This window comes from Nelumbo nucifera, chromosome 1, assembly GCF_055504915.1.
Source record: "Nelumbo nucifera cultivar China Antique chromosome 1, China Antique-T2T, whole genome shotgun sequence".
Lineage (NCBI taxonomy): Eukaryota > Viridiplantae > Streptophyta > Magnoliopsida > Proteales > Nelumbonaceae > Nelumbo > Nelumbo nucifera.
In genome coordinates, this window is record NC_142649.1 from 121,967,226 (window position 1) to 122,039,314 (window position 72,089).

Below are 72,089 nucleotides of genomic sequence, written 5' to 3' on the forward strand. Positions count from 1 at the left end.
GGACAAACCTGAAGTATACAACGAGTCATCCATCCGAGTTCCAACGTCGGCTAGGTCCAAACCACAACAATACCACACATCTTCCGAAAGTAACATGCCCCTTCCCACCTGAAGAGCTATAAACGGGTCATTCAAGCGATCGATCACAGAGACGTTGACATTCAAGACGAAGTGAGGTACTCTACATTGTATTTCCAGCCAAAACTACATTGTGTCCATATTCTAGCCAAAATTACATGAAATGAAGAAATACATGTTCTTCCAACCTTTGATTTTCGAGGGAATACCTTCCAAGAGCTTGCAACCTTGGCGGAAGGGAAGATGAAAGCAGTAGGGCACTTGGGGGACCTTCTCCATAATACACAGCCCGACAAAAATATCTAAGTCTAAGGGAATGTTGAGGTGGTGGCATAAGGAAATTAAAGAGACACCATAAAGAGAGACCGCATCTTGGTTATGACTCCAAGGAAGATGGTTAGGGTTGGGTTGGATGTAGTTGAACTCATTGGGGATTTGGTAGAAGGTATACAACTCGACTATTTGCTCCCTAGAGAGCTCGGTAGGGCCAAAGGGAAACTCCTCTCGGGCCTCCACCTCGACCTCTGGTTCTAACGACGAAGTCTCAGCATGAGAACCCTCCTCGTCTTGTGACGAAGACCTCCCCCCTACCCACAAAAAATTCTTGAATGGACCGAAAGGCATGCTTACAAAAGAAAACCACTTACTAGAGAAAAAGATAAGGAAGTCGGTGCCGACGACGAACAAAGTTTATGGCAGGCGAGCACACAACAACACGTCGGACGATCAGTCACCCTCCTCTCTTGAAGAAAAATCCAGAAACAGTGCGAGTGGGGCCTTAGTGGGGATCCCATATTTATAGTCCACTGGGAAGATGGATCAACACCTGGGGCGCACTACCAGCAAATCCACGGTCGAGAAGGCTCTACCGCGCACGAACAAATTTAAATTTTAAATCTTGCGCGCCCATTGAGTGTGCCCCTTTCAAAATTTGAAATTTGAATTCTGTTGTGACCCCGCCTTTTCTCAGATCGGATCAGGTGAGCGAGCTAGGCGACCTTCAAACGAATTGGATCAAATATCTTATTAAGACTACTCCCTTCACCGAGCTATTGAGGGCTCGGGAGTGGGGGGGAAATTGATGAGGGCTAATTTGGTCCTCCGAATTACATCACGACAGGTGGCCTTCAAGCGACACTTCGGTGCTGATAAGCAAATCATCTTGGCAAATTAGCCTAGAACACCTCGCCCAAGTCAACCTCAACTATCTCGGCCAGTCGGGCTAATATCCTAGCATATGACGACCTACCTCAGAGACCAACTGAGCTGTAAGAAGAACCTATGGCGACCTACAAGGCGAGCCTGTTAACTTGTCTCATAGATCAGTTACCAGCCCGAGATCTCCGGAGTACTAATGAATTGACCATTAGGTCGGCCTACTGCATTACACGCATTAGAGTTAATCAAACGGACCATAGCCCTTGCACAAATTATGTAACTGACGTAATTACTCTCCCAAGTAAGTGGAAACGGTTCCACGAGAGCCTAAGACTCGTTGTAAGAGGACTCAAGTCACTTACATCTATATAAAGCCCACATTCTTACTTGTGAAGGTATGCGTGATTAAGCTCTCAAATATTCTTATCTCTGAAGAACTCTCATACAACTCTTTGACTTAAGCATCAGAGTGCCCACCCCAAGTAAAAACAACTCGGGCACTCTAATTCTATCTCTATTGTAGAACAAAACAACTCGGCCATATATAGCTTGGCCTTGCACAGCTCGGCCCTTGACAAAGCAAGCATCCGAATCAATGTCTGAGTCACCAGACACATGAGAGTGTCTAGATTGTGCTACATCAGCAGCCTTTGGATTTATGATTTTATTGCACATGGACAATGGATCAAATCAACTTTTGGTTGGTGATGAGGGGTAATTTGGTCCTCCCAATCAAATAGCGACATGTGGCCTCCAATCGACACCTCGACACTAAGTCAACAAATCATCTCGGTAAGTTAGCTTGGAGCACCTTGTTCAGACTGAACACCTCGGAAAGGCTGAGCTAGCAGATCCTGTAAGATTATGGCAACCTATCCTAAGAGTCGGCCAAGCTGAGAAGACCTACGGCGACCTGCAAGGGAGAGCTCGCTAACCGTCCCCAATAGTTCGCTACCCAAGGCATTGATATCACAACCGTTAGAACAGCCCACCGTGTTGCACGCCTCAACTTTACTCACGTAGATTGTAACCGCCGCAAGGATCTCGCAACTGACGCATTAACACTCCAGATAAAGTGGAAACGACTCCACAGAGAGCTCATACCCATTATCTAGAAGTTTCTGACTCCTAGGACCTAAAAAAGGCACCCAATCCCACTTGAAAAGGTACACACACTAAACATTATAGAGCTCTCTCAACCTCTTAAGAACTCTCAAATACCTATTAGCTTAAGCATCAGAGTGCCCTCCCTGGGTAAAAGACACCCGGGTACTCTCATTTTCTATTCCTTGTAGCATACATCAGCTCAGTCATCCAAACGTCAGCTCGGCCCTTACAGCTCGACCCAGCCAGATAGACATTCAGTCGAAGTCTAAGTCATTGCACATGAAAGAGCATCCAGATTGCACAACATCAATTGGTATAATACCAGTTTTTCTCCAACATGGTCTTACCGTCTTAGTGTACATGGCATACATGCAAACAAGTCCTTAATTTCGTGTCTGTAGTTTTCTTTACTTGATGGAAAGTGAAGCCCATAAGATTTAAATCCACAATTGGTTATACACCGGAAGTACACCTTTATTCGTGATTGGTTAATCCTTTCGACGAGGACAAAGTATCTTCACGCACGTCAATAACACCTTTTCCCTTTACATAAAACCCTCTAAAAACTAAATTATATTTCTTTTAATGTTCATTCTGTAGTTACCTTCTAATAATTCTTCAAACAATACATCAGATATTTTTTTTGTTTTGTTTTTTATTAATTTCATAAAAATTTGTGAAATATCAAAAAGCTTATAAAAAACCACTGCTATCAAATGTACTATATCACTCTGCTTTTATATAATGTATAATAATTAGGACTTAGGAGGAACATCTCAATTGTAGGGCCTCTATTTTGGCCCAAGCCCAATTTGGATTTGGTTATTAGCTCAAACATCGATATCAATCCCGCATAGTTGTCTAATGAACCATTTAATATCAGAAAACAGCAGTAGTCCATCAAGCTGGCATATACTACTACTTCATCACATGGCTCCCAAAACCAGCTGTTTTAGAAGTCTTCCTTGTCTATAATGATTTACTTACCAACTTAAATAATCAATTTTGATTAATTGGTGACTGCCATAGTTTCAACCCAGATTAATTAATGGATACACACCTAAGATCCTGCTCCCCGTTGAAACTGGTTAATACTGTCTGGTACAATCTCAGAGATAAGGTTATTATCAATCTTGAATAATCTGACCTAAATGGTTTTTATTTGTTGTTTAAGTTTATTCATATAAGGCGCGTCGTTACTTATAATCTTAGAAGAATGGACCATAGACAAGTGCACCTAAGAGGCGAGAGTGGATTAGTTATTTGAAGGAGGATGATGATGATGATGATGAGAACAAAAACCTGCAAATGAATAGATAAAGAGAATAATTAGGAAAGAGAGTTTTTCTCGAGAGACTTGACCATGTTTCATTCATTGTTCTGGGCTTCATTCTTTTAACAAGCAAGAATGAATTAAATGAGAGCATTTAGGCAATGTTTAGTTTAATTCTCATTCTTTCTCGTTCTTATTCAAGATGAAATTCTAAAATGGAAAAGAATTGGTAAAAAATGGCAGAATAAGAAAATATTGTTATGAATCGAACACTTTTTCCTAAAATGAATTCTTTTCATGCTGACAAATGTCCTATGTTGCTCATTTTCATTCTTACAAAAAAAAAAAAAAAATTGTGCCGGTATTCACAAACCACCAACCTAGGTCTCCAATAGTCAATGTTTACCACTTGGCATAGATGTTTTGTAAAAGTACTTTCACAAGAGTGCTTTAATAAAAATACTTTCGTAAAAGTGTTTTTATAAAAGTACTTTCCTAAAAGTGCTTTCATAAAAGTACTTTCATAGAAGTGCTTTTATAAAAGTGCTTTCATAAAAGTACTTCCATAAAAGTGCTTTGTATAAAATACTTTCATAAAATTGCTTTTATAAAAGTACTTCCATAAAAGTGATTTTAGAAAAGTACTTTCCTAAAAGTGCTTTTGTAAAAGTACTTCCGTAAAAGTGCTTTCATAAAAGTGTTTCCATAAAAATGCTTTTGTAAAAGTACTTTCATAAAAGTCCTTTTATAAAAGTGCTTTCATAAAAGTTTTATAGACGTGCTTTCGTAAAAGTACTTTTATAAAAGTGCTATCATAAAAGTACTTTCGTAAAAGTGATTTTATATAAGTACTTTCATAAAAGTACTTCCATAAAAGTGCTTTTATAAAAGTACTTTCATAAAAGTGCCTTTACAAAAGTGCTTTTGTAAAAGTACTTTCATAATAGTGCTTTCATAAAAATGCTTTTATAAAAGTGACTTCATAAAAGTGCTTTTATAAAAGTGCTTTTGTAAAGTGCTTTTATAAAAGTACTTTCACAAAAGTGCTTTAGTAAAGTACTTTTATAAAAATGCTTTCGTAAAAGTGCTTTTATATAAGTACTTTTGTAAAGTATTTTCACAAAAAGTGCTTCCATGTAAAAGTACTTTCATAAAAGTGGGTTCATAAAAGTGCTTTCACGTAAAAGTACTTTTATAAAAGTGTTTTAATGAAAGTAAACACTTATGGCAACAGTTTTCTAGGTAGAGTTTCCTCAAAGAATGAAATGAGCAAGATGAGGCATGATTATTTTTCATGCTGCAAGCTACTCAATTTTTGTGCTATGAAGTTGATTTTTCATTCTAAAAAGAATGTGGTCCTTAGCAAGAATTATGTAACCAAACACTCTAATGTTATTCATTCTTGCCCATTCTTGCCTAGAATGAACAAGAATTAAGAGAATGAGGCCCACAACAATGAACCAAACGTGGCCTTAGTTACGAAAATTCCCATGGGCTTCATTCATTTTAGAATGAAAAATCAGTTCATGGCACAACATTTGAGGTAACTTGCAGCATTAAAAATAATAATATTCCATTTTGCCCATTTTCATTCTTCAAAGAATCTCTATATATATGTTTGGCATCGATGCTGTAGATACAATAGAAAATGGTGTTGCTGATGTGTGGGTTAGAAGCACAGTTTTTTGAGAAAACGATGTCTTTTTCTGTTTGGAAAAGTTGTTGCCAGGTAGGATATTTCTTAGAGCAACAACAATACTTTCTGTTTGGTACCAGTGCTCCATGTCTGTTTTCAACACTGATACCCATTATAGGAAGTCCATGTCACTGCCACATCACGTCCTTGTTGGAAGCAATAAGTTGCAATCTAAGAAAATGCCAAATCCAGCGTTGCTCCAAACCACGCCTTCTTGATTTTCAAGGCATGGCTTGGAGCACCATTTTTTATGGAAAAACAGTTTCAAACAAACAGGCATTCGCTGGAGCACCGTTTTTTCCAACATTGCGCTGATGTGTCACCGTTTTCTGGAGCAACAACATCGATGCCAAATAGATGCTATAACGTCATAAACTGTCAGTAGCCTAGATCTCAAAAATCGCTAGCATAGATTTTTACCAATAGACAGATGGTAGTCAAATGTCTATCTTCTACTTTTATTGTGAAAAACTTGTGCTAATAAATATTGACTATTGATCATCCGCTAGTAAAAATCTATACTAGTAGTTTATGACCATCCGAGTAGAGCTTCTTTAAAAATTTAAAATAAACAATATGAGACACAATTATATAATGTTTTACTATATTTTATGACCTTAATATATTATCTTTATTGAATATACTATTATCTATTTGGAAATTCCTATATCTTTTCTTCATTTGCACAATTCAGCAAACTAATTTCCTTTTAATTAGTTTTAAATAGGTGCTAATTGCTTACTTTAAATTTTTCTTTATATTTTCTCTATGCAACCAAATGCAAAAGCTTTCCTAATTTCTTGTCATTATTATTATTTTTATATTTTCTATTATTGATGTGGAGCCCACATGATTGATTTGTGTTTTGTCATTATTATTATTTTTATATTTTCTATTATATTTTCTCTACCCATTTTTTACCTATTTTTGTCCATTCTACAATTTTATAATTGCAAAAATGAGAATTGAACCAAACATGGCATTATCTTCTCAATTGTACTTATATGCCACTTTTAAAGTTCTATTTATAAAGACTCACAATTGAACATTGTGTTGGGTACTTTAAAAGGTAGGGAGCATTCTTATTCTCTCCCTAACCTCCTCGGAAAGAGACACATGTCTCTGTGGTTGAGACGTTTTTTTTCAACCAATAACTATTGTAGTTGACAAAGTTCAAAAAGAGAAGTCAAAACAAATTTTATTTAATAATAATAATAATAATAATAATTTGTACATTGTAAAAAGTATGACTGAGAGTGTGGAACTTTTCTTAACTAAAACACCCATATTTGTGTATTTAATTATGAGAATTGAAAATGTAATTTCAATTAATGCTTTTCACCTCATTTAATCCTCTCATTAAGTCTTGTATTTAAGGTATTAAATCTCATTCTCTCTTATTAAATCCTATATTTAAGACTTTTAAGTTATTTTTTTTCATTAATAAATGCTATTTAGGGGTGAGCAAACGGTTTATTCGGTTAAAAACTGAACCGGATAAACTGAAATTTTAAATGAAAAACTGAACCAAAACCATAATATTAAAAAACTGAAATAACGAAAATCGAAATTTTCGGTTCGGTTTTCGGTTAAAACCGAATTTCAACATTATATATATTTTAATATATAATATATATTATATATTAAAAAATATAGATTATACAATGTATATAATAAATTATATATTTTAATACATAATATAATACAATATAATATATTTTATACATATTATATATGTATTATATATATATTATAGATAATAAAGTTCGGCTAATTCGGTTTTTTTGGTTAACTGAATTTTTAAAACTAAAAACCACTGAAACCGAAATTTTACAAAACCAAACCAAAAAAACCGAAATTGAAATTTTTTGTTTGGTTTTTCAGTTTTAACTGAACAATGCTCACCCCTAATGCTATTAATTAGGTCTATGTCCAATAATTTTTAACAATATAAACCCATATATTTTAAAATTAACTAAAAAATGAAACCATTCTTTGTCCAAGTGATGACTAAGCAATTCTTATTGAAGTCAAATTGGTCAACCCATGAAGTCATAGTCAGATAATAAACTTTTAAATAAAATAAATATAGAAAATTACAAAATGTAGAAAAAGTTAGACATATTTATGAGATTTATTAATTAAATTAAAAAATAAGTGTAATAAACAAGAATTATTTTTATTGGTAATGAAAATAAAATACATAATCTAAAACTAGACAAAAGTGAAATTATTTTCCCGTTTGGCAGAAATCAATAGTTCAACTTTTTGGTCAAATGTGCCAACCTTTAATGTCATAATTAACATGAAAGTTTTTATCAGTTATGACATTAATTGACCGAAAAAAATCATAATTAAATAATAAAAATTAATAAAATATAAAAACATAAAAAATGAAAAAAATACATAAATTTTATAAAAAATCATTTGGACACATATATAATATCATTTATTTATCATATTAAACAAAAAGAAGTATACATAACCAAATTATTTTTATACATATAGAAATAAAAAAATATATAGAAAAAATTGAACACATTTTTAATTCTATATTTACATTACTATTAAAAATATGAATATGATTGTAGAACTTTCTTTTGACTTAAATACCCATTTTTTGAATTTAATCCTTATTTAATTGTGAGGTTTAAAATGTAATTTGAATGACTACTTTTCACCTCATTCAATTTCCTCTCTTTAAACCTACATAGTTTTTCTATAAATGAACAAAAAAAGATATATTAAGAAGATAAAACATTACAAAAAGAAGAGTCCAACTAGCCAAACAGGTTGGCCCATCAAAGATACCAAAAACTTTGTAGCTTAATATGAGGTGTTTATGTAATTGGATTCGAGTAGATACATAACTTCTAGGAGGTAGAGGTAATGTGATAATTGTAATTTTTTTCATAACTTGATCATTAGAGATAAATAACCATGTTGTTTATGAGTTTATTAACTATTCATGCACACCAGACCTAGTTCCTCCATACACTAAAAACCTGAACACCTCTACCTTTGATAATTGGCCATTACTTAACCTTACATCTTGTCAGCCCAAAATTCAGTATGTAACCTTTTGAAATCAAGTGCAAACCACATTGTTTGTGTATACATCAATTATCTTCCTTCCATGATCATTAATAATAATTACAATGTAGTCTTAGATGTTCATTGATCGTTTAATTAAAATGATAAAAATTCACCAATTGTAGCATTTGTAGCTTCTTAATATACTTAATAGATTGTTTCATCCATGAACAGAGAGTCATTGTGATAGATAAGCTTAAAGAGCTAAACATGACAAAATACAAATGCCCTGCATCGTTGCAATTTTTGCCCTAGCTACATTCTAAGGATCCATAGTTACACATTCATTGAGCCATATTGCATAACCTCCACAACTCGTATAACCCTAGCTCAAGCTCATAACATCCTAATATAAGCCTTCGGAGGCAACCCCTTAAATAGGGGTGCAAGTCGGCTTGGCCCACTTTAAAAGTGTACATTGTTTCGAGCTTAGGCTTCAAATAATTGTATCTGTGCATTAGAAGATTGGTACATCAACACAATGCCCCAATAGGAAATCTAGATTAAGTTAAGGAGTGGATTAGTTGGAGACAAAAGCATACAACTTGGCTGAACTACCCTATCACGGTTGAGCATGCTAGTGTTCAGTACAGTTGGGTCCCAAATGGGGCCGATAGTGAGCATTGACATGTTCAATTGTGATAGTATAGGTAGTTCAGCCGGGTGTGTATCTTTTGTCTCCAACTCATCCGGATTGGACAGGATATGCCTCAAGAAAGGGAATGGTACCAAGAGTGGTGGGGGTATTGTAGGTGAAGGCGCAGACAGGGGCTCCATTGGCTTTTGGGAAATGTTTAAAAAACCAACCTAGAGGCTGAACCGTTTGTTCCTCCGAGTACATACATACACACATGCATATATATGTATATATATATATATATATATATATATATATATATATATATATATATATATATATATGTGTGTGTGTGTGTGTGTGTGTGTGTGTGTGTGTCTATGTGTATAAATATATATTTTAGCAATAAATAATGTATAAATATGTTTTAGATATGTTATATGTATTATTTTATATTTAATATATATTTTTAATTTTTTATTTATAAAACTATTAAAAATTGCAATTTGAAACCAAAAATGGTTTTTTTAGAGAAAATAGCGGGCCTAAGGTGCCTTGGGATGCATAAATCTAGAAAAGTTACCCAAAATAAAAAAATCACCCCAGCTTGGACATCAAAGTGCAAAGTTATTGCCTCCGAAAGTTTGCATGTATTCATTATGCAACCCGTGACTAATCACCGAGTTGAACGGATCAACGGTCGATCCGCACAGGTTGAATGGTTCTTGACCAAGTCAACGGTTTTTTTATCTATGATGGGTCTTGGCTGAATTGCACATGAAATCTTGGCCAAGTGACAGTTCGAGCATTGCTTTTGGGCATGGTAGTGGCTATGGTTCTTACCACGGAAGGAGTTCATATGTTGCTCTTGTCAACAACTACCAAGTACTGAACATAATGGTCTAGCGATAAATTGCAATTACGATACGGGTATGACTATATAAATAGGGGTGGAGCCAAGTATATTGGTGGGGGTCCCCCCCCCCTCTCCATCAAAATGTTAAGGATCATTTCTAATGATCTAATGATCCTCAAACTCCCAAAATTAAAAAAAGAAAAAATTGTTTATTTTTCTTTAAAAATGTTGTGCTAAACCCAAACTTTCCTGCCCCATTTCTCTCTAAACCCTACTTTCTCAACTTCCTATTTCATTTTCTTATTTAACTTGGCCCCTTCAGAAAAACAATTCTTGGCTCCGCCACTAGGTATGAAGGTGATTTTGATTAATCTTATCTTATTTGATCTCGTTTAATGTCTATCATTGTGTAACAAGAAGATGAATTGAGCCTTTATTTTGTTGGTAAGTTGTGCTTCCCGGAAAATTATGTTCTAACTAATTATTTTAGGACAAAATCTGTGGTGTATCAAATTGTGAATTAGTGATTACATGTCATAATTGATATCTTAAGTCGTTAATAATGTATTGATGGCAAAGTATACTTGTGAGTAGCGGTGTTAACCATATTCGAAATTTTGATTTTGAATTCGAGATTCGATGTGATTGAATTGAATTCAAATAATTCAAATATCATAATCGATCGAATTTGGAAACGATCTTATTTGATTCGATAAATATCCAAATTCAATTGATTATTTAATTCTTAATATAATGCATGAAGTATTTAAACATTTTATATAATGTATATATAATGTTTAAATTATATAAATACTTTATATATTTATATGCTTTATATAAATAAATGATTTATTTTATATATATTAATTACCTAAAATAATCAATCGTTTGAATTTGAATTGAATCAAATATTTCAATATTTAATCAAATTCAAATTCAAAATTGATTTTCATCATCCGTTAGATATCAAATTTTCTAATCAAATTTGAATTTGGATATTGTTGGATTTGATTCAAATTCAATCTATTTACACCCCTACTTGTGAAATATGAACCATTAGACTCTTTACTCCTATTTTAAAAATTAATAACCACATGTTTTTTCCTTAATAGGATTATACACCAAGACCAAGGGTAGCTCAACACCCTAGAGATCACATTGACGCCCCATAGAGGGTGCCCCGCAAACGCCACACATGCACATCTCAACATGCATTGGGAACATCTCCTATACTTATCATGGGGAGATGTTCCCAATACACTCATGGGAGGTGCTAAGGGGCGCTTGTGGGGCACCTCTGTGGGGTGCCAATCTGGTCTCAACCCCTAAGGCCCAAACCCATAACCCCCAAACCTAGTACAAGGAGGATTGGATCCCAAGTCCGAAGTCTCTTCTACCAACAAGACCTTACCATCTAGCCATTTGGCACCTTGAATAATAATAACCACATGTTTTTCATCAAGAAAAGATACACTAAGGCCCCAATTTGCTTTTCCATAAGTTACTTACCCAGGTAAATGCATATATTCAGATAAGTGCATTTACCCATGTTCTTTTATTTTCTAGGTAAATAAAACAATGACTTTTAGCCCTAAAATTCCATTATTAAAAGGGGAATTTTTGTCCCATCCAAGTGTTAGAAACTTTACACCAGATAGAAAAGTTATTTACCCAGGGAGATGGGTATCATTTATCTTGGTAAGTGATATCTAGGAAAATAAATTTTCCTTGGTCCCCACATAAATCTCAAAAAAGAACATGGTTTTCTTGGTCAATGGGAACCAAAATCCCATTGACCAACTTCTCCCCCCCCCTTAAAATCCAAAAAATGAACAGACATTAAGGCCCCACTCACTTTTCGGTAAATTAGTTACCCGGGGTAAGTGCATTTACCCATGTTCTTTTATTTCCCAAGTAAATAAGACAATAATCACTTTATCCATAAAAATTCATTATTAAAAGGGGCATTTTTGTTCCATCCAAATATTGACAACTTTCCCTCAAGTGGGAAAGTTATTTAGCCACCTAGGATATGGGTATTACTTACTCGGGTAAGCGATACCTAGGAAAATAAATTTTCCATGGTCCCCACACAAATCTCAAAAAAGAACATGAGTTTCTTAGTCAATGGGATTGTGATCCCATTAACCAACTTTCCCCCTCTCAAAATCCAAAAAAAAGGACGCCCTTAAGTTTATGTGTCACAAGTCCAACCTAGTATTTTAATCTTGATAGGGCTTATCTTCACAAGACCATGCTCACATCATACTCACACCCACTTACAACTGTGCATTGAGAATATCTCCGTACTTGAATGTTTTTATTCATGGGGAAATATTCCCAATGTACAATGACAAGTGGCTGTGAGGACCATGTGTTCTCCACTCCAAATCTGCTACCCACATCTATACCCATAGAACATTGTCACTATGTATTGGGAACATATCACTATGAATGAAAAGAGAGATATTCCTAATGCACAACTGCTATGTTTCGTGGGTAGGGATGTGGGAACAACTAGTGGGTAGCATATCTGAGCCCATGCTCTTCACACTAACCTCCCAACTGCACATCAAGAACATCTCCTGTACTTCATGTTGTTATTCATAGAAGCCCCGACTTGCTCCTTACACCGACCTCACAACATGTATCAACTGACATCGAAAACATCTCTCGTTCTTGTATATTATTTATTCATGAGAAATGTTCCCAATACACAGTAAGATGTGGCTGTGAGGATAGTATGAGGAGCATATCCAATTTTTTTATTCAGGAGATATTCCCAAAACATGTTGGGATAGGGCTGTTGTGAGTAGCTGTTAACGGGCTCCCTAACACCCGATCTAACATCAAACCTGAAAATCTCGAATTTGGATGCATTATTTTATATAACCAAATCGAAGGCAGATGGAACAAATGAACTTTGACTATTAATCGGATTGAACTCGGATGTAACTCCATTCGATTCAATGAGGATCTGACTCCGATTGATATATGCATATTATACGTTCCCAATACATGTTGGGATAGGGCTGTTGTGAGTAGAGATGTTAACGGGCTCCGAAACTCTAATACCCGATCTAACATCCAACCTGAAAATCTTCAATTTGGATGCATTATTTATATAATCGGATCGAAGTCAGATGGAACAAATGAACTTTGACTATTAATTGAGTCAAACTCAAATGTAACTCCATTCGATTCAATAAGGATCTGACTCCGGTTGATATATGCATATTATATATTTTTGTAATGTCTTTTCACTTTTCTTCTTCTTACATTTGTAATATACCATAACTTTTAAGGGTAAATATGTAAATATACAATACACTTATCTCATTCCCATCGACAATGGAGCACTTGATAGTCGAGACCAAACCCTATTCCACTGAAAAGAAGAAAGGGACCAATGTAGTTGTGTCTTCTCCCTCTCCGAACCCCTGCTATCTTTCTACTGATTACTGCAGTGGATATTTTGGTGTTTGCCATTTGGAATCATGTAGTTGTCTATTTTATCATTCTTAGTTTTGGCCCTTAGATGATGAAACCCGTGTTGTTTCTCTTGCCGGTTGTCACTCGTCGTCTATCAAACCAGAGGACGGATGGAGTGACTTCACCACTATAGGAGCGGCAAAAGGCTATTTTCATGGCTACAAAGATCATAAAGAAGATTGGTTTTACAAAATCTCTTTTTTTTTTTTTTTCTTTTTGCAAGTTCGAGGATGAATGGAGATAAGAAGACGATGTGGCAAGACGCTGGTTTCACAACGATAGAGTAGATTGGCTTTACGATGACTTGTAGGTTGAGGATGAGTTAGATTTGGTTCGTTATGATTAGATGATATACAATTTTTCTGTTTTTTTTTTGTTTTGGGAAATTTTCTTAAAGTACCCCTATAGTTTTAGGAAATTGGCTAACTCTACCCTTATTGTTTAGATATTGTCTTAAAATACCCTCCAAGTTTTATGACAATTGATATCATCATTAAACACTAATAGAAAAAAATGTCTAATTTGCCCTCTACAGTTCCTCAAATTTTCAAAATATAACCCACCTACCTAATGAAAACTTTCAAGTTTGGGTGACAAATCATTCACCTAGGTTGTGCAACAAAAAAGGAAAACTATAGGAGCAAAGCAAGAAATCTACACTGACCTCATCCTCATCTTCGAACTGATCGTACAGTCCGGTGTCGTAGAGTTCAAATTCTATTACGTTTTCGTCGTAGTAATGGAAAGGGAAGGAGGATTCAATGGTTTGTGTTACTATTCCATTCACCATTTTTGAAATATTTCTAAAGTTCAAACTTTTTAAACTAGAAGAAATAGAAAGAGTCAGAGTCTTGGAAAGGTGGTTAAAGAAAACTAACTAAGGTGGTATTTGGTAGCGCTGGATCGACCTTGGGACACCAGAACTCAACCTTTGGAGTTTGAAAACTCCAAACCATTCAGCGGGTTTGTTACCTCCAAACACACTTAGAGGTAGTGGACGATATTTTGTTCCCCAAAATACCCATCTTTTCTTTCTCTTCTTCTTCTTCTTCCCTCATCTCCTTCTACTCTATTCTTCTTCTACTTCTATAACAATGATCATCAACTGTCCTTGTAACAACCTGATAGGGATCGCCAACTGGCCTTCTTCTTCTTCTACACTACAATGAACCATCGCCAACTATCTATATTCTTTATAACAGGGATGGAGAAAGAAAAAAAGAAAAAAAATAATAATGACAGAAAAAGTGGAGGAGGGGGAACGAGAATGAGGTAAAACAAATGGAGACTTGGAGAGATTGGAAGAGGAGGAGTAGCAACAGTGTTCTTACCATCGCTGCTCACGAAGCATAGTAGATGTGCCCCCTTTAGAAACAAAAGGAAAACATTTTTTGAGAGAAAAAATTCTCTTAACTTATGTGTGCCCCTTTCAAAAATTAATAAAAAATAATTGATCCCCAACCCTTGTTTTCCTTCTTCACACGGTTAAACTCCATTTTAATATTTCTATTTATATTTTTTCTCTTTTTCTCTTTCTTTATAATTCTAATATTTTCTATAAAGAAATTAAGATGAATTTTTTATTAATTTAATTTGCTATTTTTAAATTTCTTTTATCATATTCATTTATTGATTTACCATTTAATAATGTTTTTGTACTTATTTTATGGTGTGTAATTATTTTATTAAAATAATTGTAACATTTTAATTATCATTAATAGTATATTTAATATCTTTTACTTATTGATTAAGAAAATTTTGATATCTTATGCTTTTTAAATAATAAAGGAAAATTTTATATCTTACATTATTTTTCATAACAATATTTTATACTTATTTTTTATTATTTTTAATAGTATGATTTTATTAATTTTTATTTTTTAAAGTTTTTATTGTTTTTATAATATTAATCTTTTTTATTACTCTTTTAATATGTATTTTAATCATTTTTGTTTATTTTTTATCTAAATAACAACTTTGAGGAGTAAATTTGTAAAATACACAATTTTCAAACATTATAACGTTCATATTATTGAATAACTCCATTATATTCAGATGTCTTCAAAAGTGGAAAAGAATATCTTCGATGAATGCTTTCAAAGCTTTTTTGGATGTATTTTTGCTTTTCAGACTTCAGACATCAGATTTATCGAACATCACCTAAGTATAGCAGAGCTGACACCACCATCACCTTTCTTCCTTCACCGAAAAGGAAAAGTTACACCTGAAGAACGACTGGGGACTCCAATGTTTCAGTATTGTTGGTCGTATGACTCGATAATTAGTTGATACAGTAGCAAATTCCATTTACAAACATAGGGGACTTAGAAAAACTTCACCAATTGAAGACGGTGACGGAAAGAACTGATTTGTGTCGGATTCTGATATTGTGAGTTCTTTAATTGATTCCGTTGTGGAATCCACTTGATTTGTATTGGACTCTGATATGCCCAATCTGCCTTACTTTCAAGCAATAGTGAAGGAATCCCTTCGGATGCATCTCCCCGAAACCCTACAAAGTAATGGCGAATTTCCACCTTCTTTTCCATGGCTACCAACTTTACCTCAGTTGAGGTTTGTTAAAAACTAATTATCCAAACAAGATGAAATGGCGATATCAATACCACCACCACCTTCTCTACCGTCGGTGATGATGCTGCCTTTTCCAATCTCAAACTTAGACGTAGAAGAACATCATCCTCTCTCCCTACCCAAAGGTTTGTAAAAATTGGGATCGAAAAGCTTTTCTAAGAACATGTCGAGAAAGGGACTATATAAGTTACGTGATGTCACATGTTAAGAGAGTATGACGGAAAATTAATCGTAAGAGAGATTTTAGACAAATGTAAGAAAATTTAAGAATACTTTTAAGACATTAAATAGAATTAGTCAATTTCATACGGATGAAATCCGAAATCCGAGACATCCAATCGAATTCGAATTCGAATTGGCCTCCCATTCATCCAATTGGAATTTGGATCGAATGAGTTCGGCTTCAGTACAGACAGAGTTGATGCGTACATCGTTCGCGCAGCATGAATATGTGCCACGCGTCCTTAAAACGTGTGCATTATAAAAATGTGTGAGGTATTTCCCTCTCGCCCATACCGAATTGAACCCACGCTGCATGTTGGTTCTCGAACTCGCATACATGGACCGGGTCGCCACGTTTCTCTCTCCTCCGCAGTCCTCATCCTCTCTCTCCCTCTCACTCCCGTCCAGGGTCAGGGTTCTACCTTTCAACCAGCTAGTGACCAGAGCAACCGGCAACGTTGAGAATATGTTTTGCTTTTGCTTCATAGAGTCTCAATGGCAGGGTTCTTTTATTTGTTTGATGTTTAAATGATAGAGTTATATTCTATTTCATTTGTAGCTTAAGAAACAAGTTTATGAGAAATTGAGAATGTACATTCTGAAGATTTGGCGTTATTTACTTGCCAATTGCGATGTGGATTTCTATAATGTATATTGTAGTTGGTGAAAAATACGAATGAGCTGAAGCCATTTTTATCTGCAATTGTGGCTTAAGATTAGGACTCTCATTACCCGTCACTTTTTTAGAGTTTCTGTATCTTGAAAGCTAGAAAATAACCATGAATATCAACTTTCACAACACTTTTTTCTTTTGAAGTTTTGGTTTTAAACGAATAACTTGCTAAAAATTATATAAAAAAAGTATAATTCAAAAGTTGAAAGACAGAAGATGTCTTTCTAGCAATGTTGATGAGAAGAATCTTAAATTCAATTAAATCAGGGTTGTTGTATTTGGGGCTGTTGAAAGGATCGCGAGTTACCTTTGTTAGTGTAAAAACTAAAAAAAAACTCTCTTATTAAAAATTGAAATTGGTAATGCCAAATCTTCGAAGTGGAAGATCCCCACCTTAAATTTTAGTAATTGAGAGAAAATTATACTTGGTTCGTGGGACATATAAATTTTACCTATAAATTATAATAACCAGCACATAACAAGTTGAATACAAATTAAAACTCGATCAATTAGACCATCCAAAAGAATAAAGGGACAAAAAGAGAGTTGGGTTCAGGACTTAAGAACTTCAGAATGTAAATAAGCGGACATTTCATTACAATTGAAATAGCTGAATTGAAGGACATCTTGCTTTATCTTATTTATAAATTATCCACAAACTTTTATTTATTTATTTATTGCTTGAGGCTTAGGCCTCACCCCTATCACTGCCTTAGCTCCTCCTTCATCCTTTTAAACCTTGCACTCGTGTAGGGTGGTGTCTCGCTGTTCAAAAAGCTTTTACAAAGGTTTCCCCTTTTCCTGTGAGGGAGATTATATTTGCAGACACGAAACAAAAAAACGGTAAATTAAGAAGAAAGATGCGACCACCTTCATTCCATATTAGTTTCATCAACAGGTTCACGGACACTGTTTTTCATCAACTAGAATAGGAACAAGTTGCAATTCAACTGACCTTCTTAACTCTTCTATTTACCTCAACTACGACCAACAACCCAACAGCAGTAGCAACTCAACCCTCCATGACAGCGAACCTCCTCCGGAGTTTCTTTCCCATTCTCTTGATTTCCTAGTGACCCATGAAGACCCACCTCCACCAAACATGGAAAAACAAGACCAGGTCATTGGTGTGGTCGAAGACAAGAAGAGAGAAGGGAATTACCGAACTTACCTACTGTTCTTCGTCACTGGTAATGGTTAAGAATGCCATCACCGCCAGTAATGGCTCATACCTTGTCCACTCTACCGGTTCTGGAACAATTAAAAAAAAAAAGAATACCTTAGTTTTCAAGGGATGTAACGGCCAAACCAAGGATTAAAAAGAAGAAAAAGAACCATGGCCAATATCCAGACGAAGGTTGCTGCTGGTTGCTCTAGTCACTAGCCAGTTGAAAGGTAGAACCCTGACCCTGGACGGGAGTGAGAGGGAGAGGGAGGATGGGGACTACAGAGGAGAGAGAGACGTAGCGGCCCGGTCCATATATGCGAGTTCGAGAATCAGCGTGTAGCGTGGGTTCCATTCGGTATGGGCGAGAGGGTGGTGAGAGGGAAGTACCTCACACGTTTTAAGGACGCGTGGCGCGTATTCATGCTGCGCGAACGATGCGCGCATCAACTCTGCCCGGACTGAAGCCTAACTCGGATGGAAGAATTTTATTGTCGAGTCGAACTCGGATTTATATACATTCGTTCCGAGTTCGATCCGATTACAGGCCTAACTGTGAGGACGGTGTGAGGTGCGCTGTGCTGTGTGTTTTGTGTCTGTAATCTGTTGAGTGTTGATCCTCGTCTCGAAGTCACAAAACGATGAAAAATGTATCCACGGCTTCTCTTCCGGAGCCCAAATCGTTGCAGCAGGGAGAACCGATTTATCGTAATTAATCAAGAATGGCACTGCGTGTCGCAGAAACCAGTTTGCTCGGATTCTTTTACCATCCAATTCTTTCCATTTCTCTGAAATCCAACAAACTTTGTAGCAACGCATGTTGTCTCTTCTTTTGTGGTAGTACCAAACAATGTTTCAGTAGTAGTAGTACAGCATCCACACCGAAGGAATTTTCGGGGAAGAACGCTTACGACGTGTTGGGGGTTTCAGAAACCAGTACCTTAGCTGAAATGAAGGCTTCTTTCTTTAAATTGGCTAAAGAAACCCACCCGGACCTTGTTGGCTCCAACAACGATCCCACAGCCTCCCAACGATTCGTCCAAATCCTTGCAGCTTATGAGGTACTGTTTCTAATTTTCTATAAAGGTGCATGCTTGTTTTCTTCATTGCCTGTTTTCTTTTCACCAATTTTATTTTCTAATAATTGTACGCTTGACTTCGGCTCTAAAATTGTAAAAGGTTTCATCTTGATTCCATCTTGAGATAGTTATTAACCTATCTTATGCAGTGGGTATGGAATGATACAACATTCTTTTGGATAAGAATAGTTAGAGAATCTATGGATTACTCTGTTAGAAAGTATTTTACTGAGGGGAAGTGAGACAAGTGTTTGGAGGTGAAAAAAGGGCGAATTTGCTATGTGCATTGAGCATGAAACGACTTGGGTGAGAACCCAATGACTAATTGAATTTGAGGCAATCGATTATCATATGCATGAGTTTATGAAATTAGCTTCTCGGCCTTGCTTCAAAGTGAAGCGTGCTTCTTGGATCAGTTGGATGTTGGCATTTTAGAACCGTCAGGAAGTGACTCATATGTGGGTGTCCTATACTCCTATGTAAATGGAATAATCTCTAAAAAATAGAGCAATTTCATCAAGTTTTGCCTGAATAGATGAGAACTCCCCAAAAAAAATCTGATTTTTCTGTTAATAGATCAAGTAAGCAGATTTCACAATCTTGATAAGAAATGGTGTGGACTGGGGGGAACAATGTAGTTGTTTGAGTTTTTCCCATGCTTCAACTTCAAGGCTTTTCTATTCTTCTATACACCCAAGATTGATGTATGTCTCAGGCAATGGTTTTTGCTCATCTTTATGAGGAGAAACTTCATTCGAGACTCTGTTTCTTTCCTTTTATACTCCCTACATGTTCCCAGTGTAACGATGCACCAAATGGTCCTTGCTCTGTCCCCTCAAAATGAAGGTCACTCTCACATAGCTTCTTAGTATGAAAATTCATGTTTGAGAAAAAAGAGTTGATTGATTTTGACATGATTATTAGCAGTATTTTGAGTTATCATTGACTCACATTTTTATCTATGTAAATTTCATCATTTAAAAAGTATCCCAACTTTTATTTGGTTTTCTTAATTATGCAATATGCACCATCTTGGAGCATTTTTAGTGAGGAATAAAACATCTTTTTGTCTTCCAACTGTGTAAAACATACACCAAAAATAACAGAGAAAATCATGTGTATGAGAATATGGATGGTTAGACAAACTTTTACCTAGAAAGACTTTTCATCTTATTAATGAGAATATATGCATATGCACATACGGCATGGGAATATGAACTGGTAATTCACTATTTCATGGTATACCATGGATAAAATTGAAGTTCTGACATAAACGTTTTTTTGTTAATGTTCCATTGCAGATTCTTTCAGATTCTGAAAAGAGGGCTTGCTATGATAGGTATCTATTCTCTCAGAGAGAGGTTTTACAAAAACGTCCGGAAAGAGGTTCTGCTATGTTCATGTATGATACTCATATAACAACAACCAAGCATATGGAAGTTGTTGAATGGCTAAAATGGTATAGGTTTGCTATAAATGACATTCTGTTACAGAAGAAGATGGTAACTGGATCGGGGTATTTTGACATACTTGAGGGGGAATTTTATTCAGCCATTCATGCAGCTTACTATGGCCCCATAATTGAGTCAATGGACTTTCTTCCAGAATGTTTCGAAGCTGAGGAAAGGTCTACATCTGGAACCCCTGAGGTACTCCATTTGGTTTCAGGGCGTGATCTTTTGGGTATTGTATGCATACCCAACAAGTTTCCTGAATTATCAGATGTTCATTCTGTAAAGTTAGCTTCTTCTATGTCTAAGTCATATGGGATTTGTCATTCTGTCAACCATACACAGCTTTCGATGAATGCTCCATCTTCAGATAAGGAAGAGAACCCACAAATGCAATTCAGATATCAAAATGGCTGTGATTCAGATGTTTACAAAGACTTAGAACTGCATATTTCAGGGAAAGTGGTTGCTGTAGCTACTAGAATTCCTCCTAAAAAGTCTTACAATGATATTCATGATGAAGATTCTCAAGACCAGATACATGTTTTTCTTAATTCACATGAAGATCCAATATATGCTAGCAAAACTCCTTCAATGAACTCCTTTTCAGGCAGTTCAGTTAGATCTGGGATTCTATTGGGAACAATAATCGGATTGGGGACCAGTCCAGAGGAAGACTCATGTTCTGTCTACAATAACAGCGGTACAAAAACTCACATGATTATGAAACATAGAACATTGCTGGTTTGTATAATTGTTATCCTTCAATGTCTGTCCCTTTTATCATGCTTGTTTACTTGGCATTGTATTGTTATCTGCTTCTCTTGCATGGGTTTTAGAGAGCCTTTCTTGGTTCAGCATTGGGTCAATTGTCAAAACCAGGGGCAGAGTCACAATGGCCTTGTCCAAAAAAATTGGAACCTCTGTATATTCCCAAGGGGATGACTCTGCTAGTCAGGTCATTTTAATGACCTGGGAATCTTTGATGTGGAAGTATGGTTGGAGCTCAAAAAGGATCATATGTTCAGCTTGCCTTCTCTACCTATTATTAGGAAATCTTGAACTTAGAATTCCTTGCCATGTTGCCAAAATAAGCCTTTCTTTGTAAGCATCTTTAAGCATATTTTTAGATTGAAATATACTGAAATTTGTCAACTTCTATGAACTCCAATACAAGGTGGGATAGAGGCTATTGTTGACTGTGTAGGGAATAATACATAGCTGACCCTCAATGAGCAAGTTGGATCAGCCATGGAATTTCTCCATGTGACAGAAATAGGTTGTTTGCCTGGCAAAGCAAGGATGGTGAACCATGGGCCTAGAACGTGGAATGAGGGCCTCTTTATAAGTCTGGAGTGGGCACACAGGTTTTCTAGGCCTAAAGAAACACATATATATGACCTGGACAAAAAACATTGGCCCAGACCCCACAAATTTGTGGGTCAATGGACTTGGCTAGCAATGATCGAAACTAGTGAATGGTTTCTCACTTGGATAGCATAAAAAAATATTTAACAGCTGTCAATTAATCCATTTCTGTGTGACCTGATTTAGTACCATACAAAAAGAAAACAAAAAACTACAGTAGTGTCTTTTTCTGCAAATGTATATTGTATGTGTTTCCATGTGAATGTCTGGATATGTGTTTATAACAAGTGATTTTTTTTCTGATACTTTTGTAGTTTAAATTCTGTTTCAGGTGAAGCATATGCATTGGTATCAAGTTAGAGATGATGTTTCTGTTTGCGAATGTAGATGCAGTAGAGCCCAGTTACCGCCTAGCAGGTAGGCGGATCAATTCCCCAAAAACATTAAGAAATGCGTTAAAATCATTTGAATGAAAACGACTCAGTTTAATTGTTTAACCTTGGTGTTTATCATTTTCATTTTATCCAAGGTGGGCTCAATTGTGTTGGCCATGGTTTTGAAAACTGGACCAGACCGGATGGTTGGACCGGTTGATCCAAGAATTGGTCATGGCTCCAGGTCCGATTTTGGACCCCAAAACCATCCAACCGGGGTTCGGACCAGATGGTCAGACCATTTGACCCAGGAACTGGTGGCCAAAGAGGTTCAGTTTCTGGGTTGGTTTTTAAAACCATAGTGTTGGCAGATATTTCAGAAAACTTAGTTATGTTGTAAAGTTGCCCAGTTGTACCAGTGATTTAAAAGCCACGCCTAGCAATGTTTTGAAAATCGTAATCGTATCGTAAATCGTAGAGAAAGTTGAATTGAATCGAATCGTGAATCGTATCATAAATCGTAAGATTATTTCTATTTTTTATAAACTTGTCAAAAAATTAAATATAGATATAACTAAAGGCTAAATATATATTGGAAGGTGACTTTACCCTATTTTTAATCTATATGTATCTAAAATAATAGAATTTACCACTTATACAATAGAAGCCTGAGATGATGTAATCATGTTTGACTTGAAAGTCAAACAAATCCAGATAAAATGGTGCTTTAACCTACACATGATGGAAAATAAACTCAATTTCTAGTCTTAAATAATGTAAATAAATCATTTTCTAGTAAGGGATTTAAAAAAATTTCCCTTGACAAAACTAAATATAAACCAAAGCATAACAAAGTAGAGAACTAATTCTTAATTGAATTTATTTGAATCGTATAAATCATAAGATTTATGAACCAAATCGTAGGATTCAAGCAAAAATCTTATGGATTCGGACATAAGATTTGAATCGAAACCCTTGGAATTCGTGATTCAAATCGTGAATTGTATCATAAATAGTAACATTTTGACAACATTGGCACCTAGGCGTACGGGCGAGACGCATTTTAAGGTATGTGCCTTGCCTAGGTAGGGGTGGCCAGAGCCGAGCTTTTCATGAGCTATTTGAGCTTGGCTCAATCTATTAAACAAAGCTTTGAGCGAAGCTCGAGCCTAATAAAGCTCGGCTCGCGAGGCTCACAAGCTTAAGCGAGCTTTATTAGGCATATAGAAAATAATATATATTATGCATATAAAATAATAAATATAAAAATATTACACATATAGAAAATAATATATAAATAAAAAATAAAAATGTTATATATAATATTTTTATTTTTTATATATAACAATAATAACTAGTTTTTATAATTCTTAATTTTTTAAGTGTCAAATAAAAAAATATAATTTTTATGTATTAATTTTTTTATTTTTATAAAACATTTGGCTCACAGTCGAGCTTGAGCTTATGAGCTTTTGACTCGAGCCGAACTCGAGCTCAAGTCTCTAGCTTGAATCAAGCTCGAGCTTGAGCCTCATACTTAATGGCAAGTTGAGCTCAAATAGCTAGATATTTGGCTTGGCTCGGCTCGAATCCACCCCTAGTCCTAGGTGCAACACTTTCGAAAGGCATACGCCTGGTGCGCCTTTTTAAATTTTGCGCTTGCTCACCGAAGCTTCAAGTACCCCCTATTTGCTAATGTTGTTCATTCATTCATCCTAATAAAATATCTTCTTAAAGGACAATTAAAATTATAAAACCATTATTTTTTGTATGAGAATTATGAATTTAAGACCCTAAAATGGACTTGTTTGGGCTTGCCTCAATGCTTTGAGGGGCAATGGTACAAAGGCAGCTCATAATTAGGAATGCAATATTTTTTACATCACAATAGCTACTTGAAGTAATGCAATAGAGGAAAAAAGAGATTGTGGGTTTTACATGCTTGAAAATGTTTTATATGTTTGACTTTATTTTGTAAATTTTCATTTGAATACACTTTACATGTTATGTTTATGTATTTTAGTTTTAGATAATATTCTTTTTAAATCATTTATTTTAAAATTTAAGTTTATATTTTTTATTAATATTATGTTTGCATTTTTTATTTTTTGGCACTTTTTGTATTTTGGCGCCTTGCTTCAAAAGGCACGCAACTCGCCTTGCACCTCGGGCGCAAATTGCTCCTTGCACTTTTATTACACTTTCAAGATCAACTTGATATTGTAGATAGCCATAAATATTATGCATTGGAATTTAACATGCTTTCTTTAGTAGTTGTAGAAACTAGGGTTTCAAGAGAGAGGAAGAAGAGAAGAGAAGAGAAGAGAAGAAGAAGAAGGGGAAGAAGAGAGCAAGTGTTGAGAGGTGTGTGTTTTCACTGTTCACACCCTCAAAAGAATACATTATAATATGAGAAAATAATAGTTACAAGAAGGCCCCTATATGAGTGCCCAAATACTGAGAGTATATAAAAGGAGAAAAAAACAAAAACACCCCTGTCTAGCCATTCTCAACACTCCCCCTCAAGCTAAGCATATATGTCAATCATGCCCAGCTTGGCAAGGTTCTTAGCAAACTTTGGATGGTGAACACCTTTAGTGAGGCAATCAGCTAGTTGGTCTTCTGACCTTACCAAAGGAAGGCAAATCTCCCTACTAGCAATTCTTTCTCTAATAAAGTGTCTATCCACCTCAATATGCTTTGTACGATCATGTTGGACAGGATTGTGAGCAATATTTATGGCTGCTTGATTGTCACAATATAGTCTCATTGGAACGTCTGCTTGGATGCCCATCTTAGTCAATAAGGTCTTCAACTAGAGTAGTTTAGACACTCCATGAGCCATTGCCCTGTACTCTGCCTCAACACTAGAACGAGCAACCATAGATTGTTTCTTACTTCTCCAAGAAACCACATTGCCTCAAACTAAGGCATAATAACCGGATGTAGATCTTCTATAATCGATGGACCCTGCCTAATTAGCATCTGTGTAAGCCTCAATTTTTAGATGGCTGTGGTTGGAATACAACATCCCTTTGCCAAGGCATCCTTTCAGGTAGGCTAAAATTCTGTTAACTGCCTGCATATGAGATGTCCTGGGTTCATGCATATATTGGCTAACTACTCTAACAACATAGGAAATGTCAGGTCTAGTCAAACAAAGATATAGAATTCATCCCACCAATCTCTGATATACCCCCCTGTCTGGAAGAACTTCTCCTTCAATAGAATTCAACTTGTGGTTGGGATTAATTGGAGTTTCTACAGGCTTACACCCTAATTTTCCAACCTCATAAAGCAAATCAAGTACATATTTCCTTTATGACAGAAAAATCCCCTTCTTGGATCTTGCAACTTCAATGCCAAGAAAGTAACGGAGATCACCAAGGTCCTTAATCTCAAATTCAGAAGCAATGATGACTTTAACTGAGAGATACCTATGATATCATCACCTGTCACAACAATGCCATCAACATATACTATCAACATTGTTACTCTACCATCAACTCTTCTAATAAATAAGGTGTGGTCAGCCTGAAATTGAGAAAAACCAATCTTTAAGATGGCATTCCTGAACCTGTCAAACCATGCTCTTGGAGATTGTTTTAGCCTATACAAAGACTTCTTCAAGCGGCACACTTTTCCATCACTGTTAGGAAACTTACCCCAGGTGGTAAGTCCATATACACTTCCTCTTGTAAGTCCCCATTAAGGAAGGCATTCTTTACATCCATTTGATATAAAGGCCACGAGTAATGGGCGGCAAGAAACATGATCACACGAATAGATTTTATTTTAGCAACTGGAGCAAAGGTTTCCAGATAATCAATGCCACAAGTCTAAGTGTATCCTTTGGCTACAAGCCGAACTTTGTATCTTTCAATTGATCCATTTGCCTTGCGCTTAACAATATAAACCCACTTACACCCAATAGGAATCTTATCTTTGGGGTAAGGAACAACCTCCCAAGTCTGGTTCTTTATTAGGGCCTCCATTTCTTGGTTCATAGCTTCCTTCCAGTTGGGGCACCGCATTGCCTCTGTAACACTGCGAGGGATGGAAACAGAAGAGATAGCAGAAATATAGGCACAATAGGAAGGTTAAAGAGCATCATAAGACACATAGTTAGTGATAGGATACTTTCTACATGTCCTCTTCCCTTTTCGAATGGCAATAGGAAGATCAAGGTTAGAATCAATAATAGGATTGTCAGGAGGTTCAAGATTATCTGAGTCCGGGGAATCAGATTGTGATGGCCATTCTGCTTCAGGAGCCACCCTCTTACTGCACCTGATGAAAAACAGTTGCCAGGACCGAGGTCGATACATAGGAGGAGGAGGAGGAATAGAGGTAGGAAGAGATGAAGGAATAAAGGTAGGAACAGGAAGGTAAAAGGGAGTCTGATCTTTACTTGCATTCTCCCCCTGAAGAAAAGGACGAGGTGACTGGAAAAAGGAAGAGGATTCCAAAAATGTGACATCCTTAGAGACATATCTCTTGCCAGAGAGAGCATCAAAGCATCTATAGCCTTTCTGGACCAGAGAGTAACCAAGGAATATACACTTAACCGATTTAGGATCAAACTTGCGCCGGGAAGGACTCATATCATGAACAAAACAAACACAACCAAAGACCTTAAGGGGTAGATTAAAAGGAGGTTCATCAGGGAAGAGTAGTTGATGAGGAGAATGAAGGTTAAGGACCCTTGATGGGAGTTTGTTAATGAGATATACAGCTGTCTCAACAACATCACCCCAAAAATGAATTGGAACATGAGTTTGGAACAATAAGCCTTGAGCGACTTTAACCACATGCCTATTTTTTCTTTCAGCCACCCCATTTTGTTGTGGAGTATGACTACATGAACTTTGGTGAATAGTGCCCCTGTCTTCAAGAAATCTATGCAAGTGATGTTCAAAGTATTCCTTGGCATTGTCAGATCTTATTATCTTAACTCTTTTCTCAAATTGTGTTTCGACCATATTCATGAAATTTTAAACAATCATAGAAACTTCATATCTACTTTTCATCAAATAAAGCCATGTATACCGACTGTAGTCATCAATGAAGAGAATGAAATATTTGTACCCCCCAATACAAAGGATAGCATATGGGCCCCAAACATCAGTATGGATCAAGTGGAAAGCAACATTATTTCTTTTATTGCTTGCAAAATATGTGTTTCTACATTGTTTGGATAAATGGCAAACTTCACATTCAAAATTCAATTTGGACACAAAATCAAATGTGAAGGCATATGAGGTAAAATGTGAAGGCATACCAGTTATATGGGCACTGGCCCCAGAGTCTACAATCCATGGGCTAAAGGAGGTGGAACAAGCAAGTGCAGTACTTGTCTTGGCATATGAACAAGATAGATTACTAAGTCCAGAACCAGATGAGGAGGATGTACCACGCTTCTCTAGGTACAACAATATATTCTTGAGTTTGTCCATCACATTGGAGGAGTTAAGCACATTTGAGGGCTGAGCATCATTACCAACTGTAGCCAAGTGAGCATTGCCCTTTCTTTAGTGTCTTGGCTTCTTGCAGTACTCACAAATAACATCCTTGGCCTTCTCTACAATGGGATGTTTGCTAGTATTTTGCTTGGGTCGTGATGACATAAAGGCAGAATGATCACTTACAGAGGATTGCATCATGGCGACTCTTTGACTTTCTTCCCCTTGTGCAAGAGAGTAAGCAGTAGCAAGAGAGACAACACCTGCACTAAGAATGTGTTGCCTGGTGAAATCAAACTTTGGGTTTAAACCTGCCAAAAAATCAAAGACTCTATTCTCCTCTATGTACTTCCGATACTGCTCACCATCTTTAGGGTCCTTCCAAACTAGAGATTTCAAGTGATCCATTTCTTCCTAAATAGACTGTAGAGAAGAGAAATACATAGCAACAGATCTCTCCCCTTGATGCATATTGCAAACTTCCCTCCGAAGCTGATACACTCTAGCAGTATCGTTAACTTGGGAATAAGTACCAACCACCCTATCCCAGATATCTTTGGCAGATGGAAGAAACATGTAATTTCGGGCAAAATGAGGTTGCATTGAGCTAATCAGCCATGAATCCCAATTTACCCCTCCCAGTAATGGTAAGTTTAGTAGACTAAGACCACTCTAAAAAATTAGTTCCATCCAGTTTAACAATAGTTATCATACCATTGGAAATATCTGCAGCCAAGAGCATGCCGGGAACCATCTGAAAATCCTTAGATGATTCCATATTCTAAGACACCTTTTCACCAACCAAAACGGACCCCCAACACTTTAATCGAGGTTCTAGACCCAAAAACCAGGTTACCACACAGTTAAGAACCAAAGGAAGCCCGAAAAATCTAGGTTGGCAGAAAAATAAGAGGAGAAAAAAATCTCCCAAAAATCACACAGTGCTCAAAAAATTACGGGACCACTTCCTGTCAATCCCAAATTGAAAAACGACCTGAATGGTCTAGGTTTTACAGCAGAAAAATATCATTAAACCTGCTGTACATGGCTTGACATCAGATCTAGAATTTCTGTGATTTTTTCCTTTAAAAATCCACCAAAAATCATAGAAGCTTCATATGATGACAAGAGTAATACCAAAATTTTTCTAAAATCAGGGCGAATCAAATTGTGCTGGTTTCATAGACTGTCGTCAGCACCTGTACGGACTGCTGACGTCATCCGGCGGCGGTCTGACGTCAGCAGTTCGCCTTTGGGTAGGATATCAGCAGAGAACAACTCCCAGATGCTTCTACCCGCTCTGATACCAAGTTGTAGAAACTAGGGTTTCAAGAGAGAGGAAGAAGAGAAGAGAAGAGAAGAGAAGGGGAAGAAGAGAGCAAGTGTCTGAGAGGTGTGTGTTTTCACTGTTCACACCCTCAAAAGAAATACATTATAATCTGAGAAAATAATAATTACAAGAATTCCCCTATATGGGTGCCCAAATACTGAGAGAGTATAAGAAAGGAGAAAAAACCAAAAACACCCGTCTAGCCATTCTCAACATGAGTCTTTTAGAATTCTTGGTTACTATAATTCTTATGTTTTAAACTGGCAAATGTTCTTAGTTACTTTACCTGTTTCAAAAAAAAAAAAAAAAACTGGAAAATGTTCTTTCTGCAGATTTTGGCTGTTTGAACCTCGCTGCAGCATGCATGACATTGGTGGTTGGTATGTTGAAACATTTGGACGAGATAAGAAAGGGAGGACAGTACCTTCCCAAAGACTGTGGCATGGCTTTGATACAACTGAACTACCTGAAAAGTAAGTATTATTGTTAGAACATGTTTAAACATTGCTTTAATTTTTCTGGATTTACTGGTAGGAACTTACAACTTCCAGTCTTTAGAGAGTCATATTTTCTGACACATTTGTTAGTGATTGAATTCTGTTCTTATTATTTCAACCCATTCCCTTTTTCAGCATTCGCCTCGTCCCTTTTAGAGTTTTCAACTAGCAGCTAGCACCATTTCATATCATCACTCCTCAATGGTATAACATATGTCTTCTATGTCAATGACCCAACCATGTCAGTCAGCCTAACCTCATCTTGTTGCCTGCTGAGGCTACCATTTGGTTTGCATAAAATAATTCACTTTTAATTCATGGCCTCTGGTCGTCTCACTCTACATTTCAAGATCCTCTCCTTGGCTACTGTCATTTTAGGTATGCTTGGTTCAGTGATTGCTCAACATTCTCTTCTTCCATTGTTAAGGTGATGCAGGTAACAATCACCAACAGGCAACAATGCAGTCTCCATAGAGAATGTTAAGAATCACTTTAGGAAATAATCAGGCTCTATCTAGGGTGGAAAGTTATAGGGCTTAAGGCTGGTTCATCAAGTCAAAAATTCAAAATAAACTTTTGGTCTAGAGTCAGTATGAGTAATGTTTCACCTATAAAGGTTGCATCTCACCTCCAAAGGGTCTGACATCAACACCAAATAAGAAGACAATGAAAAAGTTATTCCAAAATTTACAATCCCCTTCCGCAACAATACTCTGGACTTGTGTATGGATTTGTTTCCTTAAACTAAAATCTCCAAAAAGTCTTTTTTTTTTCCGTTAAAAAACAGTTTTGATCCATTATAAGTTTGACAATAACTTTTAGAAAGAAAGCAAAACTTTTTATACCTATCCGCAATGTTATAATTCAACACCCCAGTAACCCAAAAAGTAGAAAATGGCATAGTTAAAACATTAGCTATCAATAAATCAGCCATACCTTTCCCAATTCAGGTCCATATTATGGAATCCTGACATGTTGTATAGGTAATAGATAACCTCATGTAATGACAACAAAGACAAGTCAAACAAGTTCTAACTTTTAACTTTTGACACGTCAACTTCAGGATGCCAGAGTTACAGAGTTTAGACAGTTCAGTCTTTTGCTTTGGGTTGAGATCCATGTTGGTTTTAGCTATGATTTTTTTTATGCATTTCACGTAACGAAAGTCTTCAGGTGCTTGCAAATGTTGTCTAAACATTGATCTAAGTGGGCAACTGGGCATATCATTCTGGTCAATCTACAAACATCTTGTTGGTATCCAGTGATTAATCTAATTATAAGTAGAAGATATAGGATTTTCTTCGATACTAATTGGAATGCTAATGATTATTAATGTGTTCCCAAGTCATGATTCCTTCTTATGTGTAGGAGACTCCATCCTGCAATGTATTTGCTTGCTCTTGCATATAGAACTCTTGATCTTGAAGAAGCAAAACGAAGGAAACGAACAGTTAAGAACATTCTTGAGCCAAAACTTTTCAGCATTCTTCATTGGTGCAAGAAACTTGTTTACTGAGGATATATGGATTATCAGGGACGTGAAGTGTGTCTGAGCTGATCACTAAGCACAAGCCATTAACCTTTGTATGCATATCCTGAGCATTAAAGATGGGTCGTGATATATGTGAAGTTTGTTTAATCAGTTGTGTTGCCTTGCGTCTTCAGGATGTCATGACTTCGAGTCAAAGTGTTGTGCTCCAATTGATTCTTGGACATCTCTCCGAGATGCTTCTCAGGTACAAAAACTAGATGAGGAGCCATAGCATTTCAACTTAATGTTTAGTGAGATTAAAGAAGAAAGACAATTTCATCGTCTATTTTTGCAGTGAATGAGTGGCTAATACCAGATCAAAGAGGAAAATGAGCTGCATTCTATCAATATCACGTCCATGTGAAAGCTTTGAGCTTATTTTTCTACTTGTACATCTAGAAATAAAACGTTTTGAGTAAAATGGATAAGAGAGACTCACCTCGTTTTGAACTTGAGAAGTGCATTATTAAATTGTACTCTTGTTGTATGAATTTCCTTGGGTCTTTTTTTCCATCTATTTATTCTTATATAGCTGTTCAACTGGATAAGAGAGACAACTTGACATATATGTACATTTTTGAAATTCTGTCTGATTTACCCTTCGATCACAGAGATTAACAGAAGTTTGCATCAATCGTAGATTAGTGTGTCATGTATATTTGTATGCAGCATATTGTATGTTTACCGAGATTGCAAGAAAAAGTTATATTTAGTGGGTGAATGAAATTCTGGTTTGTATTCCAATAACTTTTACCATGTAACTGGCCAAGAGGAAATTAGGGCTCTTGTTCAATACAACATTTTTATGGTAAATTTCGGTTGTTTATGTAAACCAAAGAAATGTTGAACCATAAGAGCAATTATTCTGTTTTTCTACCCTATATTGGTCTTTTGCAATTGTTCTTTTTAAGGTGCCCTGATTCTCTATCGTTATGCCGTATGCCTTCTTTTGCTTTTGGCCTTTGTGCCTGAAGAGGTAGTTGTCATGTCAGTTATCGGGTCAATTCCTGGTGTGCTTTTGAATTTTGATAATGATTATTTCTTAAATCTCGTAGAAAAAAGAATTTGTTCAATGTCCCCAACTTGGCATGCTTTTCTTTTTTTTTTTTTATTTTTTTGATAATAATCCTCAGATCCATGCTATGATCCTCTTATTGGGTGCTATAGACGTAATTCCAGTATTATTACTGAAAAGAAAATCTATAAGGGGAGAGAGAGAGAAGGGCAAATATTTTAAAGTACCCTTGTGGTTTAGCTAATTGACTGATTCACTCTTATTGTTTAGAGGTTTAGATAGTCTTAAATTACTCTTAATTTTTCTGACAATTATTTAAAATGTCCCTTAATCGTCAACTTTCCGTCACACTCTGTTCACATGTGACTGATATATCTATACTACTTTAAAAAGTATGAATAGCTTCAACAATGTTTTTGGAATTTTCTGAGGACAAAACTTACTCCCTTTATATTTAAATTTATCGATAAAAAATGAGGGCAAATAGAGTAGTTGGTTATTGATATTAAATGAGTTGAAAAGAGGTAATTTTAAGATTTTCAATGTATTCAATTTTCTCATTGAATCTAGCACTTAAGGTATAAATTTGCATTCATCTTCATTGAATCATATATTTAAGGCTTTTTTGTTTTTTCTCATCATTAAATTCTATAATTAAATAAAATTAATAATTTCAATAACATAAAAAAACTTAGATTTTTAATATCTACCTAGAAAAAAAATAGTGTTTTCATCTAGGTGGTGGTAAGAAATAAAACCATTTGGGTCAAATGGGCCAATTCATTTTGTTACAATTAAATAATAAAATTCAAAAATATAAAAATAAAAAAAAATGAGAACATTTTTAACATCATATAATAAGTATGATAAACAATGTTTATCATACTTATAAAAATGATAAGTATGACCTGGAGGTCGACCCGCTTTTACCTTCAGGTCACAGGTCATCGGTTTGATTATCAAGGTCAAACAAGTTAAACTGCTCTATGTCAACACTATATGTGTGTGTGTAAAAATACATATTTTATCAATAAATAGAATAATTATGTTTTACATATATTATAGTTATATTTTACATATATTACATATTATATATGTATTATTTAACATTTATTTATATTTTTTAATTCAGATTTTATTTTTTTTATTACAAAAATATTAAAATTACAATTTGGGGCCAAAAAAGGGATTTTTCACGAAAATAGCAAGGCAAGGCACCTAATCAAACATCAGAGTGCAAAGTTATGGCTTTCAAAAGTTTGCACATAATTAAGTGCACAACCTGCAACCTGGTTACCGGGTCAAATAGGACAGTCGTTGAATTGCTTGGTTTAGACGACTTTTAATTGAAAAGGGAAGTTTTAACAAAACCAAACCCATGATCAAGGCCGAGTGATGGTTCAATCGGTCAGGTCAACATGTTGAAAACATTGATGATAAATAAGAAATGTTTTTTATTAATGATGGAAATGGAATGTAAAATTTAAAACCAATTGAAAGTAAAACTATTTTCCTATTATCTCTCATTAAATCGCATATCTAAGGTATATTTTCTTATTAAATCCTATATTTAAGATATATTTTCTCATTATTAAATTCTACTAATTAAATCCACAACATTAATTTTAATAATATAAAAATAAATATTTTGAAAAATAATTTGAAAACAAAAATCATTTTCTTCCCTATTGGTGGTGGATAAGCAATTCAACCATTTGGGGTCAAATGCATTAATAAATAATGTCATAATTAAATAATAAAAAATAAAATAAATAAATTATATAATACAAAAAAATAAGAAATTTGGGCACACCACTAATATTGCATATTCATTATACCGGACAATAATAAGTATTAAATGTAACAAGTATTTTTATAAATGATGAAAATGGAATGCCAAAATTAAAATCAACCTAGAAATGAAATGATGTCATAGTCAAATAATAAAAAATTTAAAAACAGAAAATACAAAGAATCACAAGAATAAATTTTGTACATAAGATATAATGTTATATATTTATAATAAATAAAATATTGGGTACATCTATAATATTATACATTTATTATATTGAACAAAAATAAATATTATATATAAGATATAATTTTATCAATAATGGAAATGTAATACAAAATTTAATGTCAACCTAGAAATCAAACATTTTTTTTGGGTAATCAAAAGAATATATAAAATATATATTAATTATGTTAAGCAAAAATTAAGTTTGATAATTAAAAATTATTTATGTAAAGTAGATGAAATATATAATTTAAAACTGGTACAAAAGCAAAGCTATTTTCTTATCTAAAAGATGGGTCAATGGTCCAACTTTTCAAAGAAATTCATCATGTCATGATTGAATAATAAATATTTAAGAAATATTGAAACAAAAAATAAAAAAGTACAAAGTTTTGTTAGACATTTCGGAGCATTTCTAATGTTATATAATCATCATATTAAATAAAAATAATTGTTAAAATAAAAATTATTTTTATTTAAGTCAGAAATAGAGCACAAAATTTAGTAGTAGTAGTAGTAGTAATAATTTACTAGTGGAGACCCATGCGATGCACGGGATTTATTAAGCAAAAAATAAATAAGAGAAAAGGTTATTTACTAAAATACCCTTATAATTTCATGGATTTACTAAAAATCTACCCCATAGTTAGCATTTCACTAAAACATCACTTATAATTTGCAACGGATTTAATCAATCTTCCATTAGATGATAGTGGAAAATGATAATGTTGACCCTAATGTTCATTGAAATAAATTTAATCAAAAGAAAATAGAAATAAAATACCATTTTGCCCTTAATAAGACACGAGCAACCACTCTATTGGCTATATTTGGCCAATTTTGTTTTTTGTATAAAAAAGTGTTAAGAGTATTTTTTGGAATAAAAAATCATGGACCTAATGGAAAAACAAACACTCCTTAATGAAAGGTTTATTAACTAAACAAATTGTAAAATATATGAGATATTTTAGTATAATGAAAACTATAAGGTAGGTTTAAGTAAATATGTAAAACTATAAGGTGTGTTCTAGTAAATGACCCTAATAGAAACACATAAGAGTATACAATTGTTTTATACTTTCAACTTTTTAAATAATTAATGATTATTCATATTTTATATACTACTTTTAATATTTTCTTATAATACAAAAATAACAATAATTAATTTTAGTTAGGTTTATTCATCAAACTTATAAAATCGGCCAACCCGATCAACTTGACCCGAGTTGGTTGGTTTTCTAGTATTTTATGTCGGTTTTGGTTAAAAAAATTTCCAATTCGACCAAGTTGGATCAGTTTCACTTTGGCCATTTGTAAACCGACCAAAATTGAATGACCTAACCATGGATATTATATATATTTCATATTTTAAAAGTAATTTTTAATATGAAAAAGTGATAAATTTCCCATATTTCTTAGTCTAAAATGTTTCATTTCATAAATCTAATTTTTAAATTTATTTTTTAATAATTGTTGTGAGTAAGGTGGTTAAGGCTACGTACGGGAGTCTCCTTAAAGGAGAAAGGAAAGCTGAGTGTAGGAGGTAGGCTAAAGGCTAGGGCAAATGAGGTGATAGAATGATTATCTCTTTATGAATTGGACCCATATTTATAAAGAGGGATCTTGAAGTCCCGAAAGGAAGGAGCCAAAAGTGTTTGGTTCCTATTAGGAAAGGGAATCTTGGATTTGGTGCCAGTTGTTAGGTAACACTGCTAGGGTTTCACCACGTGTCTTCTGTGCTACTTCATTTTGTGGCCCTTTTAAAAAGACGTGGCATGGGTGACGTCACTATTTAACTTGTGCACCCTCATTAGGCTCATGGGGTGTCCCGTCATGCGCGTTATTTAATGACGCTCATGTTTTTATTATTTGTTTCTGATCTATGGGAGTCTACGCTTATCGCGATTCTGTGATGACTTCAAACTCATCACAAGTCCGTAGCTCATCGCAGTTCTGCAATGGATTTAAACTTATCGTAAGTCCACACAGGTCCAAAGTTCATTACAACCTGTTTCAGCTATGAGTTCATCACAAATGTGTGATGAATTATAAACTCATCACAGATGAGCAATGACTTATGGACTCATTATAGGCATTCACATAGTATTAGTTTGACACCTCCTCTATTTTGATGGTCTTAGTGACCACCATGTAGCTACAATTGCATTATAATTTTTAAAATTAAATTAAATTTTTAAGTTTAAATCTTTTGAACCAATTGACCTTTTGTGAAAACCGACCCAAACCGATACAAGTTGAGTGGGTCGATTTTCACAAATGGTCAATCAGCTTTAGCTGACCAACTCCCCAACCTGACCAGGTCAATTTGGTTGGCCAAATAGTATACGACCGGTCTGAACCAACTTATGAACACTCATAATTTTAGCTAAATTAATAGTCTTATCTCCGATAAATAACAATAGTTTAATCTCCAATAAATATTAAAAATTTATAGCGAAAACACACAATTATTGAAAATATATTGATAATGAGAAATTACAATAATTACAAAAGTACAATAACTATTAAAAATATATGAACTTAGTCAACAAATATTAATAGTTTAATCTCTAATAAATATTAATTAATCAATAAGTTATAAGAAAAATACAATAAGTACAATAAATTAAATTTAAAAAATTCAATAATAGAAGTTTAATCTCCAATAATTATTGAAAGTTTTCTGTGAAATAACAAAACAAAATAAATTTATACATAATCATTGAAAATACATTTATCACAAAAAATAATAAATAATTAATGAAATATAATAAGTATTAATTTTAGTATATATAATTATATAATAAATACAGATTAAGAGTTTAAAATTATTATAAATAAATATTAATGTTTTGAAAGTTATTTTCTCGAATATTACTTGATATAAGTGAAATTAGTTATTTACAATATTATGTAAAAATATTAAATTATTATTATTTTCAATATTTTGTTATAAATTACTTTTCTACTTTTTAGATTTTTTTTTAAATTTATTACATAATTTCTTCATTTTAACCATTTAAAATCTAGTTATGTTAAATATTTTGTTATTTAAATTATTTAGTTATTTAAATGCTTAAATAATATGTAAAATATTCAGATTTTAAAATTTTAATTATTTATTGAATTTAATTATCCATAAAATCATAATTTATACTAAAATTACATAATTTCATATTAGTTTTCTAATATATTAAATTATTATTAATTTCAATATTATGTTATAATTATTTTTCTACTTTGAAGAAATTTTTTAAATTTATTACATAATTCTGTTATTTTAGCTATTTAAAATCCAGTTATGATAAATATTTAAATAATCTATAAAATTTATTTGAATTTTATTTACTTAAAGCTATTACATATTATTAAATATTTGAAAAACATTTAAATTGATAATCTGGAAAAACATAATTTAAATTGTTAGTACATAATTTCGTGATATATTTTGTAAAAATATAAAATTATTTTGTATGTTTTTAATAAATATTTTAAAGTTATTATATAATTTTATTAGAATATTTAAATAAATCTTAGATTTTTTAATCCAAACTTTCTTTAGATAGATATAGATAAAAAGTAGGGGAGAAGATAATTAGGAATTAAAGATAATTTAGGAGAGAAGTTCTCTACTAAATTAGAGATAATTTTGGAGATTGATGAAGGGTGATTTGGCCCGACCTATTAAAGAGGGGACACGTGGACACGACCTAACCAAGAGATGACAACTCAGCTTATCATAACCAGTCCGCAGTAGATCGAGTTTGGGTACCCAACCACCCCGGGCTAAAGTGACCTCGGGACAAGGCCACCTCAAGACGAGATCGCTTCGGTACCAGATCGCAGCAAGAACATCTCGATGCCAAGGCTCTTCGGCACTCAACCCAGTTTGAGACTTAAAGACATCAGCACTCAACCCATTGACAAGCCACTATGTGGTGATCCCGAAAACCCCTCCAACGGATCCCGAGCCTCACGGGATCACGCCGTGTAACAGCTAGCATTATCTCCCTGCCCGATTAGGGCGGAATTGATGAACCCTATCGGTTGGCAGCATTATCTTCCAACTTACGCGGAAACGGATCCTATCGTGACGATGATCTTGGAACCGATCCGCAAAACCCGTGAGGACCCAATTATATAAAGGCTCCACCCCTGGTGGTTCAAGGTACGCGTGATTTCTATGCTCTCTAGCTCTCTGCATTCTTAAGCTATTTTAGCTCGCAACAAGTATACTAACTTAAGCATCGGAGCGACCTCGCCAGGCTAGCAACCCCGGTCTGATCCTACTTTTGCAGACCAACTTAATCCATTGTCCGTCTGGAAGCCAGATCACCTCCAGCAGGGAGCAGCTAGATCACACAACATCATTTGACGTCATCTGTGGGAAACGCTACAAAAGGCCTTTCTCCACCATCAATAATAGAATCGAATCCATGGCTTCCTCTAGCAACGCCGGACAAAACAATGAAGTGAACGTCTCCGGGGCAGCCTCAGTTCCCGTCCGTCTGCATCGGTCAGTTCACCATACCGCTTACTGCGGCTGGGATCCCAACACTGATCATGCCTCAAGCGACTGCACAAGTGAACGCACCACTCCCTCCTGTAGTCGGCGCGACGTTCGCTAAACCATCTGTGGTTCCTCCTGGAGTCGGGCAATCCCAACTTGACAACCCGGTACACTGCATTCGGGCCATTCAGGTCTAAATGCAACATGTCTAGTAGTTCCAGCATTATCAACAACAAGTCCTCCATCACTTTTACCAGCAACAGTACCAGCAGCAGTTCCCTCCGCTACATTAGAATTCGCAGCTAGTTCCACCTCGACACCCGGCGGCGCAGCAGAATCAACCCCGCCGTCGTTAGCAGAATCGCTCTCCCCGCCGAGGCGAGACCTCCCAAGTCCCACTTCCTCTTGGGAGTCAGATCTCGTCCCGCAGCAGGAGGGACAAACAAGTCACCACTCAAAGCAAGGCTCATCCGTTCATGGTAGCCAGGCTCAGCACCCAGAGCCACTCTGCGCCAAAATGGTACCAGATCATACGGAAGTCAGCAACACTAAGGCGGAGCCGATCAGGAAGCAGCAACAAAAACATCACAAGGCACACTAAACTACAGCTTATAGCCAGCTTGCCGTTCCCAGCCAACCAGAGCAAGTGAAAGGTAAAGAGGAGGCGAGCTCAACGGCCACAAAGACTGCTCCTCTCCTGTCCGAGTCATCTCCTCTATCCTCCGAGCTCTTGGCGTCCTCTATGCCAAAAGATTTTAAAATGCCTCCTCTAGACAAGTACGACGGATCCTTCGATCCAAATGATCATGTAGACTCCTTCCAGTCCCAGATGCACCTAGTTGGGGCTGACAAGTCCTGCATGTGTGTAGCCTTCTCCACAACATTTAAAGGAGTAGCTCGCACGTAGTACAGGAACCTCGTGCCAAGGATGATCAGAAGTTGGGCACAGTTCGTAAAATTGTTCACCTCGCACTTCATCACCAGCAAGAAGTGTCTGAGGTCCCAAGAAAGCCTCCTAAACATAGTTCAGAGAGAAGATAAGTCGATTAGAAGCTACATCAAACGCTTCAATGACACCTGTTTGCAGATCCCCGATCTAGATCCAACAGTGAGGCTCACGGCGGCGAAGAAAGGTATAACACACAGAGAATTTAAGTGGCATGTGGTGGCCAATAAGCTGAAGGACATCATGGAATTCCTCAAGCTCACCGATCAGTTCATCGGGACCGAGGAAGAGATAAACCAAAAGACTGAGAATCCAGCAGAATAAAGGAAAAGAGAAGGTGATAGCACATGTAACAGTGGCAGCAAGCGAAGAAAGAGCAAGTCCCCAACTAGGGGAGGAAACAAGCCCGGGAGCCGATCTCCTTCACAATCTCACAGGTCGGGTCGGCGTTCCCGAACTCCGCCAGTTGAACGGACAAGCTACACACCTCTCAACGCGAAGCGAGGAGAAATCCTTATGGCAATCAAGGACTCCTATGTCAAGTGGCCACCTCGGTTGAGGGGGGACCCCGCCACCAGAAACAGGAATGTGTATTGTCACTTTCACAAAGATCACGGTCATAGTACCGAAAATTGTAGAAACCTCCGCGACGAGATCGAAGAACTCATCCGTCACGGATATCTGAAAAATTTTATACAAAAAGAAAATAAAAACCAAGTAGATCGGCAGGAGGAGCAAAGAAGAAATGCTCCCTAGTCCAGTAGTAGGCAGAATGAGCAGCCGCAGAGGCAGTTACCAGAAGAAAGGCCGATCCGCGGAGTAATCAACATGATTACTGGCGGATCCATCATCACAGGCTGCACCTCAACGGCGAGTAAAGCTTCAGTTCGTGAACTAGAGCATGAAGAGCAGAATCCACCGAAGCAGCCTAGGCTCAAAGATCCCATTTACTTCACAGAAGATGATGCACGTGGGATCCAGTACCCCCATGATGATGCCCTGGTGATAACGATGAGACTGAATGACTTCGAAGTGAAGTGCGTCCTAGTGGATTTGGGCAGTTCGGCCGACATTCTATTCAAGGACGCCTTCAACAAGCTCCATCTCCAAGAAAGTGATCTTAAGCCGACAAATACTCCCTTGGTAGGTTTCAGCGACAAAAAGGTCAGGCCTCTAGGTTGAGTCTCAGTACCCGTAGAGGTCAACACGTGGCCCAACATTGCAAGATTCGAGCACACATTCCTGGTGGTCGTGACTCCCTCCCCATACAACACCATAGTAGGTTGGCTCATTACTCACGCACTACGCGCGGTAGTGTCCACCTACTACTTGGCCATGAAGTTCCTGAAGGACTATGGAGTAGGGGTTGTGCGAGGCGATCAGCTCGAGTCTCGCAAGTGCTACATTGCCGCCCTCAAGGGGAAATCCAAGCTAGAGGCTAATATCGAGCTCGAGCGACCTACGGAGTACGCTGAAGAGCGAGCTACACCAATGGAAAAGATGATCCATATCCTGGTCTCAGCAAATGATCCAACAAAGGCTCTCCAGATCGGTGCTTCGATCGAGGAACCGCTTCGCTCTTAGCTGGTAAGTTTTTTAATTAAAAATTTAGATGTGTTTGCCTGGTCCGTAGCAGAAATGCCTGGCATAGATTCCAGAATCCTAACTCACAAGTTAAATATTGATCCCTTAGTCAGGTCTGTTAGACAGAAAAAATGCAACCTCGCCCCGAAGCACTGGAGGATAGTCAACGAGGAGGTCAAGAAGCTCCTTGCAGCCGATTTCATTAGGGAGGTCCATTACCCGAACTGGGTAGCTAACCCAGTTCTGGTAAAAAGGCCAATGGTAAATGGCGCATGTGCATCGATTATACTGACCTGAATCGAGCTTGCCCAAAGGATTGTTTCCTGCTACCCAAGATCGACCGTCTAGTGGACGCGACCTCAGGGCATGAGTTGCTAAGCTTTCTGGATGCATACTTGGGATACAACCAAATCAGGATGGACCCTGCCGACGAGGAAAAAACAACCTTCATAACCGAGCTTGGACTGTACTGCTACAAGGTTATGCCCTTCAGACTAAAAAATGCTAGGGCGACCTTCCAAAGACTTGTAAATAGAATTTTTGAGCCATTGATCGGCAACAAGGTTGAATGTTATGTAGATGATATGGTCATAAAGACCCAGTTTTCAAAATTTTTACTGAATGATTTGCAAAGTGTCTTTGAAATTTTCTGTAAGTATAACATGAAATTAAATCCTAACAAGTGCGTCTTCGATGTCACATCGGGTAAATTCCTGGGCTACATAGTCAACCAACGTGGCATCGAAGCTAACCCCGAGAAAATAAAGGCCATCCTAGATATGAGGCCACCTCGCAAATTAAAGGAAGTTCAAAGGCTGAACGGTTGTATAGACGCTCTGAGTCGCTTCATGTCTAAATCGGCAGATCACTGTCTGCCTTTCTTTAAGGCCATAAAGAAAAGCAAGGACTTCGAATGGACCACAGAATGTTAGCTCGCCTTCGACAAGCTGAAAAAATACCTAGTTAGCATCCTAGTTCTAACCCGACCCGAGGAGGGAGATTTTTAAAGTTGTACCTCTCCGCAAGTGATGAGGTAGTAAGCTCGGTACTGATAAAGGAAGTAGATCGGGTCCAACGACCTATCTACTATGTCAAAAAGGTTTTGTAGGACCCCGAAACAAGGTACTCGGAGATCGAGAAACTGACATACGCACTGGTCACAGCAGCTCGGAAGCTTCGTCCTTACTTCCAAGCCCACACCATCGTCGTCCTCACCAACAAACCTCTAAGGAAAATCCTACTCAAGCCCGAGGTATCTGGCAGACTGACGAAATAGGCCATTGAACTCAGCGAGTACGATATTCGGTATGAACCTTGGACAGCGATTAAGGCCCAAGCGTTAGCTGATTTCGTTGCAGAATGTACCTTCGCCACCGTAGTCCCTAAACTGACCGAGCTCGGGCATGCAGAGGAAGCATCAACCAGCGCGGCACCAATTCCGGTCTGAGCAAGTCCGACCTGGGATGAGGAGCCCTAGATCCTCCATGTTGACAGCTGGTCCAACCAGCAAGGAAGTGGAGTTGGCATAATTCTGTACAGACCAAGCGGGGTGAAACTGGAATACACGCTCCGATTTGGGTTCGCAGCGTCTAACAATGAAGCAGAGTATGAAGCGTTAGTAGCCAAGCTCACCTTAGCAAAGGAGGTGAAAGCCAAACATCTCATCATCTGCAGTGACTCCCAACTCTTGGTCAACCAGGTCAGCAGCGAGTATGAAGCACGCGACCCCACCATGGCTGCTTATTTAACCAAGGTTAGGGAGGTCCTAGGTAGCTTCCAATCTTATTTCATCAGGCAGATCTCAAGATCCGAGAACACTGAGGCCGACACCTTGTCTCGGTTAGCCAGCACAAGCAGTAACACAATGAGGATCGTGTACATAGAGGACCTTCCTCGGCCTAGCAATCTCGGGGGGCAGGAGAGGTCGCTCCTGTAGTACAAGCAAAGTCGAGCTAGATTGACCCACTCGCGAGCTACCTGCTTAATAGGACCCTCCCTGTAGATCGCAATGCGGCCCAAAGGGCAGAGCGCCAGTCAGCGAAGTACGTCATTATAGATGGACAGTTGTACTGGAGGTCTTTCACGCTCCCCTACTTGCGCTGCTTACGACCCTCAAAGGCCGAGCTCGTTCTCCGCGACACTCATGAAGGCTTGTGTGGTGGACACCTAGGGGCAGGGCTTTCGCCCAGAAAGCGTTGTGACAGGGGTACTATTGGCCCACAATGAAGGCAGACGCACCCGAGCTCGTCAAGTAGTGCGTTAAGTGTCAAAGGCATGCAACATCCACCACCGACCTGCTGTCGAACTCAAATATCTCACCAGCCCGTGGCCCTTCGAACAGTAGAGAATCGACATTCTTGGCCCTTTCCCGCCAGCGACAGGACAAAGGAGATTCTTGGTGGTAGCAGTGGATTACTTCACGAAGTGGGTGGAGGCAGAACCCCTAACAACGATCACAGCCCACAACATACAAAATTTCTTTTGGAGGAATATAGTATGTTGCTTCAGGCTACCTCAGGTACTTATCTCCGACAATGGAAAGCAGTTCGAGGACATCAAGTTCCAGAATTGGTGCGTCGAGATGGGGATACAACAGAACTTCACCTCGGTGGCACACCCTTAGGCAAATGAGCAAGCAAAGGTCACAAATAGAGCCATACTCCATGGACTGAAGGCTCGCTTAGCCCAGGCTAAAGGACTGTGGGTAGACGAGCTGCCCAGTGTGTTATGGGCCTACCGAATTACCGTTAAGACCGCCACAGGTGAGACCCCCTTCAACCTCACCTACGGCACGGAAGCGGTGATCCCAGCAGCTTGGAAGCCTACAACGAGGAAACAAATGATGACGAGCTTCGTACCAACCTCGACCTGGTGGAAGAAGTACGGGACCTAACATACATTCGGACTGCAGCCTACCAGCAAAGGGTGGCTCAGTACTATAATGCCTGGGTCAAGAAATGGCACTTCCGTGTTGGTGACCTGGTTCTTAGGAAAGTTATGGTACCTGAGCCCAGTGTCGGTAAGTTCAAACCGAACTGGGAAGGTCCGTACTGAGTAAGACGGGTACTCGGGGAAGGTACGTATGAGCTCGAGACCTTGGAAGGAAAACAAGTACCTTGAGCATGGAGCATCGGCAATCTAAGACGATACTACCTATGATCACTAAACTAGAGAGAGGACTGAGAGTCACTCCCAAAAGTCCAAGGACTAAAGTGCCGAGCTGATAAAAGACCTTGGCACTACGATAAGTCCCAATCGCCTCCTTGGCATGGGCACATAAAACCCAGTCGCCTCTTCGGCATGGGCAAAAACAAGGGTAAGGAGAACAGACTGTGAGTCGCTCCCAAAGCCTAAGGGCTAAGGTACCGAGCTGACAAAAGACCTCGGCACCACATAAGTCTCAGTCGTCTCTTCGGCATGGGCATACAAGTCCCAGTTGCCTCCTCGGCATGAGCAGACAAGACCTAATCGCCTCTTCGACATAGGCAACTCATCTCCTCATGCCTAAGGTATAGATAGCTCGGGTATAAGCGCTACGATGTCTAGCCCACTTCGGCCTATAATGAAAAGTTGAACCCCAGCAAAGGGACAACTAACATTACCAAGTAGCCCGTGCGCAAACAGGTCGGGTATATGCTCTACAATGTCCACGCACCTCGGCGTACATCATGCGAAGTTACCCTTACTGGTAGTCCATCTCGGTAGCTCGACAGTTCGGGGTAACCTATACCAATTTGGTTAGTCTGCCAGTTAGGGAGTTATTTGCACTTGGAACTTTTGACAAAAAGACAAGTGTATTTCATTAATATGAGGACTTCGTTACAAAAAAGAAAAAAGAGATTTCTACTGTAGACTGAGCTCGCAGGCATGGGGTGAAAGAATGGTAGGATCCATCTAATGGACGCCATAAAGGTTGCGGAATGGGTGGGGCGAATTTCAAAAATTTTCTACCTTCTCCCAACTGGGAATCATATTCCCTAGATTTAGAATACAATATTCAAGGATCCTACTTGAACCATAATCAAACCAGATCTGAACCAAAAGATAAATGGGAGGAATATTCCTGATCCGGAGAATCAGTATCTCCCAAAGTTGGTGTTCACGCCCAAAGAATGCACCAAGATCCGTTCCTGCTGAAGATGACACAGCTGTGGATGGAACAGAACCAACAGGATCCTAATGGATTTAAGCATGGCCACAGGCGAAAAGGTTTCCTCATAATCGATGCCTTCTTTCTGAGTATATCCTTTTGCCACCAAACGAGCTTTGTAGGTCTCAATCCTGCCATCGGGGCCCTTCTTCCTCTTGTAGATCCATTTGCAACCAATGGCTTTTACCCCGGAGGGCGGATCCACTAGAGTCCAAACTCCATTGGTCTCCATTGAGTCCATCTCAGCTCTCATGGACTCCACCCACTTCTGGGAGTCTATGTCTAACATAGCTTCCGCGTAAGTCACGGGATCCTCTTCACTAGTCAAGGCTTCCACCAGGTAACTATCCTGGTCATAACCATATCGGACTGGTGGTCTGGATACCCGGGTGGTCCTTCTAGGTTGGTCATTACCTGGAACTTGTGAGACATCTCTCACTGCTCCTGAGCTCTCCTCATCAAGAACTATTTCCTGACGATGGGTGTCCAGGATGTAATCGGATTCTGAGAATTGGGCGTTTCGACTGCAGAACACTTTCTGCTCACTTGGGTCATAGAATAGATAACCCACCGAATCCTTTGGGTAGCCTATAAACAGGCAACGGCTGGTTTTAGATTCCAACTTGTCCGCACTTGTTCTTTTAACGTGTGCGGGACAACCCCAAATCTTCAAGTGTCTTACACTTGGCTTCCTTCCGGTCCAAAGTTCATATGGAGTTTTCGGAACTGATTTGGTTGGAACCCGATTCAGCACTTAGATAGCAGTCTCTAATGCGTATCCCCAAAAGGATGTGGGTAATTGTGAGCGTACGAGAAGTGACCAGACCATGTCCAACAGGGTCCTATTCTTCCTCTCTGAAACACTATTGAGTTGAGGTGTAGCAAGAGGAGCTAGTTGTGACACTATCCCATTGTCCCTTAAGTAGTCTCTGAATTCGTCAGAGAGATACTCGCCACCTCGATCTGATCGAAGGGCCTTGATTTCTCTCCCTAACTGCTTCTCGACTTCCTGTCTGAACTCTTTAAACTTTTCAAAGGATTCAGACTTATGTCTCTTTAGGTACACGTAACCATATCGTGAAAAATCATCTGTAAAAGTGATGAAATACACGTATTGATTCCGTGTCCTAACACTCAGGGGACCACATACATCAGTATGTATTAGGTCAAGTGTGCCTTCAGATCTTTCAGACTTACCGTCAAATGGCCGCTTAGACATCTTACCTTGAAGGCAAGGTTCACAAGTGATAAGATTTTCTATGGTGTGAAAATCCAAAGGACCATCCTTTACCAGCCTTGTGATTCGGTCAATACCGATATGGCCAAGTCGGTAATGCCAGAGGCACGTGGGACTTACTGTATCACGATTCCTTTTCTTGGGATTTTCGACCGACGTAGTTTCGGTCAAGTTAGTTTCCAGAGAAGGATGTAGAACATAGAGACCGTTCTCCAGTTCCCCGCATGCGATGAATTTGTTATTCCGTTTAACAGTAATCATATTACTAAAATAAACAGTATATCCATCAGCACACAATTTAGAAACAGAAATCAAATTTCTTCTCAAGTTTTGTACATAAAGACAATCTTTAAGCACAAGTACTCCTTCTTTAAAAACTAATTCTACGGTTCCTATTGCCGCAGCTGCAACACTTGCAGTCGTTCCCAAGAACAATGTCACTTCCCCTTCACTCAACCTTCTGCTAACTTTGAACCCCTACAGTGAGTTACACGCATGAGTTGAAGCTCCGGAGTCAACACACCAGGACACAGAAGTAACTAACATATTAGTTTCTATGACACAAGTTTCGATGTTACCTTTCTTAGATTCCAGGTAGGTAGGACAATTCCTCTTCTAGTGGTCGGTCTGCTTGCAGAAGTGACAGACATCAGATGCCTTGTTCTTCTTCTGCTTCTTAGGTTTGGCTGCTTTCTTCTGGGGCCTCTTTGCCTTTCTCTTTTTCTTGCCCGATTTGTTAGCTTCGGCAAGCATAACCACAGGCTCATCCTTCTTGAGCAGATCCTCGGCTCTCTACAACATATTGCTGAGTTCCTGGACGCTGACATTCAGCTTATTCATATTATAGTTCATTGTGAACGCATTGAAGGAAGAGGGCAAAGAATTTAGGATGGCGTCCACTTGCATGCCAAGATCTAGCCCGGATCCAAGAGCTTCTAGTTCATTAATGTATCCCATCATCCGAAGACAATGGTCATGAACTTTCTGCCCTTTGGACATCTGCGCGGTCATGAACAGTTTCAGGACCTTCTATCAAGTAGAACGGTTCTGCTCCTCATACATTGTTCTTAGACTATCCAATATGTCCTTGGCTAGTTCGATCTGATCGAATTGCCTCTGTATTGAGTTGTCTAATGAGGCAATGACAAAGCAGCGGGCTAGGGAGTTCTTATCCTCCCAATCTTGGTAGTCCCTCCTACGAGCCTCAGAAGCCCTATCACCTGGACGTTCCGGGGTAGGATTTTTCACTACCTTGTCCAACTTTTCGGAAGTTAGGACCAGCATAAGATTTCTATACCAGTCGGCATAGTTTGGGCCCTTAAGCTTGTTATCATCTAGCAGCTTTGCAAATTGATCGTTTGCCATTTTCTGATAAAACAGCAAAATCTTTAGTCCACAACCTTAGTTTGATTCATGTTACCTACATAGATATGGCTTTTAATCTATGTTTCACTCCCATTTGTTCATCTCTGAGATTTCCCTCCTTTCTCAGTGACGGAGATGACGAAATGTCTCTGGAAATGTAGGAAATCACATGGGATGCATGAAGCCAACTGTTTCAACTGCATAACCCCACCACCTTTCTGTGACGGATCATATCCACTCATCAAATGAGTTTCCCTTTTGGCCTCTGTCAGACAAGGTTCAGAGCCGTTTTCAAGTAAACATTTCTGTCCAGTGAGTGCTTACCCATCATATTCAGGTTACGCCAAGGTACCGTGAGAGAGTTCCCATTTTCTGGTGAAGCCCCTCCCACATCGGTCTATAACGCCCCTATCATCTTATGAAACACTCTAACAGATCCAACAGCAAATGGATAGCCCAATTTTATGGTGCGTTTCCTCATTACTGAAGGACCCATCATTGTGCTAATGACGGAAGGCCTTTAGAGAGTCCATCATATGGATCTCTCTATCACTTGCATTCATATTTGCTGGAGGGAACAAAATTACGCCCTAGTTCTAATTTAGGTCAAACCAGAGTGGCTCCCACTGACTTTCATAAAGTCAGATTTTTGGTGGGCCTTAATCGGCTAGGGGTTCCGTACGCATCCCTTTTCAGGGTTGTGGGGCCCACCAAGCAAAGAGGGATCATCAAATGACCTTAAGGGACACCATGCCAATGATGTACATTCAACCATGGTGTGCGCAAGAGCCACTTTCGAATCTTCATGGGCCAAGTACTTATGGCTCATGATCGCAGCACATCAGACATCCAAACATCACATGTAAAGGAGGAATTGATCCAATCAATTCACTGCTGTAAAGCCCATCGAATAGCCCATTTAAAACTAAATCATTAACAATTAATGTTTACTAGGTGTATGGGCTGATTCACAGTTAGCAGTTCGGCCTATACAACTTATCTCACAATAATGGGCTTTTGCAGTTTTAACCCTTTAAAACTGGGCTTTACAGGTGGGCTGAAAAAATCCCTGTAATTGAACATCAGATTTGGAACAAAAGGTGTGAGAAATATGGACTGAAAAACAGTCCTCTTCGAACCCCAGATTCGGTCCAAACAGTTTTGGTCCAATCTAGTCCGAAAAGGGTCCAAAACTGATTTTCAATTCAAGAATTAATTGATGAAAGATCTGAAATTAATAATTTGGATTTCAAGCAATCACAAAATAATCTATGGACTGTTCGCACCACCCGCAAAACAAAGGTTAATATCCAATGTTGCAATTTCACAAACTGCAAATCGCAGGAAGCGATTTCTCCATCTGCAAATCTCTAGCGCCGCCATCTTCTTCCTTCTTCTTTAATCAAGAAAATAAATAACAGAATTCCTATTTCTATTAATTAATTACATTCTTGATCAAATCCTATACATTCAGTCTAAAAATAAAAAAAAAATTATTTACAGACCAAATTAAAGGAAATAAATAAATAGAAAGGAAAAAGGGTGCACAGACCATCTGCGCCAAATCTGCACTGCGATCTCCAGGTTTGAACAGTCCATTAAATCAAAAATAAAGAAAGAATAATTCTAAATAAATTTTGGATTTAACAAAATTAATTTCAGATCAATCGCCCTTAACAAGAAACAGTTTCTTGAAATAAAGAAAACAATCTGCGCAAATCTTGAAAGAACAACTTCTGTCTATCTGCGCAGGGTCAGATCTGATTTTCTTTTGGTTCAAGATTCGAACATGTGACTCTGATACCACTGAAAGAATGGTAGGATCCATCTAATGGACGCCATAAAGGTTGCGGAATGGGTGGGGCAAATTTCAAAAATTTCCTACCTTCTCCCAACTGGGAATCATATTCCCTAGATTTAGAATACAATATTCAAGGATCCTACTTGAACCATAATCAAACCAGATCTGAACCAAAAGATAAATGGGAGGAATATACCTGATCCGGAGAAGCAGTATCTCCCAAAGTTGGTGTTCATGCCCAAAGAATGCACCAAGATCCATTCCTGCTAAAGATGACACAGCTGTGGATGGAACAGAACCAGCAGGGTGCGTCCTACACACTGGATCCTTTGCAAGAATCCTCTAGAAGCACTAAACACTGAGTCTTTTTCGGTCTTTCTTGCAAGACTGATGTCAAGAACAGATTTCTTGACTTCCTATTTCTGCAAAGATCAAATCTTGCAAAGGTAGATGGCAGCGGCAGGAGGAGAACTCCAAGGGCGAAAAGGCTGAACTGCTTTTTCTCTCTCTCTGGAGTATGAATGAGATTTAATCTCAATTCGCAGGGAGATTTCTTTTCACCAAAACCCTAGTTCGAATTCTGATGTGTTTCCACTTGTTTGTCTCCTCTTTTCTTCTTGATTAAGAAACCTCCTAATTAGGAGTTATCCCGATCCAAATCTGTATTTGGATAGGGGATTATCTTAATCCTATCTGCAGATTAAGTTAGTTTACTCCTGATCTTATCAGGAGGTTACCATATTCAAATCTAATCTGAATTTGGTCTCCTGGAGTGGATAAGGTTAAAGGCCCAATCCTTTTACTAACATTAATCTCATATTTGCCCCATAGATGGGTGATCATATCAGCCCAGCTCGAAATGGGCTTTTGGCCCATTAGATGTTCAGTGTTTAATTAGTTTCCAATCTGCTACCCAGTTGGGCTTCTTTGTATGGCATGGGACCCAAGCATTGATCTACACACCAGCCACATGGGTTCGGCCCAGCCTTTAATACAAGGCCCAGTCGAATTCACTGAAAGACTCAATAAACCCCTGAGCCCATCATATGGACCCTATGGGCCCAACACTTACATTAAGTGGTCCCTGGGCCAAGCCATCTTATAAAAACTCAGGGACTATGGGCAGGTGCAAGATTAGCCCATCAGGTACTATCCTAAATGGTCTTACACTTAACCTCTCAGCCCATAATGATCAAGCACTGCCCGACAAGAGAGGACCTCTCCCTCGGCTGCAAGGAACAGTGCCACACTCTCCACTCACATGGATCCCGGGAATTAAAACCATTTGCAAACAATTTGAAACCGTACATATATATATAAATATATTAATTTTGCAAAACAAAATTCCAACGATTGAAATCAACTGCCGGTAGTTTGGTTTCCATCAGGGAGAGTGCATTCCCGATCATTACCCTTTGTCCGACAAAGGGGTTGATCCTGTCACTATGATCACCCACTCAAATGAATTCTCAGACTGTCCCAACATACCCAGGTTTTGATCCCCATCTAAGGATCTCACTGATTGGCATATCAAAGACGGCCCGATCCGACACCTAGTGAAATGTCATAATTGAGTCTAGGGGTCAGGTGTAACTTTCCAATTTTGCCCATCTGTCTCCAAGGTCCAGGGCAACACTGGAAATCTGGTCCGGTTCAAGGATTCAAGTAATCCCATACTGCATGTGCCTCGGGTCTTACCCCGGTGGCTGAGACAGGCCATCCCAACAGTTGGTGGCACACCAGTATCAGTCTTGGTAGGATAAATCTCCCCAGACTTATCCAACGGCTGTGAACATTTAAAACTAACATGAGTCTCTATAAGTGTCCAGTTTTAGGGTCTTACACAGAATTAAACCAAACAACATGAATCAAACATGCACTTTATTTATTTCCATTAAATAACAAATGTACATCAAATCGGATTGAAGCTAAGGGCATACAAGACTGTCTAACATGTGGTATACAATACGGAGGTCTATTCTTCTAGGCACTCTTCGCCCTTGCCCGAGGCTTCGACAGGAAGGTTCACCCTCTCGTTAACACTGGTCTCTTCGATGTCAATGAGCAGCTCGCTGTCACTTTCCGCCTCAGAGTCTGGATCTTCGGCAGCTTCGACAACCATCTCATCTGTGACCCTTGAGGTGGTGATGGCGCTTAGATCAAGCTACGAAAATTCACCTCGGGTCAGCCACCTGCTAAGCTTAAAGCCCTTGCAGTAGCCTTCCATCCCCACCTCGATCAGCTCTCTGTGGAACTCCTTCGAGGTCTTGTATTCCTCGACGGCCTTGGCCTTGGCCTCCTCCACTGCTTGGAGGAGTATCTCAGTTCGCTCCTTGACATGGGCCTCGAGGTTCTCCACCTCCCGCTTCAACGCCGCTTTCTCCCTCGCGAGCTCCTCCTTCTCGAACATCAATAGTGATATCAGCTCCTTCTGAGCTTGTGCATCGTTTTTCAACTGGTTGATTTCGTTGCGGGCCAGATTCAGCTCGGCGTGAGCTTCGTGAGACGAGGACTTAGCTGCAATAGCTCACTTCGGGTGCAGTTCGGACTGGTATGTCAGAGCGTGCACAACGGAGTTCACCTGCCAAGAGAAGAATAGCAGTTAGTACAAGAAAAGCTCTCCAAGTACAAAATTAAAGAAGTAAAGACAACTTACCACCATACAGTGAGTAGCCGCTCGAGCTCCGAGCTGCGCGACCGACAGCTCAGCCCAATTGGCGACCTCCTCGGCGTATACCGCGCTCTTACTCTTGAGAAGGCTGTACTTCAGAGTTAGGATGCTCCGAATTGCCTCCTCGCTGCTCGAAGAAGTGGCAGCCGCAGGGGCGAGCTCCGAAGATGCCTCCTCGGGCGCACGGGGCGGGGAGACCCTTCCTGGTTCCTCCTCGACCAGATCGATCACTAGAGGTTGCGCAGTGGAGGGCTGTTTGGGCTCAGGGACAACAGCCTGTAGAGACTCAACGTGAGGTCTTTTGACAACTCGCTTCTTCTTCCCCTTCATCCTTCCAAGGAGCTCGTTCGCAGGAAGTTTCATAGTTGTTGTAACAAGAGAAAAGCGTCAAAAACAGTATCAAAATGAAACAAAGGCAACACAAGTAACGACCTACCAGGACTCAGACCGGCCTACATGAGCTTGTCCTCGGTCACGTAGTCCACGAACTTGAGACCGAGCTCCGCCCAAGACTGGAGCGCTTCCCTTGTCTTCAAGTCCAATCTGACACCGGGATCTTGGATGGTCGCCCTCTAGTGGGTCAGGAAAGGCCACCCCTCAGTGTTACGGACCAAAAAATAGCCTCATTTCCAGGTCGGGACTTTATTCGAGAGTTCGTGCAAGAGCTTGTAGCCCGGACTAGGGGACAAGTAGTAAGTCCGCCTGTGTTCGGGTAGGACGCAGGAGGCATTCTTTCTTATTGAAAGGATACAAGAGAAGATGTCGAGGTCAAGGGGTAGGTTATAGTCATGGAAGAGCGAGATGGCTCCTACTACGTTACGAATGGGGTTCGGATGTAACTGATCTATGGTGATATTGAAGAGTTTTATGACCTCTACGATCAGGGGGTGAAGTGGCAGACGAAGGCTAGCTACGAGTTGTTCCTCGAAGATCACGATCTCGCCGTGACCATGCTCCCAGGGAAAATTACCTAAGGGAAGGCTATATACAAGGTCGCTCGGAAGCCTATACCGAGCTACTAAGGTCTGGAGCCTGTCCGTTGTCATCGTCGATGGACCGAAGTTGTCTGGCTGCCGACCTCGATGCGAGGTGGATGCCAGACCACTTGAGGCCTCTCGCGCCTCCCGAGGTGATTCCACCTTGAGAGGACCGCGGACCGCTCCTTGACCCATAGTAACTTCTTCGGTGGGGCGATCTACGACCTGAGCCAAGGTACCCATCTCGGCCCCTACGGAATCACTACGCTCATCTAAGAGACTATCAAAGCTAAAACTAGACATGGAAAAGAACTGAATCAGAAAGGAAAGATAGGGAAGACTCACCAAGAAGAAGACCGAACTGAAAGAAGACACCAGACTGGAGAAACCGAGCTAAGAAGCTTGAACGTGACCTCAGAACGAAGATGTGTGAATTTGTGGCGAAGCAAATGAGTCTCGGGCCCCCTATTTATTGCCGGTATGTCCGAAAATCAACGATCGAGATTGAAGCAATCCAACGGCACCTAGGAAAACCGGCTGCGTGACCCAGGTCGCGTGACGTCCATGCGTAAATCAGATGCGACCTGGGTTATTCCTAGTTGAGCCGGATAGCCGAACAGGTCTGACCAGCGATTCGTCCGACAAACCGCCCAGACCTCGGGCCAAATCCACTTGTCTCGTCATGAACTCCCCGCACCGGGTTGGGACCCCTGGCTCGGGGAGTGGAGGACAATTGATGAAAGGTGATTTGGCCCTAGTAAAGAGGGGACACGTGAACACGACCTGACCAAGATATGACAACTCAGCTTATCATAACCAGTCCGCAGCAGATTGAGCTCAGGTACCCAACCACCCCGGGCTAAAGTGACCTCAGGACAAGGCCACCTCGAGACGAGATCGCCTCGGTACTAGATCGCAACAAGAACACCTCGATGCCAAGGCACTTCGGCACTCAACCCAGTTCGGGACATAAAGACATCAGCTCGGGGATACTGAAATGCCACTACGTGGTGATCCCGAAAACCCCTCCAACGAATCCCGGGCCTCACGGGATCACGCCGCATAACAGCTAGCATTATCTCCCCGCCCGATTAGGGCAGAATTGTTGAACCTTATTGGTTGGCAGCATTATCTTCCAACTTACACGGAAACGGATCCTATCGTGACGATGATATCGGAACCGATCCGCAAAACCCGCGATGACTCAATTATATAAAGGCTCCACCCCTGATGGTTTGACCGCCTGGGTCAACGGATCGTTAACTGGTTCAACGATTTTTTGCCAGGGACTGGGTTTTGGGTAAAATAGAACTAGCTGCTTAGACTGTTCCCAGGCCGAACGGTCCGACCGTCTGAATCAACGGCCATTCAAAAACCATGATCTCTCCATCTATATTTTATTTTTACACTTAAAAAAAAATCAAACGAAGAATCATCAGTGTAATGGTAAAATCTCAGACTGCAAGAGTGAGGACATAGTTTTTGGCTAAGGACTGGGTTTGGGGTAAAATGGAACCAACTGCTTAGATGATTCCTAGGCCAAACGGTCTGACTGTCCGGGTCACGGCCGTTCAAAAATCATGATCTCTCCATCTATACTTTATTTTTACACTTAAAAAAAATCAAACGAAGAATCATCAGTGTAATGGTAAAATCTCAGACTGCAAGAGTGAGACATGATTTTTGAAAGCTGCACAAAATGTCAAGGGTTAGGATTGTATCCAGTGATTCCAGTCTACCCATCCTAACATCCCAGATAGCTGGGAGCTTGGGACCAACATTGTGTGATGGCCTTTAATCTATCTCCCCTTATTCCTTTCTCTGCCTTCTGCCTTATACCTGGTGAAACCTTTACCTTCATGGCATTTTTTTACTGTTGGTGACTATTGGCAATCAAATCAAAAACACAAATTAAGGATTGTAAAGCAGAACAGCAAAAGTCGTGGTTTGCCAATTGAATGACTTGCAGGAATCCCTAATCTCTGAAGTTGTTGGAGAGTGGTTGAGTGGTTGAATATGGCCCACTTTGATGCGTTCAACCTGGTCGAATATGAGATCGGCTTCTATCAGGGCAAAGCTGTACCCACACCGTTTTAACAGCCATTTTCACTCTTGAATTATGAATATTTTCTCATAAAATAAAGCATACAAGTATGAAAATATTCTCAATGCAAGGCAGTAAAGGGTGCTCGAACCGACTTTGCCCTGACTGAAGCCAAACTTGTCAAATATAGCCCACGAAAGAGCCGAAGGGTGCATACTACGTAACAGGATGACATTACAGATTGACTCATTAGAATCTTACATGAAATGAATATGCTGCTAAGATGTGCAGAAATTATGTTGGATGCATTTAACCATTTTCCTTATTTTCTTCTTCCGAGGGAATAGGGATGAAAATGCTCATTGTTCACACAAGACATGATTATGGATATGAGATGCCTGTTGAGTGCACTCAATCTGTACTATGTCTTTCTATATTTGTTGTCTTAGGTACTGCCCCAGTTATTTGGGCATCCACCGAACATGAACCATCCATAGTATTACAATATGCTACAATTTGAGGTTCAAACTTTTCATGCAAAGCGGTGCATTGACAATAGAACTTCAAAGAACGTGACATACTCCTTGTTTTCCCCAACTTAGATTTCTGTTTTTGGTCTTCTAAGAATTTGTTACCATATCCTTTTTCATTCTTTTTTTTTTTTTTTTTGTTATCGACACTTGATGGTAATGATAAGCATTTAATAGAATAGAAAAAAAATAAATTATGAATGGAATTCTAACCATAAATACACTGATGATAAGGGTTGATATTGTAGAAATGAAGGTTGCAGAATCAAAAATATGTTAGAATCAAAAATATGTTTGATGCTGTTAAACCTTGGTAAATCACAATTTCACATTTCACATAGAACTTTGTGGCTACCATGTAAAGACATTGGTAATTCACATTTCACATAGAACTATTAAAAATATGTTTTCCTACGTAGTACGTATTTATACCTTAGTTATTTGAGCCTCAGATAGTGTTATTGATGCATTTATAAGACTTAGTTCTTTTAACGTATCCATGTATATTAGTCCCCTCAGATTTAGTGTTATTGATGCATTTATAAGACGGTTCTTTTAATGTATCCATGTATACTAATCATTCTACCATATCCACGCCATGCATATCAAAAGGGTATCCATATACAAATCTTAATATTACCTATCCAATGTTCTTTCTAATACCTATACTTCTCTAAATGTTGCAGGCTGTAGATTTTGCACCCAGTTCATGCAAGATTTTCAGTAAAAGTTTACGGTGGCCTTCAGATGTGACATTTTTTAGCCCAAGTGTGAAACGTTCACAGACTACAATGCTTCTTTGATAATTAATTGCTATTAGCATTTTAAGCAAATTTTCATTCACTCAACACCAAGCCAGAGGACTCAGATGCACTGACAAATTATCTAGGCCTCTGTTTTTCATGCATATAAACAGTTTCTACAGTAATTAGCTCTAACAATCACTAAGTGGGCTGCTCTACTCCCAAGAGCTTGGGGTGCAGAACAAAAATTAATAGAGTAGGTAAATACAAAAGAAATGGTCACATAGAGGCTGATAAGTCCAGTGCAAGTTTTCTGATCAATGAAGAACGTCATAACTCATAATGGCCTCTTGGGAGTCAAAAAGTACGATATGTACACTCAGCATGAAAGCTGTTCTGGAAGCTCCTCAATTGGCATAAATTGGTTGTCCTGCTGGCACAAAAGTACACACTTCACAATGCTCTTCTCTAGCCTCCCACTATTGGGGATGAAGTTAGCAAACCATGCATAAGAAATCATCACATGAAGTAGATGCTTGTAGTTACCTGCGCTTCTAAATTTGATTAGAAATATACTGGTATGTACACCATTTTTTCTTCTTGACCTTTTTGGGCAAAAATAATTTTCCAGCTTTTACCCCACTCGTTCTCCTCAGCCTCTGGTAAACAACAAATAATAAGAAAGCATGAACCCAGAATTTCAGGCCACTTCTGGCATCAAAGGCTTAGTCTGGAGAACAATACAAACTTACAATTTATGTACATCATGGTGAGGTTGCTTTCCCCACCTCTTCAGCAGATGCATGCAACCAGCTGCAGTGAACAACCCAAAAGCAGCAAATGCCATGACAACCGCATTCCCAATGTTCTGGTAATATCCTTTCTGCAATAAAACAAATGAGTCAACCAGGCCAAGTACTTCGTTTAGTCTCATCTCATAAGTGCTATGGCTGAAAGACGTAAAATAAGCAATACTGGGAGGAGCATGGGGACAGGAGCAGGAAGAAGTCATTCTTTACACATCTCATAAAGGAAAATGAAATGCACTTGTTAAGTTAAAAATTTCACAGGAGATCTCCAGGGCCAAAAGAAAGCTTCTCTTTGATCAGTGGATCCCAACTGCCTAGTTTATAGACATCATTCTAGATGATTATCATCTTTTTTGTGCTATTAAATGGATTGTTATGGCAATCCAATAGGCCTTTATGGCCCTGTAGATCAGCAAGGTGGAACCACCAATAAAATTGAACCTTTTTGCCTCAGAAATGTCAAAGACACTAAATAGATCCATCACTTGGTGGATTAAAATGCATGCAAAGATTCAATTTATATAGAATTGTTTGGGTACTTTTCCTTCCTCCATGCCTCCTATCCTTGAGTATTCCTCTAGGGTAAAAAGCCACACACTTGGATCAGAACAAGCAGAACCACTGCACTTGCAGGAGCAGCAGACAGGCTTATCATCCCCCCACGCAGCTCATTTGGTATATACCTGTAAAAACAATATTAGGAGGCCTGATATCAGATTCCCTCCCTATAAGAAACACTACTGGTGATATCCAAAAGGGTATTAAAGAGAAATTCTAATATAACTTACATGGTCCTCAATCTTGCAAGTGAAGGTAAAATCAGGCCAACACAGGCATGGAACAAGCAAAAGAGAGTTACCAAAAACCCAATATCCTGCAAATCATAATTCCAATGCTTAGACTTCCATACACCTAGCTCCAGCACTAGATCATGTTTTTATATCTATGATTTATGGCAGAAATACCTGATAATCATAAGCAACTATAGACAAGACAAAACCTGAGGTAAGGAATGCAAAAAGCAGGCAATCCTCTGTTCGAACAGGTGATGGTCCACTAAAGAACCAAGGAACTGTTGTGCTCCCAAGCATTCTTGCACCCAGAAGACATGGATATATCATCCCTAGATTTACTTCTCGGCCATCTGCCTGGAACCAGGATAAAACATTGTGAGTAGCATATAATTACAAAACATTGCAAAGCTGACAAGCCAAGAAAAGATTAGGCAGAGTCCAAGAAATTTTCTTCCGGTTTTTCTTTTCATTCAAACCACATACGATAGAAGAATAACATAAAAGGCAAAGGTGCTTTTTTTTTGCAACGAAAAAATCTCAATCTAAGATCTCAAAGAATACACCTGAATGTGGTTCAACGATACCAGTGACATTGAAATCTATCTTTTAGAGGACTATTCAAATGAAAATTGGCAACTCAAGGGAAGCTAAACAGGAAGAGGTTGTGAACATGTGAGCAGTTATAAATATCATCATTAGGCTTTTCTGGATTTTATTTTCATCTGATTATGCATGATATAAAATTGACACATAGCGTCTGAAATTTCTCCCTAGAGGATTATCCAAGTGAAATTGAAGCCAAAGCAGGGATGCTAGACCAGTAGAGGGTTTGAACATATATGGATTGACAAACTAACATTCTGGTTTTCCTAAATCTAAATAGAAAATGGAACAGGATTTACGATCATCACGTCCCAAAAGGTATTTTGAATAGTATTATGGATCATACCTAATCAATTTGCAATATCAATTTCTCCTCATTTGATAAGTTTAAACCCAAGATCCCCAATTCATTAAAAATCAAATTAATGATCTAAAAAAAATCATAACAGAATATAGCCAATCAGAAATTCATTTTTCATATGGATGGTTAGAATTGCAAAACTTTACTCCACAAGTAGCTGAGGGAATTATCTAGCAGATTTTGGACATGTTCTTAAAACAATCTCCTGTTTATATATGAGGTAAGTATGGATCCATCCCAGTAGCTTTGTATATAGGTGAAACATAAAGCAAAATATTGCATAACACTTAACTTCTAATACGAAGCTGCAAGGACAAATAAGGCAAGCCTCTACCAACCTAGTTGCATGCTTCTACTTGATGCATCTTCAAAATGCAAAGAATTAAGAAAAATATCAGTCACCGGAGTTCAGAACATATTCTATCAAATTCTAGTTGGCAAGTAAAAAGCGCACCACTATAGTCGGTGCCCAGAGAATCCAGAAGACTGCAACGGAGAATTGAAGGCATGCTTGTGCCCAGGCCAAAAACCATACCCTCTTATCTGTCAAGCATAGATAACTACATTACCAGAAATAACAACAATATGTCCAAATTGAGATTCTGCAATTGTGTAAGATAACAAACTATATGGCCAAAGATCTACTAAGTAGGTTCCCCTTCCACCCAGTATGTGTCCCATCAATATGTTAACAGACCAGACCTCAGATATCCTTATTCAGAAACAAATGTATCTTCATGCCTCAGAAAGTATAGAACAATTTCTAGGTTGATTAAGCATGAGAATTTAAGGAAAATCATTGAGAATTTGTCACAACATGCAATTTGCAAATTGTAAGACAAGCATCCAATTTCCCATTTTATGTAGTAGCATAATAGATTACGGATGGGCATAAACAAGAATACTCAGTAGTGATTGCTTAACTATATATAGAATATTCAAAACAATTTCCAAATAAAAGTGGGGGACCTCTGCAGCCATGGATAATCTGGATCATTTTTGGATCCTTTTTTTATTTTTCTTTTCCTTCTTTATTTTGTCTATTTCGAGAATATGGTAGGCTTACTCCCTTTCCTATTAGAGAAAAGAACAGGATGAAGTTTTTTTTTTCATTTCTTTTGAAGGGATACACAACGGGGGGCAGCCCCTCGGGTATAGGAGGGGTATTGAGAGATTCAGAAGGTAAACTTATAGCATTGTTTTCCAGCCCCGTGGGCTTGGGTGACTCTCTCAAAACAGAGTTGCTGGCAGCATTACAAGGGGTGCAGATTGCCAATGAGTTACAGTTAGCAAATTTGGTGATAGAAGGGGATTCAAAAGTGGTGGTGGGCTGGCTAAAGGACCCGGACTCTATAACCTGGTGCTACAGAAATGAAATGAAAAGGTTTAAGTAGCTTACTAGGAATATGAATCTCAGGATACAGTAGGTGAGGAGATCTGCAAATGGAATGGCTGATGCTTTGGCTAAGCAAGGGGTGAATAGGGATGTATTGTTTTGGGCTCCATTGTAATTTTCTTTGCAAGGGATGAATGTATTGTTTTGGGCTCCATTGTAATTTTCTTTGCAAGGGATGAATGTATTGTTTTGGGCTCCATTGTAATTTTCTTTGCTCTTTGCTTTTTATAGAGAGGTAGCATCTCGTGCCTCTCTAAGGGATGCCTGTAAAGTCTATCTTAAAGTCTAATAAGAGCTCATCTTATTTATCAAAATAAAAAAAAATAAAAAAACTCTGCCAAAGACCTTTCTGAATACCAATTGTCTTTCCAAAATTTTAAACGCTGATCATTTCCCACCTTCAGAACCAGACCCCTATTCAGCAAATGATACAAATCCATGATCTTCTTGCAAAGGGAGCACCTAGGGAATTAACACTAGAGCTAGTTATCCAGTCACCTCTATCAGTGCCATATTTAGCTGCAAGTAGTTTCCTCCACCAGCTATCCTTCTCTGTCCCAAACCTCCAGATCCATTTTCCAAGGAGGGCTTTATTAAATATTTTTAGCTTTCTAATCCCCAGACCCCCCTTTTCCTTTGGGAGAACAAATTTCATCCCAACTGACCAAGTGAATTCTTTTTTCCTCATCCCAACCTTTCCATAAAAAAACTCTCTGGAGTTTTTCCACCCTCTGGGCCACTTTTGTTGGAATAGCGAAGAGAGAGAGAGAATAAGAGGGCAGATTTGAAATGGATCTATTGAGGAGAGAGATACTACCTCCCAAAGTTAAATATTTCGCTTTCCAAGAGGCTAATTTTCTTTCCAGCCTTTTCACCACCGGATCCCAAATCAAAGATGAAGTACACTTAGTTCCTGGAGGCAAACCAAGGTATATGGTACTATGGTAGGCAGAAATCCAATTTGACAGGCTAGGACCTCAGCAAGAGATTCAAGATTCTCAATCCTGCCCACTGGAATTAATCTACTCTTAGACCAATTTACTCTCAGCCCTGTAACCACTTCAAACCAGCTCATAACCCCTAACAGAATTTTAAGTTGATCTACTTCTGCATCAATGAAGCAAAGAGTGTCATCAGAAAATTGGAGCAGCTGGACTTTTGGACTTTCTCCCCCAGGCTTAATTCAAAACCTTTCAACAGGCCCAACTTACCTACTCTATTCACAAAAGTAGTTAAGATCTCCACACAGATAAAAAGAAGAGGGGAAAGGAGATCCCCTTGTCTAAGGCCTCTAGTACTTTCGAAGAATCCTGCTGATTAACCATTCACTAAGACTGAAAATTTTGGAGAGGTAATGCATACCTTTATCCAGTTTCTTCATCTCTGACCAAAATTCATGCTCTCCAGAACAAAGTCCAAACATTTCCAATTCACATGGTCGTAGGCTTTCTCCAAGTCTAGCTTGCATAACAAACCCAGCCTGCCCTCCTTCCTTGAAGCTATCAATTCATTAGCCACCAGCACACTGTCTAGCATTTGCCCACCAGGCACAAAAGCAAACTGATTTTTTGATATCACTGAATCTAAGACTTTCTTAAGTCTTTCAGATAAGACCTTAGCCAAGATCTTATAGCAACTCTTTAATAAACTAATTGGCCAAAAGACCTTAGCCAAGATCTTTCAGATAAGTCTTTCAGCAGATCACCCTTCACCACCTCCGAACATTTCTTGTAGAATAAGTTAGTTAAACCATCCAGCCCTGAAGATTTATCTACTTCTAAATTTTTAATCACTTGCCACACTTCCTCCTCTGAGAAAGGAGCTCCTAGCTCCCTCTGTTGCTCCTCTGAAAGCCTTTTGAAAGTCAGATTGATCAGGAGGGGTCTTCTATTCCAGTTTTCTTTAAACAAATCTGAAAAATACCTCGTGTCAATGTTTTTCATATGTCATATCTGTCCAAGTTTCTCCCACCTCACCATCTAATTCCAACCTCTCCAACTGATTGAACCTTTGCCTTGCATTTGCCATCTTATGGAAAAAAAACTAGAATTTTTGTCCCCTGCTTTAAGCCATTTAACTTTAGCTCTTTGTCTCCATTTCAACTCATCTTTATAGACTAGCTTGTCTAGTTTCAGCTTAGCTTCTGCCCTCTTTATTTTTTCCACTTCTGACAAAAGACCCCTCTCTTCAGCCAAAATCCACTTGATAACTTCTAGACACAACCTCTTTTCAAGCTCCACGCCACCTTTGGATTCATGTTTCTAGAGTTTCAGACAATCTTTAATAAGATTAAGTTTTTTTGCAAAAATGAAAGAGCTTGTTCCTTCAAGCTGAGCTTCTGACCACTTGGAAGAAAGCAGATGGACCAGCCCCTTCAAACCAAGCATTTTCAAGCTTAAAAGGAACTTTCCTTGTCCTCTGATTTCCACAGACCAGCTGTATAGGAGAGTGATCAAAGACCGGCCTAGGGAGAGCAACCTGTTTTAGATTTGAAAAGAATCCTCCCATCCAAGAGAGACCAAGAATCTGTCCAACTTTACCAGAACTGGGTTCTCCTGATTGGGCCCCTACAAGCGGAAGATCAAGAATTTCAAACTGATTAACAAAATCTGCCAATCTCCTCATTTCCCTAGATCTACAGGTTCCTCCCTTATTATCCTCCAGAAATCTCACCACATTGAAATCCCCTCCAATCACCCAAGGTAAAGAGGTCCCACCTCTGGCCTCAGCCAGATCCTCCCACAATCTCTCTCTCTCTCTCTCTCTGAATTTACAGTTGGACCATAGACATTTGTGAGCTGCCCCTGGAAGCCCCCCTCAAACTCCAGAACCACTGAGACTGAAAACTCCCCAACAAGAGAAGAAACCAGTTTGCATTTTGAAGAATTCCAAAGGATTCAGAGACCCCCTGTTGTCCCTCTAGCTGATTCAGTCACCCACCTCACTTGGCCTTGACCCCAAACACTTATGATTACACCTGCATCTACTGCCTCCAATTTTGTTTCCTGAAAGAACACTACATCCGACTCCCACCTTCTTAGCAAATTGCAAATCACCAACCTTCTCCTACCTGACCTCAGACCCCTAACATTCCACGAAAGTACTTTTAGTTCCATCTGCTAACAATACTGAAAACCCCCATTCAGGACCTTAGACTGTACTTCTAGATTATGATTGGTGGACGTTGAACCAGTCCCTCTACAAGCTAAGTCGCTACATTATTGACATTAGAGAGTGAAATCCTTCTCAAAAGAATGAACCCATTACCCAGAATTCTGAAGGATTGCAAAATCTACCAAATTAGTAGCTGATAGACTTGACAAGGAGGGAATCTGGAGACCTTTCTGTTGGCGTATTTCTTTTTCTTTTTTTGCTTCTTGATATCTTTCCATATCATGGGATTGCATTTCTTTTCCTTCAATCAATAATGCACTCATTGATGGCTGTAGAGGAGATGGGCCGAATGGCCCATAGGCTGTCATTCTATGTTATGTTTTGTTTATGTTTTTCTCTGTAATGGGCCTTATTCTGGGCCCATACTCCTATATACTCTATCTTTCTACTATCATTTTTCTTCTGGAATCGGATAGGGACAAGACTGGGATGCAATTTCCAGCACTTGTCCTTGGTGTGTTTCAGCTTCTTGCAATATTCACAGACCACCTCCTTCTTTCTTGTGCCACTGGGAGCTCCTATAACCCTTTTAGGTTTAACCCCCATATTTGCAAAATGATCATTGATGCTGACTCCTTGAACCTGTACTCGCCTTCTACTCTCTTCACTGCTGACCAAAGCATATGCTTGTGACAATGAAACACTTTCCTTGGACAAAATGTTCTGCTTTGTGATGTCATATTCAGGATTCAGCCCTGTTAGGAACTCAAAGACCCTATTCCTTTCAACTAATTTCCTATATGTTTCAGCATCATTGGGGGTATCCCATGTCACAGCCTCTATCAGATTAATCTCTTGCCATAGAGATTTCAGGGTTGAGAAGTATGTTGCAAGTGATTTCTCCCCCTGCCTTAGATTCTTCACATCACTCATCAGTTTATAAGCTCTAGCAACATTCAATTTCTAGGAATAGGTTTCTGCAACACTATCCCAGATTCCTTAGCCGAGTTCATCCAAAGATAGTGTTGACTAATCTGTGGCTACATTGAATTCACAAGCCACCCAATCACTGTGTAGTTCTCTTGCATCCATCTCTCATAAGATGGATCATCCTCTGGGGGAGCTTTCTTGCTCCCAAACATAAACCCCCATTTTCCTCTGCTACAAATATGAATTTTCACTGATTGTGACCATGCCAAGTAGTTGGTCCCATCAAGTTTAACTATAGTTACAGCCAACATAGAATCGGCTGGGGTTCCCAAAGTCTGTCCATATTCAGCAGCACTCTTGCTTTCAAGATCCGAGGAATCCATCATGCAAAGGCTCCAATTAGGGTTTTGTAGAGGAGATGGACCGAATGGCCCATAAACTGTTATTTCATGTTATGTTTATGTTTCCCTCTGTAATGGGCCTTATTCTGGGCCCATACTCTGTAATGTTCTGTGCTTGTAATTTCTTACCCACTCAAGAGCCTCTCTGTAATATTTCAAAGATTAACTTAATAAAATGTTTAGAGTGTTAGAGGGAGGTTTAGTTCAAACCTCTCACTCTCTAACTCTCATTGCCGCCAGCTCCCTCTCTCTCTCTCAACTTCTTAATCTTCTCTTGTTCATTTTTCGGGTTTTGCATCTAATCTCAAGCAGTCCTATACTTCAAGAGGATTGTTTTCAACTTTTAATAAGTTTTCCAAGGTACAGGGAATCTTGCTGAACTTAGTTTGAGCTGAATCGACAACAACAACCAGCTCACAAAAACAGTTCAGTCTTGATAACCGTGACAGTCCAGCTCGGTGGCAGCACTTTCTAGAGTAAGAAATACTATTTCAGCCTTAAAGGGGCAACCAACAGTCCTCCAAACACAAAGTATTTCAGGTCCCCAACAACCGTTGTCCCAAAGAGAAGAAATAACAGCCCACAGTCCTTAAGAGGCCTTTTGACAAACACTCTGTGTGCAGTAGTTAACACCCTACTGTTAACTAGTAGGAACCACTTCAATAATGTTTCGTATAGGTCCAAAAACAAAGGCTGGACAGAATTTTAGACTAGTATCACTGAGTCCAAATCAGTTTCAGCAATTTGACAGTCCAACAACAGCCGAACTGCACTCCAAAATAACCCAAAAATCTCTGAGTTGAATCAGTCCAGCAACTGCCGAACAGTAGGGCAGAATGGAGGGTTTCGAATACTTTAATAGCCCTCCCAAGCAACGAAAATAACCCAACAATAACTGAGATAACTTACAGTAAGTGAATCTCTGATTTGAACTTCAAACCAGGCCGAACACCTCTCTCTCTGATTTCAAATCAGGCCGAACACCTTGCTCTTTGATTCTTCCTGGTCACCGAACTATTCTCCAAGTGTGTAGAGACTTGGGCACCCTCCAATGACCTCCAAGAAATAGGCGAATGACTTTAAACTTCCAACCCTAGAACATTCTCATACAGTTGGCTTGACTAGAACCACATGAGGGTCACGCCCAGCTCTAACTTGCTCTGATACCAAGTTGAAAACAGTCCTCTTAAAGTATAGAACTGCTTGAGATTAGATGCAAAACCAGAAAAATGAACAAGAGAAGATTAAGAAGTTGAGAGAGAGAGAGTTGGCGGCAATGAGAGAGTTAGAGAAGAGAGGTTCGAAATTAACCTCCCCCTAACACTCTAAATCATTTTATTAAGCTAATCTTTGGAATATTACAGAGAGGCCCTTGGATGGGCAAGAAATTACAAAGACAGAGTATATAGGAGTATGGGCCCAGAATAGGGCCCATTACAGAGAAAAACATAAACAAAACATAACATAGAATGACAGCCTATGGGCCATTCGGCCCATCTCCGGTGAAGTGTGTCTTCCATTCATTGCTTCTGAAGGACAATTGGCAGATTTCCTCACCAAGGGTATTTCCAGAGCAAGGCTTCAACATGACACTGGCAAGCTGGGCATGATTAACATCTATGCTCAGCTTGAGGGGGAGTGTAGAGATGGGCCGAATGGCCCATAGGCTGTCATTCTATGTTATGTTTTGTTTATGTTTTTCTCTGTAATGGGCCTTATTCTGAGCCCATACTCCTATATACTCTGTCTTTGTAATTTCTTGCCCATCCAAGGGCCTCTCTGTAATATTCCAAAGATTAACTTAATAAAATGATTTAGAGTGTTAGAGTGAGGTTAAGTTCGAACCTCTCTTCTCTAACTCTCTCATTGCCGCCAACTCTCTCTCTCTCTCTCTCTCAACTTCTTAATCTTCTCTTGTTCATTTTTCTGGTTTTGCATCTAATCTCAAGCAGTTCTATACTTCAAGAGGACTGTTTTCAACTATGGCCAAGGGGGAAACCCAATATACCAAAGAATAATACTAAAATTAGTTTTGTGAGAAGTTTACAATAATAAAATAAACTGATCAAAGCCCACTAAAAAAAGAAACAGAAATTACAAAATATCCCTCATGTTCTAATTTGAGAAGTTCCATTTTTCTAAAGTTTCAAGATTTTGACATTACTGTGCCCAGGGGACCCTTTATGTAGTCAAGTGGTCTGTGGTCCCCATTACCAAGCTTCTCCTAGATCTAGTACTTTCTCTCTCCAGGGTTTCTTCTTTCCCTTTGTCCATGTTTGCATCATTGTTCCACATCAGAGCATTGCTATATTTTATAGCTAAACCCCCCTCTCACTAAACTCTCTTGGAGGCCAAAATAACATTCACATCTTATAAGAAGCTCAGTGGAAAGAAAGGACAAGGAGCTTCTAGCTGCAATAAAGCCTATGGTACAAGTATAAAAGGGTGTCTTGGGATACTAAGAAAACTCAATAGCATGAGAAAGGAAAGTCCAGAGAAAACAAGGAACAGAGAGCCAAGGAAGGGAACTCCAATTGCATTGAAACAGAGGAATCACAAAATTGAGTGGTCATGGAAGGGAAGAGTTGAGAGAGAATTGGAATAGAAAAGAAAGACAATGGAGTCATGAAAAGGAAAAGAAAGATGAAGACTTGGAAAAACTAATGTAATATTTATTGCTAGGTCTTTCCTTCCATGGTGAAAACGCAACAGGATTCCTAACTCAGAGTAAGGTGCTATTGCCAACTGTTCCAATAAAGGGAAGGAAGTCGGAATCTTGTTAGGATATGTAAGTGCTATATAGATTAGCAATATGCCAAGTTGATGATAGAACAAAAACAGTATACCAAGTTCCTCCAATTGAATAAATTACAAAACGTTATGTCACACAAAAAATATAGGAAGTTCATACTCTTTTAAGAAATTTATATCATGATTACTATTTAGTGTTTTCATATAATTGTCAAAGAAAATATATTTAGTATTTGCTTATACCTGTTGCTTGATAACAGCTTAAGAGGCTAGACTCAAAATCTTATTGCATTGTCTTTTAGTGAATAAGCTTCCAAGGAGGCTCTAGGCTCCTCGATGGTTGAAGCTGAAGTTGGGTACCATCTTGTTTGGAAAGGGAAAAAAAATATTCCTTATGGAGATAGTTATTAATGCTTTGTGGTCTCATATATTTAGTTTTTTTCCCAATACTGCCTTTCCATTGGCACCATACAGAGAAAAGTCCCTATAAATGACAAACAATATGAGACAAAGAAAATCCCCAAATTCAACTATTTGCAACTTTTAATTTGCTTTAACAAAAAAAGAATGACAAAGCTTTCAGAGGATATACAATCCTTACCACCACGAAAGCATGCAGAGATGGATGCCTTATAGCCCTCTATGGCTGTTAATGGTGGGCTTTCTTTCCACTGCCTAATTATATAGATAATACTCATTGTTGACAAGAACACAATAGCAGTAGAAGGAAAAGTAACACTTCTCTTCAAATTACCACCGATAAGCCAATTTGCAAGCGCTTGACTTCCAATAAGAGAGGCAGATTCATAGAAGGCCATTAGCCAAAAGGTGTCATTCAATAAATCCTTCCTGTAGCCTAGCTGCAAAGAAAGACAGCATGCATTAAAGAAAGAGAACTGAGAGATAACATCTAGATATCTGAGTGAAGTGCGAACTTTTTTCTTTGATAAATAATATGTGGCAACCTTCTAGTATGAGAACATGTGTGTGTGTGTGTGAAAGAGAGAGAGAGAGAGAGAGGATGCCAACCATGCAAATGCACCGGTAGCATCATCAAAGACTTAAGTTGCTTTCTATCTTGAGATGGTGAATGGCCTGCCAAAATCATTATATCCCTAGAATCCCTAGTAATGATGCAAAACTGAAGAATAAAGCTTTTGAGGCAAACCTTATCATGTTCGACTACCATCCATGTCTCAAAACCAAATGAAAATATGGAAGAAGCAAGAGACAGACATATGCTTGCCATCCAAACACTTGGATGCCTGCTAACACTCTTCCAGAAGCCAACCACGAGGTGAAGGAAGCAAAATAGCACACAGACTTTCCTTTGACCTCTGCATACAAGTTATATAAAAATCTACCATTAGATTTTCTTAAGAAAATGAGCACAATAAATTGGCATGAAAAATGAACAATCAAAAGGACTTGAATAAGAAATTTCTCCTTCACGACCTAACCATCAGGTTGGAAAAATGATCTTACAATATGTACAAAAGAACATCCTCAATGCCCATATGTTCTCATAAATGGTCCGCTTTCTTTCTTTTTTTTTTTGATAATTAATGGTCCGCTTTCTTTCAATATAACTCATGCACATTGATTAGAAAAAAACAATCAAGGATTACTGAAACATGGGTCAACTTATATAAAATTTGGTAGCAGAGGAAGAGAACACTTGTGCATAGTAAACCAATTTAACATAGTTGCTTCAGCTACCTCAGACAATACTTCCATCATTTGATCATTATCCATTTGAAGGAAAGTTTGCTCAGACCAAAAGAATTCATGTGCATGGTAAGCCAAATGAGACCAACCTCAGAAGTTGTGCCATCTATTTGAGATAAGAGTTCTATCATTTTATCATAATCTATTTGAAGGAAAATACAGTGACATCTCATCATGTAGAAGTTCAGTAATAGCTAAGTAACTTGTAAAAAAGATAAAATCTTAAAGTTTGAAACTACAATCCCAAATTCATGTCGCTCCAAGTTTATTAAAAAAACGCCTAATGTCATTCCAAAAATTACAGGAACCGGACATAGCACTTGCAATTAAAATCTCAGGAAAAGAAGAAAAATATGATCACTTACATTATATCAGAAAGTATGCCCAATGAAGTGCCGATGAGGAGAGAAGCAACGGATCCAGCGCATAGAGATACCACCATGTGCTCCTTGCTCAGACCATAGTATGCATACTCAAACTCCCCATATATGGACTCCAGACCTTCCATTACTGGAAAAAAAAAAGATAACAAAGAATTTATTCATAATGTCAATCCAATCCCTCTCCATTGTAGGAATTGTAGTAAACATGAAAGATTGAAGGCTACCAGAACAGGGGCCAAATAATGTTAATAGAAGGAAGTGAAGAACAATGCAAATAACTGACCTGAAGCAAGGGAATATACGAGCAGGAAACTTCTCTGGAAACGAAGAAATGAAGCTGGGATCGAGGTGGAAAAGGAATCAAGATCGAGGTAAGTGGAAGTTCTGTTAGAGATCGTTGACATACAGGGGAGAAGGAAGACACAGAAGAAAGAGGAGCAGAAGAGGAAGATATGCAAGAGAGGTTTTGGTTCCCACACGACGGTCTCGATCACAACCCCCATCGGAGATGTTTAGATCTCAAAACCCTAGAATAGGCGATGCTTAGACAACCAAACCAAGAGTTTCAGAACTGAAGACGATGGGGTTGATATGGTGACGATCACAAACAAGGCCGAAGATCCAATGCAATCGTCATGTTGATGGGAGAGTAATCAATTAATTATTGTATATTTTGATGGACCAGTAGTTAATTAAATTTCACGTGAGAAATTCTTTTCATATTAGTCATTTTGTTGTTGTATTTTGTATTCTATTAATTTTTGCCATAAATAAAAATAAATTTTATTTTAACAATTAGTTTTATTTATTATGATGAATATATATACATGTTACCAAATGCGATCGAATTTTGTATTTTTTATTATTTGTGTTTTATCTTTTCTAAATATTTATTATTCAATTATGATATCATGAGCTTCTTTGAAAAGTTAGATTATCAATCCACCACCTAGATAAGAAAATAGCTTTACTTTTGGATTTGTTTTAAATTATATATCATCTACATTATATAAATAATTTTTACTTATTATATTTAATTTTTGTTTAACGTAATTAATATATATTTTTTTATATATTATTTTGATTACTTGTACTTTTTATTTTTTAAAGATTTATTATTTAACTATCATATTATTCGTTAATCCATTTGACCTAAACCACTAACCCAAAAAGGAAAATAATTTGATTTCTAGGTTGCCACTAAATTTTATATTACATTTCAATCATTGATAATGAATGTATAATATTATAGATGTATCCAATATTTATTTTTATGAATATGTAACATTAGATATATGCCCAATCTTTTTCTATTTTTTGTTATTATTTATATTTTCTATTTTTAAAATTTGTATTATTTGACTATGAGATCATTTCATTTATAGGTTGATTTTAACTTTGGCATTCCATTTTCATCATTAACAAAATTACTTTACATTTCATATGTATTTTTATTTAGTATATATAATGAATATGCAATATTAGAGATATGTCCAATTCTTTTTATTTTTTGTTATTAAATATGACATTATTTATTAACCCATTTGACCCATAATGGTTGAATTGCTTGCCCACCATTGGGAGGGAAGGAAATAGTTTTGTTTTCAAATTATTTTTCAAAATATTTATTTTTATAATATTAAAATTAATTTTGTAGATTTAATGAGAAAATATACATGCATATGAATTTAATGAAAGAGAATAGGAAAATAGTTTTATTTCTAATTGGTTTTAAATTTTATATTTCATTTCTATCATTAATAAAAACATTTCTTATTTATCATAATTATTATTATTTAATATGCCGAACATATGATGTTAAAAATGTTCCCAATTTTTTGAATTCCTATATTTTTTGCATTTTACCTATTTTTGATTTTTATTATTTAACTATGACAACATGGATTGGCCCATTTGACCCAAAATGGTTTAATTTCTTATCATTGTCTATATGAATACACTAGTTTTTTAGGTAGACTTTAAAAGTATGTTTTATGTTATTGAAATTATTAATTTATTATGCATGGATTTAATTAATAAAATTTAAAGATGAGAAAAAATAAAGATGCATTTAATATATGATTCAATAAAGGTGAATGCAAATTAATACCTTAAGTGTTGGATTTAATGAGAGCAAATTGAATGCATTGAATAT

At 38.1% G+C, this 72,089-nt stretch overlaps 2 protein-coding genes across 17 annotated transcripts; one reads left to right on the plus strand and one right to left on the minus strand.

The window, feature by feature from the left end:
• Window positions 1-18,507: 18,507 nt before the first annotated feature.
• On the plus strand, window positions 18,508-31,800 carry LOC104611653 (Chaperone DnaJ-domain superfamily protein). Of its 5 annotated transcripts, XM_010278814.3 has the most exons (7): window positions 18,510-19,043; window positions 20,363-21,256; window positions 22,212-22,297; window positions 29,379-29,519; window positions 30,912-30,993; window positions 31,209-31,279; window positions 31,370-31,800. In XM_010278814.3, exons 1-7 carry the CDS (start codon window positions 18,705-18,707, stop codon window positions 31,374-31,376), a joined length of 1,620 nt encoding a protein of 539 aa, XP_010277116.1. In that variant the 5' UTR covers window positions 18,510-18,704; the 3' UTR covers window positions 31,377-31,800. The 5 variants fall into 5 exon arrangements, with proteins under 5 accessions (XP_088750230.1, XP_088750231.1, XP_010277116.1 ...); XM_010278813.3 differs by having other exon boundaries at window positions 31,209-31,800; XM_010278817.3 differs by having other exon boundaries at window positions 18,511-19,043; window positions 31,078-31,800.
• A 24,905-nt stretch (window positions 31,801-56,705) lies between these two features.
• On the minus strand, window positions 56,706-70,576 carry LOC104611652 (uncharacterized). Of its 12 annotated transcripts, none has more exons than XR_016080068.1 (11): window positions 70,218-70,576; window positions 69,917-70,061; window positions 68,992-69,160; window positions 68,578-68,683; window positions 59,686-59,774; window positions 58,439-58,621; window positions 58,262-58,347; window positions 58,072-58,156; window positions 57,417-57,547; window positions 57,211-57,323; window positions 56,706-57,094 (listed from the first exon to the last, which is right to left on the minus strand). XR_016080068.1 is itself a non-coding variant. In XM_010278807.2 (9 exons), exons 1-9 carry the CDS (start codon window positions 70,435-70,437, stop codon window positions 57,413-57,415), a joined length of 1,371 nt encoding a protein of 456 aa, XP_010277109.1. In that variant the 5' UTR covers window positions 70,438-70,576. The 12 variants fall into 12 exon arrangements, 2 of the variants coding, with proteins under 2 accessions (XP_010277109.1, XP_088750232.1); XR_016080072.1 differs by having other exon boundaries at window positions 58,013-58,156; XR_016080073.1 differs by having other exon boundaries at window positions 56,706-57,097; window positions 58,013-58,156.
• Between the last annotated feature and the right edge of the window lie 1,513 nt (window positions 70,577-72,089).

Bases quoted from the DNA above. Each gene is read 5' to 3' on its own strand.
- LOC104611653 (XM_010278813.3), top strand. From the start codon at position 18,705: ATGGCACTGCGTGTCGCAGAAACCAGTTTGCTCGGATTCTTTTACCAT. The intron at 19,044-20,362 runs GTACTGTTTCTA...GTTCCATTGCAG, and splicing joins AAATCCTTGCAGCTTATGAG to ATTCTTTCAGATTCTGAAAA. The intron at 21,257-22,211 runs GTTTGTATAATT...ATTCTGTTTCAG, and splicing joins TGAAACATAGAACATTGCTG to GTGAAGCATATGCATTGGTA.
- LOC104611652 (XM_010278807.2), bottom strand. From the start codon at position 70,437: ATGGGGGTTGTGATCGAGACCGTCGTGTGGGAACCAAAACCTCTCTTG. The intron at 68,684-68,991 runs GTTTGCCTCAAA...CTTTCTTTGCAG, and splicing joins TGGTAGTCGAACATGATAAG to CTAGGCTACAGGAAGGATTT. The intron at 58,622-59,685 runs GTGCGCTTTTTA...TCCTGGTTCCAG, and splicing joins TCTGGGCACCGACTATAGTG to GCAGATGGCCGAGAAGTAAA.